Source organism: Triticum aestivum, chromosome 5B (assembly GCF_018294505.1).
Source record: "Triticum aestivum cultivar Chinese Spring chromosome 5B, IWGSC CS RefSeq v2.1, whole genome shotgun sequence".
NCBI classification, from domain to species: domain Eukaryota; kingdom Viridiplantae; phylum Streptophyta; class Magnoliopsida; order Poales; family Poaceae; genus Triticum; species Triticum aestivum.
In genome coordinates, this window is record NC_057807.1 from 88948802 (window position 1) to 89020890 (window position 72089).

General features: G+C 45.9%; 1 long non-coding RNA gene and 1 pseudogene across 1 annotated transcript; one reads left to right on the top strand and one right to left on the bottom strand.

Moving 5' to 3' along the window:
• The first annotated feature begins 16717 nt into the window (after nt 1–16717).
• On the top strand, nt 16718–21388 carry LOC123115752 (B3 domain-containing protein LOC_Os12g40080-like; annotated as a pseudogene).
• Nucleotides 21389–66621: 45233 nt separating this feature from the next.
• Nucleotides 66622–67455, bottom strand: LOC123115753 (uncharacterized). Its single transcript, XR_006456714.1, has 3 exons — nt 67396–67455; nt 66752–66866; nt 66622–66677 (listed from the first exon to the last, which is right to left on the bottom strand). It is a non-coding gene; the product is annotated as an uncharacterized lncRNA (long non-coding RNA).
• Between the last annotated feature and the right edge of the window lie 4634 nt (nt 67456–72089).

Below are 72089 nucleotides of genomic sequence, written 5' to 3' on the forward strand. Positions count from 1 at the left end.
TCGCAATGACCATCCTACCAGTATCCGTCATGGTGGTTCGGACGCATTAGGGGGTCCTCGGACAGCCGGACTATATACTTTGGTCGGACTGCTGGACTATGAAGATACAAGATTGAAGACTTTGTCCCGTGTCTGGGTGGGACTCTCCTTTGCGTGGAAGGCAAGCTTGGCAATTCAGATATGTAGATCTCCTTCTCTGTAGCCGACTCTGTATAACCCTAGCCTCCTCCGGTGTCTATATAAACCAGAGGGTTTAGTCCATAGGACAACAACAATCATAATCATAGGCTAGCTTCTAGGGTTTAGCCTCTATGATCTCATGGTAGATCAACCCTTGTAATACTCATATCATCAAGATCAATCAAGCAGGAAGTAGGGTATTACCTCCATCGAGAGGGCCCGAACCTAGGTAAACATCGTGTCCCCCGCCTCCTGTTACCATTAGACTTAGATGCATAGTTCGGGACCCCCTACCCAAGATCTGCTGGTTTTGACACCGACAGGGGGGCCACTTCTTCTCAGCCCGACACGAGTGAGTCATTTGTTTTCCTTTTCTCTTCTTCCTTCTTTTTCTTCTTTTGATTTTACCCCTGCCTCACTCCCTCTTTCAGCACCCAGATCCCCCCCCCCCCGGCGGACCAGGAGGACCCCGACAACTTCATCAAGGAGGTCACCATGGATGCTGTGGCTGAGGATGACAAAGTCGCCGCCAAGGAGGCCGCCGAGACCGTGGTCGAGGATGCCTCCAAGGGGCTCGCCAGAGAGACCGGCGAGGGTGCCACCGAGGAGGCCGGCAAGGGCATTGCCGAGGAGCAGGCCGGCAAGGCCGATGCGGAGGATGAGGTGGTTGACGATCAACCCTCCTCGTCCGCTACCTCCGGCTCAGGAAAATACCTGAAGGTGAGCGACGACTTGTTCGTCCACCTCCCAGGGACGGCAAGCACCAGGGCGCCGGCCGAGGGGGGGGGTGTTCGATGACGAAGTGCTTGCCGCTGCCGGGCTCAAGGTCGTTGAGGAGCCGAGCGCCGGCAGCGGTGGCACCCAGGAGGAGTAGCTTCTCCGGGCCACGGGTGCCAGCTTTTGGAAGCTGCAAGCGCTCCATCGTGCTCGCCTGGACAAGGCGAAGCCCAGGGAGGCGGTGGCGGGTTAGGCGGAGGCGGACGCCGAGAAGCGCGTCACCGAAGCGCAGGCCTGGTTCCACCAGGCCCACGAGGAGCTGAAGGCCGCCCAAGGCCAGCTGGCGCAGCGCGAGCTGGAGCTCCTCCTGATGCAGGTCGACATCGATAAAGCCCGGGAGGAGGCCACCAAGGCCAAGGCCATCCGGTCCCAGCGCGAGGCCGAGCTGAACTCGCACGAGGAGGCCGACGCCGCGCGCGAGACGACGCTTGCCGCCACACTCCACGGCAAGGACGAGAAGGTCGAGAAGCTTGCCGCGGCGCGGACCCATGAGCTAGAGCATAAGCACAAGGAAGCGCTCGATGCCCCCTGGCCCACGGCAACAAGGTGAAGAAGTTGGAGGTGGAGCGGGACGGCCTGAAGGCGAGGGCCGATCAGCTAGTGAAGAAGAGAGACTCGGCCCGCTGCGCCTTGACGGTGGCGTAGGACAAAAACCTTGCCAAGGCCGAGAAGCTCTACCGCGCCAACGACTCCATCGAGGACCTGGAGCTAAAGCTGGAGGGTCTTCAGAAGACGCTCACGGAGGCCAAGGCCTGAGAGGGAGCCCTGACCAAGAGCCTGGCGGAGGAGGAATGCTATGTCTTGAGCTTGCGTTGGTTTTCCTTGAAGAGGAAAGGGTGATGCAGCAAAGTAGCGTAAGTATTTCCCTCAATTTTTGAGAACCGAGGTATCAATCCAGTAGGAGGCTCCTCAAAAGTCCCACGCACTTACACAACGAACAAGAACTCGCAACCAACGCAACAAAGGGGTTGTCAATCCCTTCACGCGCACTTGCGAAAGTGAGATTTGATAGAGATAGTATGATAAGATAAATATATTTTTGGTATTTTATAATATAGATTGGAAAAGTAAAGATGCAAATAAAAGTAGATTGAAAACTTATATGATAAAAGATAGACCCCGGGGCCATAGGTTTCACTAGTGGCTTCTCTCAAGATAGCATAAGTACTACGGTGGGTGAACAAATTACTATCGAGCAATTGATAGAAAAGTGAATAATTATGAGATTATCTAGGTATGACCATGTATATAGGCATCGCGTCCGTGACAAGTAGACCGACTCCTGCCTGCATCTACTACTATTAGTCCACACATCGACCGCTATCCAGCATGCATCTAGAGTATTAAGTTCGTAAAGAACGGAGTAACGCATTAAAAAAGATGACATGATGTAGAGGGATAAACTCATGCAATATGATATAAACCCCATCTTTTTATCCTTGATGGCAACAATACAATATGTGCTTGCTGCCCCTGCTGTCACTGGGAAAGGACACCGCAAGATTGAACCCAAAGCTAAGCACTTCTCCCATTGCAAGAAAGATCAATCTAGTTGGCCAAACCAAACTGATAATTCGAAGAGACTTGCAAAGATAACTTAATCACACATAAAAGAATTCAGAGGAGAATCAATATTTCTCATAGATAAAATTGATCATAAACCCACAATTCATCAGATCTCGACAAACACACCGCAAAAAGAGTTACATCGAATAGATTTCCAAGAAGATCAAGGAGAACATGGCATTGAGATTCAAAGAGAGAGAAGAAGCCATCTAGCTAATAAGTATGGACCCGAAGGTCTATGGTAAACTACTCACAACTCATCGGAGAGGCTATAGTGTTGATGTAAAAGCCCTCCATGGTTGATTCCCCCTCCGGCGGAGCGCCGGCGAAGGCTCCAAGATGGGATCTCGCGGATACAGAAGGTTACGGTGGTGGAAATAGTTTTTCGTGGTCGCCTTTGATGTTCTCGGGGTACGTGGGTATATATAGGAGGAAGAAGTAGGTCGGTGGACGCCCAAGGGGCCCACGAGATAGGGGGCGCACCCAGTAGGGGGGAGCGCCCTCCACCCTCGTGGCTTCCTTGATTGCTTCTTGACTTGCACTCCAAGTCCTCTGGATCACGTTTATTCCAAAAATCACGCTCCCGAAGGTTTATTTCGTTTGGACTCCGTTTGGTATTCGTTTTCTTCGAAACACTAAAATAGGCAAAAAAAACAGCAATACAGGCTGGGCCTCCGGTTAGTCCCAAAAATGATATAAAAGTGTAAAGTAAAGCCCATAAACATCAAAAACGGGTAATATAATAGCATGGAACAATAAAAAATTATAGATACGTTGGAGACGTATCAAGCATCCGCAAGCTTAATTCCTGCTCGTCCTCGAGTAGGCAAATGATAAAAACAGAATTTTTGATGTGGAATGCTACCTAGCATAATGCTCAATGTAATTTTCTTTATTGTGGCATGAATGTTCAGATCCAAATGATTCAAAATAAAAGTTCATATTGACATAAGAAATAGTAATACTTCAAGCATACTAATCAAAGCAATCATGTTGTCTCAAAATAACATGGCTAAAGAAAGTTTGTCCCTACAAAATCATATAGTTAGGCTATGCTTCATTTTCGTCACACAAAAATTCTCCCATCTTATACACCCCCGATGACAAGCCAAGTAATTGTTTCATACTTAAATAATCTCAAACTCTTTCAACTTTCACGCAATACATGAGCGTGAGCCATGTATATAGCACTATGGGTGGAATAGAATATGATGATGGGGACTGTGTGGAGAAGACAAAAAAAGAGAAAGTCTCACATTGACGAGGATAATCAATGGGCTATGGAGATGCCCATCAATTGATGTCAACATGAGGAGTAGGGATTTCCATGCAACGGATGCACTAGAGCTATAAATGTATGAAAGCTCAACAAAAGAAACTAGTGGGTGTGCATCCAACTTGCTTGCTCACGAAGACCTAGGGCATTTTGAGGAAACCCATCGTAGGAATATACAAGCTAAGTTCTATAATGAAAATTCCCACTAATATATGAAAGTGACAACATATGAGACTCGCTATATGAAGAACATGGTGCTACTTTGAAGCACAAGTGTGGAAAAAAAGATAGTAACATTGCCCCCTTTTATTTTCTTTTTTTTTTGCCTTTCTTTTTTTATTTGTCCTTTCTCTTTTTTTTGGTCTTTCCTTTTTTTATTTGGACTTTCTTTTTTTATTTGGGGACAATGCTCTAATAATGATGATCATCACACTTCTATTTATTTACAACTTATGAATTACAACTCAAAACTAGAACAAGATATGACTCTATATGAATGCCACCGACGGTGTACCGGGATGGGCAATGAATCAAGAATGACATGTATGAAAATTTATGCATGGTGGCTTTGCCACAAATAGGATGTCAACTACATGATCATGCAAGGCAATATGACAATGATAATGTGTGTCATGATGATAAACGGAACGGTGGAAAGTTGCATGGCAATATATCTCGGAATGGCTATGGAAATGCCATAATAGGTAGGTATGGTGGCTGTTTTGAGGAAGATATAAGGAGGTTTATGTGTGATAGAGCGTATCATATCACGGGGTTTGGATGCACCGGCGAAGTTTGCACCAACTCTCAAGGTGAGAAAGGGCAATGCACGGTACCGAAGAGGCTAGCAATGACGGAAGGGTGAGAGTGCATATAATCCATGGACTCAACATTAGTCAAAAGAACTCATATACTTACTGCAAAAATCTACAAGTGATCAAAAACCAAGCACTACGTGCATGCTCCTAGGAGGATAGATTGGTAGGAAAAGACCATCGCTCATCCCCGACCGCCAGTCATAAGGATGCACAATCTAAGAACACCTCATGTTTCAAATTTGATACACAACTTTAACCATACGTGCATGCTATGGGACTTGCTAACTTTAATACAAGCATTCTTTAAATTCATAATCACCCAACTAGCATGACTCTAATATCACTACCTCCATATCTCAAAACAATTATCAAGTATCAAATTGATCATAGCATCCAATTCACTTCCTATGATAGTTTTTATTATACCCAACTTGGATGCCCACCATTCTAGGACCAATTTTATAACCATAGCAAATACCATGCTGTTCTAAGAGACTCTCAAAATAATATAAGTGAAGCATGAGAGACTAACAATTTCTACAGAATTAAGCCACCGCCGTGCTCTAAATTATATAAGTGAAGCACTAGAGCAAAAACTATCTAGCTCAAAAAATATAAGTGAAGCACATAGAGTATTCTAATAAATTCTAATCAAGTGGGCTTCTCCCAAAAGGTGTGTACATCAAGGATGATTGCGGAAAAACAAAAAGCAAATACTAATATCATACAAGATGCTCCAAGCAAAACACATATCATTTGGCGAATAAAAATATAGCTCCAAGTAAAGTTACCGATAAACAAAGACGAAAGAGGGGATGCCCCATCCCCAAGCTTAGGATTTTGGCTATTCTTGAATATCTTGGGGTGCCATGGGCATCCCCAAGCTTAGGCTTTTGCCACTCCTTATTCCATAGTCCATCAAATCTTTACCCAAAACTTGAAAACTTCACAACACAAAACTCAACAGGAAATCTCATAAGCTCCATTAGTGAAAGAAAGAAAAACCACCACATAAGGTACTGTAATCAACTCATTCTTTATTTATATTGGTGTTAAACCTACTGTATTTCAAGTTCTCTATGGTTCATACCACTTAATACTATCCATAGATGCATCAAAATAAGCAAACAACACACAAAAAACAGAATCTCTCAAAAACAGAATAGTTTGTAGCAATCTGTAACTCTCGAATACTTCTGGAACTCTAAAAATCCTACAAAAATAGGAAGTCCTGGGAAATTTGTCTATTGATCTACAGCAAAAAGAATAAACACAAAATCACATTCTGTGAATTACTAAAATTATTTTCGTGCGTGCAAAGTTTTTGTTTTTCAGCAGAATCAAATTAACTATCACCATAGGTTATCCTATAGGTTCTACTTGGCACAAACACTAATTGAAACATAAAAACCCATCTAAACATAAGGTAGATGCAAAATTTATTACTAAACAGAAACAAAAACAAAAAACACAAATAAAATTCGAGTGCCTCCCAACTAGCGCTATCGTTTAACGCCCCTAGCTAGGCATAAAAGCGAGGATAGATCTAAGTGGTGCCATCTTGAGCACTCAATTCATAAGTAGCTCGCATGATAGATTCATAAGGAATTTAACTTTCTTTCTTGGAAAGTGTTCCATGCCTTTCCTTAATGGAAATTGGAATCTAATATTCCCTTCCTTCATATCAATAATTGCACCAATCGTTCTAAGGAAAGGTCTACCAAGAATAATAGGGCAAGAAAGATTGCAATCTATATCAAGAACGATAAAATCTACGGGCACCAAATTTCTATTTGCAACAATGAGAACATCATTGATCCTTCCCATTGGCTTTTTAATGGTGGAATCCGCAAGGTGCAAATTTAAAGAGCAATCTTAAGATCATGGAAACCTAGAATATCACATAAAGTTTTTGGAATTGTGGAAACACTAGCACCCAAATCACATAAATCATAACACTCACGATCTTTAATTTTAATCTTTATAGTAGGTTCCCACTCATCATTAAGTTTTCTAGGTATAGAGACTTCCAAATTAAGTTTTTCATCAAAAGATTGCATCAAGGCATCAACAATATGTTTGGTAAAAGCTTTATTTTGACTATAAGCATGAGGAGAATTCACAACGGATTGCAACAAGGAAATACAATCTTCTAAAGAACAATTATCATAATTAAATTCCTTGAAATCCAAGTTAGTGGGTTCAATGCTAATTAAAGTCTTGACCTCTCCAATCCCACTTTTACCAAATTTAGCATCAAGATCTAAAAACTCCGAATCATTGTGACGCCTTTTAACTAAAGTTGACTCATCTCCAGTCCCATCATTATTATGATTCATATTGCAAAATAAAGATCTAATAGGGGACACATCAATAACTTTAAGATCTTCATCATTAGTTTCACGAAAACTAGAAGAACACGCTTTTACAAAGCAATCTTTCTTAGCACGCAATCTAGCGGTTCTTTCTTTGCACTCATCAATGGAAATTCTAATAGCTTTGAGAGAATCATTGATATCATGCTTAGGAGGAGTAGATCTACGTTTCAAAGAATCAACATCAAGCGAGAGTCTATGAACGTTCCTAGCCAAATCATCAACTTTGAGCAATTTTTCTTCAAGCAAGGCATTAAAATTCTTTTGAGAGATCATAAATTCTTTAACACTATTCTCAAAATCAGAGGGCATCTTATTAAAATTACCATAAGAATTATTGTAGAAATTTCCATAATTATTAGAGGAATTACTAGGGAATGGTCTAGGATTAAAGTTTTCTCTATAAGCATTGTTTCCAAAACTATTCCTACCAACAAAATTCACATCCATAGATTCATTATTATTCTAAATCAAAGTAGACAAGGGCGTATCATTGGGATCAATAGGAGCACTCTTAGTAGCAAACAATTTCATAAGTTCATCCATCTTTCCACTCAAAACATTAATTTCTTCTATAGCATGCACTTTTTTACTAGTAGATCTTTTGGTGTGCCATTGAGAATAATTAGCCATAATATTATCAAGGAGTTTTGTAGCTTCTCCTAAGGTGATTTCCATAAACGTGCCTCCCACGGCCGAATCTAAAAGATTTCTAGAAGCAAAATTCAATCCAGCATAAAATTTTTGTATGATCATCCATAAATTCAAACCATGAGTAGGGCAATTACAAATCATCAATTTCATTCTTTCCCAAGATTGGGCAACATGCTCATGATCAAGTTGTTTAAAATTCATAATATCATTCCTAAGAGTGATGATCTTAGCGGGAAGAAAATACTTAGAGATAAAAGCATCTTTGCACTTGTTCCATGAATCAATACTATTCTTAGGCAAAGACGAAAACCAAACTTTAGCATGATCTCTAAGTGAAAACGGAAATAACTTCAATTTAACAATATCATTATCCGTATCTTTCTTCTTTTGCATCTCACACAAATTAACAAAGTTTTTTAGATGGGTAGCGGCAACTTCACTAGGAAGGCCGGAGAATTGATCTTTCATAACAAGATTCAGCAAAGCAGTATTGATTTCACAAGACTCAACATCATTAAGAGGAGCAATCGGAGTACTAAGGAAATCATTATTATTGGTATTGGAGAAATCACACAATTTGGTATTATCTTGCGCCATCGCAACAAGTAATCCAACACACAAGCAAACAAAAAGGCAAACGAAGGAGAGAGGAGAAGACTGGGAAAGAGAGGGCGAATAAAACGGCAAGGGTAAAGTGGGGGAGAGGAAAACGAGAGGCAAATGGCAAATGATGTAAATGCGAGGGAGATGAGTTTGTGATGGGTACTTGGTATGTCTTGACTTGAGCGAAGACCTCCCCGGCAACGGCGCCAGAAATCCTTCTTGCTACGTCTTGAGCTTGTGTTGGTTTTCCTTGAAGAGGAAAGGGTGATGCAGCAAAGTAGCGTAAGTATTTCCCTCAATTTTTGAGAACCGAGGTATCAATCCAGTAGGAGGCTCCTCAAAAGTCCCACGCACCTACACAAACAAACAAGAACTCGCAACCAACACAATAAAGGGGTTGTCAATCCCTTCACGGCCACTTGCGAAAGTGAGATCTGATAGAGATAGTATGATAAGATAAATATATTTTTGGTATTTTATAATATAGATTGGAAAAGTAAAGATGCAAATAAAAGTAGATTGAAAACTTATATGATAAACGATAGACCCGGGGGCCATAGGTTTCACTAGTGGCTTCTCTCAAGATAACAAAAGTACTACGGTGGGTGAACATATTACTGTCGAGCAATTGATAGAAAAGCGAATAATTATGAGATTATCTAGGCATGATCATATATATAGGCATCACGTCCGTGACAAGTAGACCGACTCCTGCCTGCATCTACTACTATTAGTCCACACATCGACCGCTATCCAGCATGCATCTAGAGTATTAAGTTCATAAAGAATAGAGTAATGCATTAAGAAAGATGACATGATGTAGAGGGATAAACTCATGCAATATGATATAAACCCCATCTCTTTATCCTCGATGGCAACAATACAATACGTGCCTTGCTGCCCCTGCTATCATTGGGAAAGGACACCGCAAGATTGAACCCAAAGCTAAGCACTTCTCCCATTGCAAGAAAGATCAATCTAGTAGGCCAAACCAAACTGATAATTCGAAGAGACTTGCAAAGATAAGAGTTCAGAGGAGATTCAAATATTTCTCATAGATAAAATTGATCATAAACCCACAATTCATCGGATCTCGACAAACACACCGCAAAAAGAGTTACATTGAATAGATCTCCAAGAAGAGCAAGGAGAACATGGTATTGAGATTCAAAGAGAGAGAAGAAGCCATCTAGCTAATAACTATGGACCCAAAGGTCTGTGGTAAACTACTCACAACTCATCGGAGAGGCTATAGTGTTGATGTAGAAGCCCTCTGTGGTTTGATCCCCCCTCCGGCAGAGCGCCGGCGAAGGCTCCAAGATGGTATCTCATGGATACAGAAGGCTACGGTGGTGGAAATAGTTCTTCGTGGTCGCCTTTGATGTTGTTGGGGTACGTGGGTATATATAGGAGGAAGAAGTAGGTTGGTGGACGCCCGAGGGGCCCACGAGATATGGGGGCGCGCCCTCCACCCTCGTGGATTCCTCGATTGATTCTTGACTTTCACTCCAAGTCCTCTGGATCACGTTTGTTCCAAAAATCGCGCTCCCGAAGGTTTCATTCTGTTTGGACTCCGTTTGGTATTCCTTTTCTTCGAAACACTGAAATAGGCAAAAAAAACAGCAATACGGGCTGGGCCTCCGGTTAGTAGGTTAGTCCCAAAATGATATAAAAGTGTAAAGTAAAGCCAGTAAACATCAAAAACGGGTAATATAATAGCATGGAACAATCAAAATTTATAGATATGTTGGAGACGTATCAAGGAACAACTGCGGAAGAACGACGCCGCCAACCACGCAGACTTCGTGAAGGGCGAGAACATCTGGATCAGTCGCCTCATCGATGTCGCCAACAGGATCACCAAGCAGTTGGCCGACATGAAGATGCCGGAAGTGAGGTACGCCCCAGAATTGGGCATGAGCCCCAACGCCAAGCTGACCTTGTTCTTCGAGGGCGTTCTTGGAGCCCTGGAACGATTCGACTCCAACCGGCAAGCTCCTTGGCCAACGAGGCCCGGATACTTTGCCAGGGCGCTATGACCAAGGTCCTCACCAAGCTGGCATACTGGAACCCCGAACTCGACTTTGACGCCGCGTTGGATAGCTTGCCGGGCGATGCAGACCTTTCGGTGCTCAAGGAGCGCATCGAGCCCATCATCAGCCGCGTCGGCGGAATTCAGAGGATAGAGGGCCAGCGCCAGGATTAGGCACCCCGTTTCTTGTTGCCGCTGCGGGTTCACTACCAAGAAAATTCATATCTTTAGTTAGAACCGTAGCAACACTTGATGTAATATGACTCTGCAGTGTTTTAAATTTGATGCATGTTATTCCCCTGCTCAACCCTTCCTTGTATGTCCACCCTACGCCAATTGGGCAGGCTTGCCGGCGCGCGAACCCAGACCCCAACGCCTTGAAGGACGGATCCTTTAGTGGCCGGCAGGGTGTGCTTGCTGTCGTGCGAACCACCTTGCCGTTCTCAGCGCGGATGCTCGAACTGTCGAGCGGACTCGAGACAGAGCGAGAGCATTGCCAATAGAGGAAGGCCACCCTGCCGTTCTCGACGCAGCCGCTCGATCTGTTGAGCGGACTCGAAACAGACCAAGGGTGTTGCCAATAATGGATGGGCCCACTGCATGCAGGCTTCTCATACAAAGGAAATATCTCCGAGGAGGATAACCTTATATAAAAAGGAATTACTCAAAGTTTTGCATGCCTTAGCTTTTTTTGTCATCGTGCGAAAGCTTGCCGCACCTTCTGGCGGAGTTGCTCGCTTGGTCGCCTTATTCTTTGGAAGCCATGACGATGAGGATCTGCTCGACCAGCTGCTAAACCAGATTCTCACTACTGCGCTCCTACCTGGCGCGCCAAAGATGTCGATGGAAAACGACACCTATGGGATCACAAGAATCCCTACTACGGTTGCAGGGCGCGGGGTTGTGAGAAGAGCGGGGTCAACAGTTAGCACAAACAGACGGGTCGTTTACCCAGGTTCGGGCCGCAAGGATGCGTAACACCCTAGTCCTGCTTTGATGTGTATATCTGTGTTCTTGGAGTTCTTGAGCTAGCTACAACGAGCGTAACTTGTCCCAGGGTCCAAATCCTTCTCCTGGATGCCTTGGGCCTCCTTTTATAGGCAAAGGGATCGCCACAGTGGCACGTAGGAGGTGGCATCGGGGTACTATGGTTAAGCCTATCGATTGTCATTACGGGACAAGATGCATTTAATGCGCCTCTGACGTGTCCCCTTCACTTTATCGCCACTTCGCCCTGCCTTGACACGCGCCTGGGCCAGCGAGGCGGTCAGCGCCATGTAGACTGGCAGGCTGCTGAGGTGGCGCGGTGGTAGGGCCTTCACGAAGGTCTGCATGCCACCACGTAGGCATGTTCTAAGTTGGCCTGGAAGCCTCACGTCGACACGCAGGTGCCTGCCTAGCTGGTGGGCTGGCAGCTGCATGGGAGCGGTAGTAGAAACTTGGCGGGTGCGGGCCTGGCTGTGGCCTCACGGATGTCCTTGGCAAGGGCCTTGTCGGGGTCCCGGCAAGTGTCTTGCCGCGGCGTTGCGGTCGTCGCCAGCAAGGATCTTGCCGGGGGTCTTGTGGGTTTCCTCGGCAAGGATCTCGCTGAGGTTCGTCGTCTTCTAACCCTCTTCTGATTTGAAGTGTTTCTTGTCTTCACGAAGATCTGCATGCCATCATGGAGGCGCCTCCCGAGCCCAGGTCCCAACGTGGTTGGTGGTGTTGGGAAAACTGGGGCTCAAGGGTGGCGCGCTCCATTGGTGTCGGGTAAGCTGCCCCAGCAAGGGCCCTGCCGGGGCATGGAGGCCGCCCCGGCAAGGGTCTTGCCGGGGGAAACCACCTCGCCTTCTTGCTCTTTATGCCTCTGTCTTGGCATTGCTTTGGCCATCTTGCGGCTTTGATTCCCTGTCTTTGCCCTGCTTAAGTGTGGCCGTGGGCGCGGCTCTGACTGCCCGTGCACAAATAAGGGGTACAAAGGAGCGCCCCTACTTTAGTACATCGACAGCTTGAGTTTATCCCTCTACATCATGTCATCTTGCCTAATGTGTTACTCTATTCTTATGAACTTAATACTCTAGATGCATGCTGGATAGTGGTCGATGTGTGGAGTAATAGTAGTAGATGCAGAATCGTTTCGATCTACTTGTCGCGGACGTGATGCCTATATACATGATCATGCCTAGATATTCTCATAACTATGCACTTTTCTATCAGTTGCTCGACAGTAATTTGTTCACCCACCGTAATACTTATGCTATCTTGAGAGAAGCCACTTGTGAAACCTATGGCCCCCGGGTCTATTTTCCATCATATAAGTTTTCGATCTATTTTATTTTGCAATCTTTACTTTCCAAACTATATCATAAAAATACCAAAAATATTTATCTTATTATCTATATCAGATCTCACTTTTGCAAGTGACCGTGAAGGGATTGACAACCCCTTCATCGCGTTGGTTGTACGGTTCTTATTTGTTTGTGCAGGTATGAGGGATTTGAGTGTAGCCTGCTACTGGATTGTTACCTTGGTTCTCAAAAACGGAGGGAAATACTTACGCTACTTTGCTGCATCACCCTTTCCTCTTCAAGAGAAAACCAACACATACTCAAGAGGTAGCACGACTGTGTGGGATGTATGTACGAACGGAAACGTTTCGTGGGGACTGACTGTGAGGGATGAACTTACGACCGAAAATGATTTCGCATGTATAACTATATTTTTTAGCACTACACTACGTATAACCGTATTTGCTCGCTCGTCGGTCGCACACAACCTCATTTTGCCGAGCGTGTGTGCCAGGAGGGCATATCCCCGACGATTTCTGGGTCGTGTGCGAAGGACCCCCTAATCGCCCACACTCACTAGGCGATGGTTCCGAATGTCGTTGCGGAAAGGGGTTTAAAGCTGTTTGTATAGCACCGACGCGTACCAGTGAGATGAGTACTTACTGACACTGCTGAACAGCGGAGGTGCGCCGTAGTTCTCTGGTCCGTTCAGGTCGATGCGGCGGCCGGAGTTGATGCGGTTGACGAAGGTCGACGACGGCGGAGCTCGGGCTGGCAGAGGCGTCGTGAGGAGGAAGAAGAATATGTGAGGGCAGGGGTAAAAAGTGAAAAGAAGGACCCCCTGTCCCTATTTATAAGGAGGTGACTGGACATCATGCGCAGGAATCGAGGAGGCCTAACATGATTATGTGGCTATATGGACGCCTCGATTTTCGGGAAGTTTACTAAGATAAAGATCTGTTGAGATGTCCTGGGCCTTGTGCGAAATTAATGTGTGTGGTGTCATGGCGGGTTACCATGGTTCTGTGATGTGACATCATGGTGGGTTACAGCGAATTGGTAAGGAATTAATAATGGAAGATGTGCCAAGTCAAGTGGTGGAGATTGATGTGAACAAGTTCAAATCAACCTGGGGCCTAATGTTGGGGATATAACTCATAGGTATGACCCGCCCAGGAGGGTCATGCCGTTGGCGACTTAAGCATGAATATGGCGGTTCATGGATCAAGCTTATTGAAGGCCCAAGGCCCGGAGGCGACTCAAGGCCCAAAGGTGTGAACCGCCGGGAGATGACTTGTTCTGTAAGGCAAACTTAGTTAAAATCCGAGCCGGTCACATTTATGTGAGCCGGCCGGGACTCTGTAAGTCATCGGGCATGAACCTGTATATAAAGGGGTGACCTATTGGCGGATTAACTCAAGAAACAATCAATCGTGCACTAGGTCAAGCGTATTCGCTCCCTGGCAATCGAAACCCAAGCAATACAACCAAAAGCAGGAGTAGGCTTTTACCTCATTGAGAGGGGCCGAACCTGGGTAAACTCTCTGTGTCCTTTGTCCCGTTCAACCCCTTTAAGCTAACCTAGTTGCGGTGTCTCCACACTTAAGTCCTTTTGCTAGGGCATCTGTCATGTTAAGTCCATGACAAAATGCAAAATACTCGGTGCCCGTCTTGTTATTTTAAAAGGAGTGATATTTTATGACACAATTCCTCGACTGATAAGAGCAGAGAGACCGTCAACAATGAACAAAAACAAATAAGGGGATAACGGATCACCTTGCCGAAGACCACACGTCGATGCAAAAGAATCCAAGATGGCTCCATCGATTTTACAGAGTGTCTCACCGAGGTCACACTACACGTTACCAATTCAACTCTTCAGTGATCGAAGCTAAGCTTTTGCATCATTTGCCTATCGCAATTCCAATCAAGCCAGTTATATGCTTTTGCGATATCAAGTTTATAAGCAGAAAAACTCCTAGTGTGGTCTTTTTCATGCTTAATATGATGAATGCACTCAAAAGGCAATTCTCTATAGTACCATGTCAATTATTTAGTACCTCAAATGTAGGAGGTTAGTTGTGCCTTCTCCCGCGGCTATGGGTGTACATATATCTTTAAACGTATTGGTGCAATAAGTTATTTGAAAATACACACCAAAAGTACAATATAGATACTATGCACATCAATTATGACATAAAATTTCAAACTCAAATCCATCCACAAGTTGCAAAAAATAACCCAAATTGGACAATGAATGATGCCAAATGATTTTCTCAGAATTTTGGAGGATTGGAATCCTTATTGAAGTTTTGAGAAATGGTGCCAAACTTGGGAAGTCATATTGGTGCACTACATTTTTGTTTCTCGGTCGATGAACAAAATTTGGGTATGATTTTGAGAAATGGTAAATCTATATTCTCATAAATGTCTATGGCTTCTTGGATCCAAATGATTTTTCTAAGAAATTTGGAGGATTGGAATCCTTATTAATTAGTCTATATGGGTTGTTTGATCTGTATGATTATTAGATCTACTCCCTCCAAGTCCTTCTAGAGATACGCTTTTAGAGTACATGTTCACTCATTTTGCTTTGTGTGTGTGTGTGTGTGTGTGTGTGTGTGTGTGTGTGTGTGTGTGTGTGTGTGTGTGTGTGTGTGTGTGTGTGTGTGTGTATATATCCAGACAAATCTAAGACAAGAATTTTGGGACGGAGGGAGTAGTCTATAGTGAAATATCTAAAATGACTTATATTTAGAAACGGAGGGAGTATATGATTTTTTTTCTTAAGATTTCTCTACAGTATAAAGTTTCCTTATTAGTGAGAATCCTTTGTTTTTATTTTCCTATGGCAAATCAAATAAATTTTGGCACAAAGAAAATCATGCAGAGTGTGCAAAAGCGAACCAAAAACCAAAAACTAAACAAAAAAAACCAAACGGAAACAAAATTTCGGTTTATTCAGGTTTCAGGTTCAGTTTCCAAATCTGGAAACCATTTAACAGTCGGTTTTTTGGTTAGAACCGATGGTTTTCGGTTAAACCGAATAAAACCAAAACTAGATTCGTTGCGTGTTCAACAACCGAAGACCTGAGTTGATCCCTCCTGTCACTCCTCCTTTTAGGGCATATGTATTATGGAGGCTACCCCTTGGTGCTGCCCCTGAGGCTACCCCAGCCTCCAACAATGCAATCACCGGACCTTTTTTTTTTGATTCTCTCTGTTACTTTCTCAGTGGCACACATGCATCACACCTCTCCCTCTGCTTTTGGACGGGGCAGCCGCCTCTTCTGCAAGAGCCCGCTTCCCTCTGCTTTTGGACGGGGCAGCCGCCTCTTCTGCAAGAGCCCGCTTCCCTCTGACAAGAGTAGCTTTTTCCTCTCTTGCTTCCACATAAGATGTTTTTTTGAGGTGGACTCATGAGGCATCTGTCCACGTTGTAGCATAATACATGCCCTTATAGCTATCCAGCCATCTCGATGTTGCTCGCTTCGCGAGGTGGTACTAAAATTTGCAGCGCGGATGGCGCAAGAGCTGGTGGCTGGTGCGTGGTGCTTGGGCCTGGGCCTTGGGCTGCCTAGCGCGATAGCTAAAAAGGGAAAAGGGAGTTTGGAGGCTGCAGCCTACAGGCTAGCGCTCGTTGTGCTGTTTCACGCCATATTTTTTTGCACCTAAAAAACCTGGAGGCTAGCGCACGGGTTGCTCTTTCCCTGTCTTGTCCTCAGATTTTCCTAGTACGTACATACATCTTTGTCAATGGCTCAATGCCTCATCTGTCATATATGCCTCGATCGGTTGCTCGTCATACGTACATAAGCCACCAAATCATGTCTACCATCTAATGGTCTAATCTAATATACAATTCTTAAAAGAAAAAACTAACCTACATACACAGATTGAATCATGTGACAAAAAAATATGTGTTATTCAAAAATCCGCGTCAGCTTTGGTTACTTTGGTTATTACCAAAACCAAACCAAAATTAAATGGTTATTATCGAAACCGAACCGTATTTATGTATAAAATCGTATAAACCAAAGTATAAAAATCATATAAACCGAAAATCGTATAAACCGAACCAAATCAAACCGAAAAAACCGAACGCACACCCTGACATGAGTCCCAGTGACCAAAGTTTGATTTTTTCTTTTTGAGGCAAATGACCAAAAGTTTGATGAAGCTCTGGCGCGACCCGCCGGCCTTCACTGGCGCCGGCGCCGGCGCGTCTGGGAACAGACCGACCGCCGCCTTCCACGTGCCCGCGGGGTCGCCCTCATCCAGGCGACCCACAGCGGCGCCGCCGGACCGAGGGCCCCCATGACTCTGGCGCTGGGTTATCCGAGGCCGTACTGGCGCTGGCAGTAGGCGGGGGGCGCGGATCTATAGAAATCATATCTGAAAGATTCTTTCTGATTAGACCTGGCTGGCTCTGACCTGATGAGTGATCCCCTGCTCTGTTCACTCGATTCGACAATGTAAGCGAAACCTTCTCCTTTTCTTCATTACGTTCCATATAGAACAATAGAGTTCAATCCAATGTCAAATTTTTTTCCTCTCCCCGCTTCTCCTGTCATTAACCTTCTACTTGTTATTTGTTGTTCCTTGGAGCGATAAATGATGTACATTTTGAGCTCCTGACTCTAAAACTGAAACCTTGGCACTGAAGCTACAATGTAGAATTTCTTGTAACATCTTTGTTTGTTTTGATCTCTTGTCGTTTTTGCCATGGAGGCTCGGCTGCACTGCACCACAAGATACTGACAGAATCTAACTTGTACAACACCCTCTGGGTATTGCTGTGCTCCCTTTATCTCCTTGGCATTGCTAAAAGTAGGGAAATGATTCTAGCATATGTCACCAGATTCCTTCTCGATTGTAACCGTGTCATGCTTTCATATGCATCTCTCTGAACAACTTTTGAAACGAGACTCCTTTTTCAACCGAAGATATGATAACACTACTAGTATCAGCTGGTTTGGCGTGTATCTCCATATATGTACGCCCTTTTGCTCTGGGCCTGGGCATCCTTGGCATTCTGGCTGCTTCTCTGCAGAAGTACTGGCTCTTGGCAAAGGTAATAGCCTTCTGGTCTTTCTACTCTCTACATCCTTAAGAGTTAGAGCATAAACTTGCTGCAGCTTAAGATCATGTTTATGGTCTTCTGGTCCTATTTTAGGCTGCACTTTTTCTCTGGGCTTGGGGCTGATTCTCTGCAGAAGTATTTTAGGCATCCTTGGCGTACAGGCTGCTTCTCTGCAAAAGTATTGGCTTGTTCAAAGAGCTCCTGGGCAAAGGTAAGAGGCTTCTTGTCTTTGTACTTGCAACATCTTTAGATCATAAATTTGCTATACCTTCAGATCATGTTTATGATGGCACACAGGAACCTAAAGTGGTTCTAGTATTAGACATTTTTCTTTGATTTATCTGGCATGATGCATGCGCATCCATGTGAAGTTGGAACAGACTGCTGGTAATAACACATATTACTACATCTTTTTATTTTCCTCTGAAATAAGTACTGGCTGTTGGCAAAGATGTGTTGGCTTCTTGTCTTTCTACTAGATCATAAACTTGCTAAATCTGTAGATCACCTGAAGTGCATAGCTTACTTCCTGTTTGTCCTGAAAAAAACTTGCTCCAGTATTGGACACCTTTCTTGGATTTATCTGACATCGAATATATGCATCAACGTGAGGTTGGAACAGACTGCTCATAATAACACACACTACTACATCTTCATATTTTAGGCTACTGTATCATACATTTGTCATGGCACCGGATTAATACTATGAGCAAGGTAACAGGAGTGGTCACAACAACAGCAGCAAATCCTTTCAAAGATGTGAGGGCTGCGATGCACATTACTATTGGTGTCATATGGATGATACCCAGAAGTATTTCTTCAAGTGCATGGTTGGCAATTTCCAAGATAGAATGGCAAGCCCTGGTGCATCCATGCCCTTTCTCTCCTTCACATGGAATTCCATCCCAGTTCAGAATGATAATGTCGTTGTTTGCTTGTTCATGCAGACCATACCACATAAGTTTGTGGAGAATTTCAAAGGTCAGATCTCTGAAGTTATCAAGCTAGAAGCGCCTGATGGAAACATATTCAACGTTCAGGCTACCAAGGATCTAAACAAGATAGTCCTGGGATCTGGATGGGGGGTATTTATCAGCTTTTACGAAGTAAAAGAGGACAATTTCCTGGTCTTTAGGTACATGGGGGATTCTCACTTCAAAGTTCTGATATTTGATTTTGGAAGTTGCTGTGAGAAGGAAGTGTTCCACGTTCTCGTGAACTACGGTCCTAATGCCCAAGAAAAAGACATTCGTCTTGATCAATCACCGCTGAGCGAAAGGCGATGCCAGAATGGTGGATCAAGCAACGGTGGGTCCCATCGAAGGTGCGAGCACTGCGATGTGCATTTCTATTGGCATCACATGGATGATAGGCAGAAGCATTTCTTGAGGCTCATGTTTGGTGATTTCCGTCAAGAAATCGTAAGACCCTGTATAATCAATGCCCTTCCTGCCACCTTGATGAAATGTCTTCTTGATCAGAGATATATAATTTGCTGATTGCTTTGTTGTTTGTTCCTGCAGAGTATACCAGAGAAATTTGTGAACAATTTCAGAGGCAGGATATCTAAAGTTATGAAGCTAGAAGCTCCTGATGGAAACGTATACAACATTCAGGTTATCAATGATCTGACAAGATAGTCCTTAGATCTGGATGGCCAGCATTTGCCAGTGCTTATGGACTAAAAGAGCATGACTTGCTGGTGTTCAGATACATTGGGGACTCTCACTTTAAAGTCCTAATATTTGACCCAAGTGGTTGTGAGAAAGAAGTATTCCACATTGTCATGAACCACACTCCTAATCTACCAGAAACGGGCATATCTCATGATCAGTCATTCCTCAAAGAAACAAGGCGTCGAGAATGCAAATCACGCGATAATAACAGTAGGAAAACTAAAAAGATGACTCCGCTGTACTCTCCTTCACTGAGATCAGGTAAAGAATTGAAGGGTTGCACGTATATTCTCATTGGTACCTGTAATTGCTAACTGATGTCTTGATGATCGGCGTTGTGCAGCTGAAGGTGTCACATCTCCAGAGGACACCCTGAATTCAGGTGGCCTTCGGGAAACCACCAAGCCTCGCTATGTCCTAGCAATGGGGTGCAATCTGACTACAGCGCAGAAGGCAGAAGTCGACGCGCTTGTGAGGAAAGTTAGGCCTGCTATTCCATTTTACATCACAGCCATGAACAAGACAAGTATGTCTGGATCTCTGGTATGTGTGCAGTATCCTCTACAGATTCAGTGAGACTCCTGCAAAATTTGTTATTTAATGTTCAAATCTCTTGTCTAAAATTTTGTTGGAATTTTTAAAATTATAGTATCTCTTCGTAAATTATAATCTTCAATAATTTCAAGGTCTGATGATCCAGTCGACTCTAACAGGTCATCTGCAAGGATTACGCTTCCAAATACCTTCCAGATGGAGACCAATTCATCACACTCTGCCATCCTCATAAGAGCAACATATGGATAGACAATTTGAAGGTTATCACTGATGGTTCCCGCATGCTTTCTGTTGGCTGGTCGTGCTTCGTTCTCCACAACGAGTTGCGGGAAAGTGACATCTACCTATTTGAAGTATCGAAAAACAACGGTGAAGTGACAATGGTTGTTCATTCTCTTGAAGGAGCTCATCACTTACAAGGTGAGTATGCAACACATTGACACCTGCATATATGGCATTAAAAAACAATGCTCAGGATCGCCAACTTAAAAAAATGAATTTATGAGTCAACATAGAAATAGACTCCTTTTTTGGGGAAAACTTTGTCTTTGCCATTCCAGTCTCTTTACTTGATCATTTTGGAATGCCCATTTGTGTTTTTACAGGGAAAGACCTCGAATCTCAAAAAAGGCGCAGATATCCAGTTAAGGCCGAGGCCACCGAGGATGAGGAGAGTGACAAGGAACATGCTGAGTCCAACTACTACTACTCAAGGCATGCCAATGGCCTGACCAGCGATGAGCAAGAGGAGATATTCAGGTCAGCGTTGATCCAACAGGGCAATCCCGTGTACTTCGCCGTCCTGGGGAAGAATCACGTTAAAAAGGGGAACAACTTGCTGGTCAGTTCAGTTGTTCTACAAATCACAGACTGGATTACCTAGATGGTTTAGGAAACCGTCTCTGATAGACATTCTGAACCGTCTACCACGAAGCTTTCTGTGTTAGTGACTAATGTTCTGTATGCAGACCATCCCTAAAAAGTTTGCGGCGAAGCATCTCGCGGCGAGGTCACATGACATCCTGCTCCTGAGACCCAGCAGGGGAAGGAAGTGGTGCGTGAGGTACTACTGTCATTCGAAGTTAAGGGGTTTCAGCAACAGTCCATGGAGCAAGTTCGTCCGCGACAACAAGCTGCGCGAGGGCCACATCTGCATCTTCGAGCTGATCAAAGGCGTGCATAAGGCGACGATGATTGTCCACGTGTTCAGGAAGGTTGATGGCAGGCTTGTTCTGCTGGACTAACTAGCTAGGTTCCTGCGTAGCTGTATCGTTGTGAATTTGTCGCTGAATAATTGAAACGTGTTGCCACTGGGAGTGGGAGCTGAACTGGGAGTAGTTTGTGTACGAGGCAACTGCACTAATATGGTTGCAGCAGAACTAGTTGTTGAGCCATACCGTGTGATCTCTTTCAGAAGAAAGAGAGGAGTATTTCAGCGCTCACTCCACTGAAATTATCTTGAATGTAAGCTCGGTTGACTGCAATTTTATTGAACCTAAGTTGAGTCCCAGCTAGTGGACGAGAAGTTGTGGCATGTAACTTGTGTGTTCGTGTATGGGTTCTTTAAGTGGTGATCGAGTAGGAGAAATTAATTGCTCGTTGCAGTGATCTGGTTCTGGCTATTTTGTTGTGGATTTTGTTAGACCTGTGATGATATGAAGTGCGTAATGCAAAATTCAGCAATGGCTTACGGTGATGCCTGCCGCTGGAAATCTTTTGATTCTTTTTCTATGCATAACAAGTTCAATGAAAAACGTGCATGTTTTTCCTCCGGTTTTGCTAAGTAAGAACTATCTCCGGTTCTTTCCAGTTCATAATCATATCTTGTCCTTCAGGTGAAAACCCAAGCTCCGTCGGAGCGGGCGGCGGCGACAGCTATGTCATTACTTTCTTGGAGGCACCGTTTAGAGTCCTTGGCACTCGCAGGTCGGCGGGGTTTCGGCAGTTGTGTAGGGTGGCTTTGCTGCCATAGAAATCACCAAGGCATCAGTATATCCAAGACTCATCCAAGGCTCCTTTCTGGAGATACGAACGAAGTGACACTCTTCTCGATGTCTGTAATAATGGCCGAAGAAATACCCATAAGCTTGCTCTTCAGGTGGTTCACAGTAGCTAAGCAGTCTGTAGCTATTCTGATTCGTGATAAGTGGAGATCCTCTGCCAAAGAAAGGGCCTCACAACATGCATGTGCTTCCAGGCTCTCCGGATCGACTAGTCCTTCAAACACCCGTACAGACGCACCTAGATACTTTCCATGGTCGTTGCGACAGATGGCCACACTCACTCCCACGCTTGAAATTTTGGAGATAGCAGCATCCACATGAAACTTTGCCACTCCTACAGGTCCCTTGAGCCATTTCCTCTGTGTTGTGCTAGCCACTGTCGTAGGCTTTGCCTTCTGTTTTGCCGGCACCAAATCCAGTTCAGCAAGATAGTTCTGGATGAAGGTAAAAGTGGACAGTGGGCTCTGAAATATCTCCTCATGTTTTGCTTTTCTTCTCGCCCACCAGATGGCCCACAAGGTTACTAGGATCTTTCTGAAATCTTGCTCGCTGACTGAATCCTGCATGACTGCTAACCACTATCCTTGCATCTTCATGTTCACACGCTATCATGTGTTCCACTAAACCCTCATCTGAAAGAGCCCAAACACACTTGGACATACGGCAATCCAACAATGCATGTCGCCACGAGTCTCGAGCTGAGTTGCACAAAAAGCAAGTGTCATCATCTGATATATGTCGAAGCTTTAAAGTTTCACCCGTAGGAATTGAATTTTTGGCTAGCCTCCACGCAAAATTTCTGATATGCCCTGGGACATTAGCCTTCCAAAGCTTCAGCCACTGTTTTTGTCTTGCTTTAGTATTCGAATTGCTCTCCCGATTCTCCAGCCAATCCTCTCTTCTCCACCGGAGAGGGCCTATTGTACTTTATGCCAAGAACTAAGAGCACCACAAGAGTAGCGTATTACCTCCACCGGAGAGGGCCTAGACCTGTATAAGCCCTTACACGTACTTCCATCTGTACTAATCAACAGATGCCGTAGATCGAACTTGAAGTCCCTCGAACCGTCTCTCGGACGATCCCTCAAACAAGCACCGAAAGCATGACGCCTCTACGGATTGCACACGTACCGAAGTAGTGGTTCAACAGAGCTTTGCCGTCCAGAGCTATGAACCGCTGAGAAAACAAGAGGGAAAGGTAGCCTAGCGGTGTCGACGTCTAGATCAACTAGACGTGAGATAGAAACTGGATGCAAGAAAGCAGCAGGGCAACCTCCAAGAGATTTGATGTGTTCTAGGGTTGCCCCGGCCCCTCTATTTATATGCGGAGGTCTGTAGTCGCAACTTGGGGAGGGGGCCTCCCCAAAGTCGGTTTGGACCTCAAAGATGAGTCGTCCTCATACTCCAGGGCTAAACACCATGGATCCCAGCATTTACGAAAACGCCACGGACTCCAGCATCTGGCCCGGGGGCAGATGTCATAAACCCTGGCGTCTAGCCCTTGCCTTCCATACAACCCCTTTATGCACCAACCTAAGGCCTCGTGGGCCTTACCCCTTGGCCCAGCCAAGGTGTCTCGCACCATGGACCCTCTGGATTTATCCGGAAGGTTTCGTAACCTTCTAGACATTACCAGAAGTTCCCAGGACCTTCCCGGGACCTCCCAGAACATTTTTGGGAACATCCGAAACTCTTTCGAAACTATCCAAAACTCTTTCAGAGCCCATTCTATCATTCTCCTCCAACTCTTTGTTCTCTAACAAACTACTAAACGTTAAGTGTGTGACCTTGCAGGTTCGGTGAAAATATAGGCATGAACGAAAAAAAACCTTTCGTTCAATGATCAATAGCGGAACCATGGACATCCATATTGATCCCTATACTCATACAAATGGAATTCGAATGAACCTTTGGTTATCATATACTATTCCTTTTGCTTCATGATACTTTACAAAACTCGAGATGAGATATATTGGTATCCCTTCGAGTCATACACATGCTCACTATACCGGTCTCCTTGTTACAAGTTTTCTTATTCTTTCTCGTTGTCGTGTTCCAGCATCCCTGTGACCTGGTCTCATGTGTCTAGCCAGACGATGATGGATGACGTCACACTGAGAGGGCCTAAAGAATATTTCTCCATCGTCGAAGGAGCAAATCCCATCTTGAGCTACCTAGCCCCTTGTCACACTTTCCGATGAATCCGAAAGTTGTCGTTATGATCATCATGTTACAGATGACGTTCGAGCAATCCCAAAGTCTAGCGTTTGGTATGAAGTGACTATGATACTCTCATGGTCTAAAGAACTAAAGCATGCATAAACTCTCTGTATTATATCTATAGACTTGTGACGATAACATCTCAAAGTATAACAGACAAGTTGGGTCAATTCAATATGATCGTTCTACTAACATCACACTCTCAAGTTTGTTTGGCATCCTCATTACACTTAACCAAATGCCCATGATCAGGAAAATGAAAACATAATCATCACACAACACTTGCGCTAGTCCTAGAGGCAAGACGAGGAATCAGGTTTTACCATTCACATGCTCATGACTTTTCCTCCGAATCACATATTCAAGAATCATAGCAGTTATAACATAGAATATAAACATGAAAATAAATAATACAAATATAATTGCCTCTAGGCCACATTTACAACAGGCTCCGATTGCGGGGACAAAGAACGGAGGTGGATGGGCGGGACCATCCCTCCTCCCGCTACGGTTTCCCCCACCATCGGCGGTGCTCCAACCCCTTCCCGCGGTCGCCGGCCGCCCGGCGCGCGCACCCTGGGCCGCTCTGCCCCCCTCTCCCCTCCTCCTAGTCCCGCCACCTCCGCCGTCTCCCCAGGAGGCCCCCGGGGTGGCGTGCGCCCCCTTTCCCCTCATCCAACCCCTCCTTCCCTCCTCCCCGCCGCCACCGGTGGTCGCCCCCGGATCTGGCCAGGTGGTGTCGGCGGTGGCGGGTCACCCCGTTCCCGCACGTGCTCCTCCTTCCCAAGGCGGGGGGAGGTGGCAGTGGTGCTCAACCGGTGGCGGTCCGACATCCTGGTGGCGGCGGCTGGCGGCGCGAGCAGTGGTGGTGCCTCCACTTGGCGGCGGGGCGGTTCGGTGGTGCTGGGCGGTCGGCGGCGTGACCCCGGACCAGATCTAGGCCTGTAGGGCCCCATCTGGGTCCTCATGAGCCGGCTCCGGCGCGACCTCGACGCTCTCTGTGCGGGGAGGCAGGGGAGCGGCTTGCACAGGGGAGGTGATGCTGACGGTGTTGGGGAACGTAGCAATAATTCAAAATTTTCCTACGTATCACCAAGATCCATCTAGGAGATTCTAGCAACAAGAGAGAGAGAGAGAGAGAGAGAGAGAGAGAGGAAGTGCATCTTCATACCTTTGAAGATTGCTAAGCAGAAGCGTTACAAGAACGCGGATGATGGAGTCGTACTCACGGCGATTCAAATCGCGGAAGATCTGATCTAGCGCCGAATGGACGGTGCCTCCGCGTTCAACACACGTACAGCCCGGGGACGTCTCCTCCTTCTTGATCCAGCAAGAGGAGAGGAGAAGTTGAGGAAGGGCTCCGGCATCACGACGGCGTGGTGGTGGAGATCGTGGTATTTTTGCAGGGCTTCGCCAAGCTCTATGGAGGAGGATGAGGTGTTGGGGAGGGAGGAGCTGCGCCAAGGGAAGGGGTGCGGCAGCCCTCCCACCCCCCACTATTTATAGGGGAAGGGGAGAGGAGGTCGGCTCCCTTAGATCCCATCTAAGAGGGGCGGCAGCCAAGGGGGAGGCTTGCCCCCCAAGCTAGGTGGGGCGCCCCCCTTAGGGTTTCCCCCAACCCTAGGCACATGGGCCCTAGGGAGGAGTTGGCGCCCAGCCCACCTAGGGGCTGGTTCCCCTCCATATTCAGCCCATAGGGTCCTCCGGGGCAAGTGGACCCTCCCGGTGGACCCCTGGAACCCCTTTGGTGGTCCCGGTACAATACCAGTAACCCCCGAACACTTTCGACGACCGAATAAGGACTTCCCATATATAAATCTTCATCTCCGGACCATTCCGGAACTCCTCGTGACGTCTGAGATCTCACCGGGACTCCGAACAACCTTCGGTAACCACATACTATTTCCAATAACAACTCTAGCATCACCGAACCTTAAGTGTGTAGACACTACGGGTTCGGGAACCATGCAGACATGACCGAGACATCTCTCCGGCCAATAACCAACAGCGGGATCTGGATACCCATGTTGCCTCCCACATGTTCCACGATCATATCATCGGATGAACCACAATGTCGGGGATTCAATCAATCCCGTATACAATTCCCTTGTCCATCAGTATGTTACTTGCCCGAGATTCGATCGTCGGTATCCTAATACCTCGTTCAATCTCATTACCGGCAAGTCTCTTTACTCATTCCATAATGCATGATCCCGTGACTAACTCCTTAGTCACATTGAGCTCATTATGGTGATGCATTACCGAGTGGGCCCAGAGATACCTCTCTGTCATACGAAGTGGCAAATCCCAGTCTCGATTCGTGCCAACCCAGTCTCGATTCGTGCCAACCTAACAGACACTTTCGGAGATACCTGTAGTGCACCTTTATAGCCACCCAGTTATGTTGTGACGTTTGGTACACCCAAAGCATTCCTACGGTATCTGGGAGTTGCACAATCTCATGGTCTAAGAAAATGATACTTGACATTAGAAAAGCTCTTAGCAAACGAACTACACGATCTTGTGCTATGCTTAGGATTGGGTCTTGTCCATCACATCATTCTCCTAATGGTGTGATCCCGTTATCAACGACATCTAATGTCCATGGTCAAGAAACCATAACCATCTATTGATCAACGAGCTAGTCAACTAGAGGCTCACTAGGGACATGTTGTGGTCTATGCATTCACACATATATTACGGTTTCCGGTTAATACAATTATAGCATGAACAACAGACCATTATCATGAACAAGGAAATATAATAATAACCATTTTATTGTTGCCTCTAGGGCATATTTCCAACAGTCTCCCACTTGCACTAGAGTCAATAATCTAGTTACATTGTGATGAATCAAACACCCATGGAGTTCTGGTGTTGATCATGTTTTGCTCGTGGAAGAGGTTTAGTCAACGGATCTGCGACATTCAGATCTGTATGCACTCTACAAATATCTATGTCTCCATCTTGAACATTTTCACTAATGGAGTTGAAGCGACGCTTGATATGCCTGGTCTTCTTGTGAAACCTGGGCTCCTTGGCAAGGGCAATTGCTCCAGTGTTGTCACAGAAGAGAGTCATCCGGCTCGACGCATTGGGAATAACTCCTAGGTCAGTAATGAACTCCTTCATCCAGATTGCTTCATGTACTGCCTTCGAGGCTGCCATGTACTCCGCTTCACATGTAGATCCCGCCACGACGCTTTGCTTGCAACTGCACCAGTTGACTGCCCCACCATTCAAAATATACACGTATCCGGTTTGTGACTTGGAGTCATCCAGATCTATGTCGAAGCTAGCATCGACGTAACCCTTTACGATGAGCTCTGCGTCACCTCCATAAACGAGAAACATATCCTGGGTCCTTTTCAGGTACTTCAGGATATTCTTGACCGTTGTCTAGTGTTCCATGCCGCGATTACTTTAGTACCTCCCTACCAGACTTACGGCAAGGTTCACATCAAGTCTGGTACACAGCATGGCATACATAATAGACCCTACGGCTGAGGCATAGGGGATGACACTCATCTTTTCTCTATCTTATGTCATGGTCGGGCATTGAGCCGAGCTCAATTTCACACCTTGCAACACAGGCAAGAACCCCTTCTTGGACTGATCCATATTGAACTTCTTCAATATCTTATGAAGGTATGTGCTTTGTGAAAGACCTATGAGGCGTCTCGATCTATCTCTATAGATCTTGATGCCTAATATGTAAGTAGCTTCTCCAAGGTCCTTCATTGAAAAACACTTATTCAAGTAGGCCTTAATGCTGTCCAAAAGTTCTATATCATTTCCCATCAAAAGTATGTCATCTACATATAATATGAGAAATGCTACAGAGCTCCCACTCACTTTCTTGTATACGCAGGCTTCTCCATAAGTCTGCATAAACCCAAACGCTTTGATCATTTCATCAAAGCGAATGTTCCAACTCCGAGATGTTTGCACCAGCCCGAGATGCTTGCACCAACCCATAGATGGAGCGCTGGAGCTTGCACACCTTGTCAGCATTCTTAGGATCGACAAAACCTTCCGGCTGCATCATATACAATTCGTCCTTAAGGAAACCGTTAAGGAATGCCGTTTTGACATCCATTTGCCATATCTCATAATCATAGAATACGGCAACTGCTAACATGATTTGGACGGACTTTAGCTTCACTACGGGTGAGAAGGTCTCATCATAGTCAACCCCTTGAACTTGTCGATAACCCTTAGCGACAAGCCGAGCCTTATAGACGGTCACATTACCATCCTCGTCAGTCTTCTTCTTAAAGATCCATTTATTTTCTATGGCTTGCCGATCATCGGGCAAGTCTGTCAAAGTCCATACTTTGTTTTCATACATGGACCCTATCTCGGATTTCATGGCTTCAAGCCATTTGTTGGAATCCGGGCCCGCCATCACTTCTTCATAGTTCGAAGGTTCACCGTTGTCCAACAACATGATTTCCAGGACAGGGTTGCCGTACCACTCTGGTGCAGAACGTGCCCTTGTGGACCTACGAAGTTCAGTAGTAACTTGATCCGAAGTTCCTTGATCATCATCATTAACTTGCTCTCTAGTCGGTGCAGGCACCACAGAAACATCTTCCTGAGCTGCGCTACTTTCCAGTTCAAGAGGCAGTACTTCATCAAGTTCTACTTTCCTCCCACTTACTTCTTTCGAGAGAAACTCTTTCTCTAGAAAGGATCCGTTCTTGGCAACAAATATCTTGCCTTCGGATCTGAGGTAGAAGGTATACCTAATGGTTTCCTTAGGGTACCCTATGAAGACACATTTTTACGACTTGGGTTCGAGATTTTCAGGTTGAAGTTTCTTGACATAAGCATCACATCCCCAAACTTTTAGAAATGACAGATTAGGTTTCTTCCCAAACCATAATTCATACGGTGTCATCTCAACGGATTTAGACGGTGCCCTATTTAAAGTGAATGTGGCTATCTCTAAAGCATAACCCCAAAAAGATAGCGGTAAATCGGTAAGAGACATCATAGATCGCACCATATCCAATAGAGTGGGATTATGATGTTGGGACACACCATTACACTGAGGTGTTCCAGGCGGCGTGAGTTGTGAAACAATTCCAAATTTCCTTAAGTGCGTACCAAACTCGTGACTCAAATATTCTCCTCCATGATCTGATCATAAGAACTTTATTTTCCTGTCACGTTGATTCTCTACCTCACTCTAAAATTCCTTGAACTTTTCAAAGGTCTCAAACTTGTGTTTCATCAAGTAGATATACCCATATCTACTTAAGTCATCGGTGAGGGTGAGAACATAACGATAGCCACCGCGAGCCTCAACACTCATTGGACCGCACACATCAGTATGTATTATTTCCAACAAGTTGGTTGCTCACTCCATTGTTCCGGAAAATGGAGTCTTGGTCATCTTGCCCATGAGGCATGGTTCGCACGTGTCAAATGATTCATAATCAAGAGACTCCAAAAGTCCATCTGCATGGAGTTTCTTCATGCGTTTGACACCAATGTGACCAAGGCGGCAGTGCCACAAGTATGTGGGACTATCATTATTAACCTTACATCTTTTGGTATTCACACTATGAATATGTGTAACATCAAGTATGTGGGACTATCATTATTAACCTTACATCTTTTGGTATTCACACTATGAATATGTGTAACATCACGTTCGAGATTCAATAAGAATAAACCATTGACCAGCATGGCATGACCATAAAACATATCTCTCATATAAATAGAACAACCATTATTCTCTGATTTAAATGAGTAGCCATCTCGCATTAAATGAGATCCAGATACAATGTTCATGCTCAAAGCTGGCACTAAATAACAATTATTGAGGTTTAAAACTAATCCCGTAGGTAAATGTAGAGGTAGCGTGCCAACGGCGATCACATCGACCTTGGAACCATTCCCGACGCGCATCATCACTTCATCCTTCGCTAGTCTTCGCTTATTCTGCAGCTCCTGTTTTGAGTTACAAATATGAGCAACCGCACCGGTATCAAATACCCAGGAGCTACTACGAGCGCTAGTAAGGTACACATCAATAACATGTATATCACATATACCTTTGGTGTTGCCGGCCTTCTTATCCGCTAAGTACTTGGGCAGTTCCGCTTCCAGTGACCATTTCCCTTGCAATAAAAGCACTGAGTCTTGGGCTTGGGTCCATTGTTTGGCTTCTTCCCAACAACTGATTTACCGGGCGCGGAAACTCCTTTACCGTCCTTCTTGAAGTTCTTTTTACCCTTGCCTTTCTTGAAACTAGTGGTCTTATTCACCATCAACACTTGATGTTCCTTTTTGATTTCCACCTCCGCTGATTTCAGCATTGAATATAACTCAGGAATGGACTTCTTCATCCCTTGCATATTGTAGTTCATCACAAAGCTCTTGTAGCTAGGTGGGAGCGACTGGAGGATCCTGTCAATGACGAGTCATCTGGAAGATTAACTCCCAGCTGAGACAAACGGTTGTGCAACCCAGACATAGTGAGTATATGCTCACTGGAAGAACTGTTTTCCTCCATCTTACAACTATAGAACTTGTCAGATACTTCATATCTCTCGACCTGGGCATGAGCTTGGAAAACCATTTTCAGCTCTTGGAACATCTCATATGCTCCGTGCTGCTCAAAACGCTTTTGGAGCCCCGGTTCTAAGCTGTAAAGCATGCCGCACTGAACTAGGGAGTAATCATCGTCTTGACTTGCTGGGAAAATGGGTGCGTCACCTAGCGATGCTTCAAGAACATATGCTTTCTTGGCAGCTATGAGGATGATCCTCAAGTTTCGGACCCAGTCCGTATAGTTGCTACCATTGTCTTTCAGCTTGGTTTTCTCTAGGAACGCGTTGAAGTTGAGGGCAACATTAGCGTGGACCATTTGATTTACAAGACATATTGTAAAGATATTTTAGACTATGTTCATGATAATTAAGTTCATCTAATCAAATTACTTAATAAACTCCCACTCAGATAGACATCCCTCTAGTCATCTAAGTGATACATGATCCGAGTCAACTAGGCCGTGTCTGATCATCATGTGAGACGGACTAGTCATCATCAGTGAACATCTTCATGTTGATCGTATCTACTATACGACTCATCTTCAACCTTTTGGTCTCTTATGTTGCGAGGCCATGTCTGTACATGTTAGGTTCGTCAAGTCAACCTAAATGTTTTGCATGTGTAAATCTGGCTTACACCCGTTGTATGCGAACATTAGAATCTATCACGCCCGATCATCACATGGTGCTTCGAAACAACGAACTTTTGCAATGGTGCACAGTTAGCGGGAACACTTTCTTGAAATTTTAGTGAGGGATCATCTTATTTATGCTACCATCGTTCTAAGCAAATAAGATGTAAACATGACAAACATCACATGCAAATCATAAAGTGACATGATATGGCCAATATCATATTGTGCCTTTGATCTGCATCTTTGAGGCGCGGCATGATCACCTTCGTCACCGGCATGACACCATGATCTCCATCATCATGATCTCCATCATCGTGTCTTCATGAAGTTGTCTCGCCAACTATTACTTCTACTACTATGGCTAACGGTTAGCAATAAAGTAAAGTAATTACATGGCGTTTTCAATGACACACAGGTCATACAATAAATTAACAACTCCTATGGCTCCTGTCGGTTGTCATACTCATCGACATGCAAGTCGTGATTCCTATTACAAGAACATGATCAATCTCATACATCACATATATCATTCATCACATTCTTTTTGGCCATATCACATCACATAGCATACCCTGCAAAAACAAGTTAGACGTCCTCTAATTGTTGTTGCATGTTTTACGTGGCTGCTATGGGTTTCTAGCAAGAATGTTTCTTACGTACACAAAAGCCACTACGATGATATGCCAATTGCCATTTACCCTTCACAAGGACCCTTTTCATCGAATCCGATCCAACTAAGGTGGGAGAGACAGACACCCGCTAGCCACCTTATGCATCAAGTGCATGTCAGTCGGTGGAACCTGTCTCATGTAAGTGTATGTGTAAGGTAGGCCCGGGCCGCTTCATCCCACAATGCTGCTGAATGAAGATAGGACTAGTAACGGTAAGAAAATTGAACAAACCAACGCCTACAACTACTTGTGTTCTACTCGTGCATAGAATCTACGCATAGACCTAGCTCATGATGCCACTATTGGGGAACGTAGCAATAATTCAAAATTTTCCTACGTATCACCAAGATCCATCTAGGAGATTCTAGAAACAAGAGAGAGAGAGGAAGTGCATCTTCATACCTTTGAAGATTGCTAAGCGGAAGCGTTACAAGAACGCGGATGATAGAGTCGTACTCGCGGCGATTCAAATCGCGGAAGATCTGATCTAGCGCCGAATGGACGGCGCCTCCGCGTTCAACACACATACAGCCCGGGGACGTCTCCTCCTTCTTGATCCAGCAAGAGGAGAGGAGAAGTTGAGGAAGAGCTCCGGCAGCACGACGGCATGGTGGTGGAGCTCGTGGTATTTCTGCAGGGCTTCGCCAAGCTCTATGGAGGAGGATGAGGTGTTGGGGAGGGAGGGGTTGTGCCAGGGGAAGGGGTGCGGCAGCCCTCCCACCCCCCACTATTTATAGGGGAAGGGGAGAGGAGGTCGGCTCCCTTAGATCCCATCTAAGGGGGGCGGCGGCCAAGGGGGAGGCTTGCCCCCCAAGCTAGGTGGGGCGCCGCCCTTAGGGTTTCCCCCAACCCTAGGCGCATGGGCCCTAGGGGGGAGTTGGAGCCCAGCCCACCTAGGGGCAGGTTCCCCTCCATATTCAGCCCATAGGGCCCTCCGGGGCAGGTGGACCCTCCCGATGGACCCCCGGAACCCCTTGGTGGTCCCGGTACAATACCGCTAACCCCCGAACACTTCCAACGACCGAATAAGGACTTCCCATATATAAATCTTCATCTCGGGACCATTCCGGAACTCCTCGTGACGTTCGGGATCTCATCTGGGACTCCGAACAACCTTCGGTAACCACATACTATTTTCCATAACAAATGTAGCATCACCGGACCTTAAGTGTGTAGACCCTACGGGTTCGGGAACCATAAAGACATGACCGAGACATCTCTCCAGCCAATAACCAACAGTGGGATCTGGATACCCATGTTGGCTCCCACATGTTCCACGATGATCTCATCGGATGAACCACGATGTCGGGGATTCAATCAATCCCGTATACAATTCCCTTTTTCCATCGGTATGTTACTTGCCCGAGATTCGATCGTCGGTATCCCAATACCTCGTTCAATCTCGTTACCGGCAAGTCTCTTTACTCGTTCCGTAATGCATGATCCCATGACTAACTCCTTAGTCACATTGAGCTCATTATGATGATGCATTACCAAGTGGGCCCAGAGATACCTCTCCGTCATATGAAGTGACAAATCCTAGTCTCGATTCGTGCCAACCCAACAGACACTTTCGGAGATACCTGTAGTGCACCTTTATAGTCACCCAGTTACGTTGTGATGTTTGGTACACCCAAAGCATTCCTACGGTATCCAGGAGTTGCACAATCTCATGGTCTAAGGAAATGATACTTGACATTAGAAAAGCTCTTAGCAAACGAACTACACGATCTTGTGCTATGCTTAGGATTTGGTCTTGCCCATCACATCCTTCTCCTAATGATGTGATCACGTTAGCAACGACATCTAATGTCCATGGTCAGGAAACCATAACCATCTATTGATCAACGAGCTTGTCAACTAGAGGCTTAATAGGGACATGTTGTGGTCTATGCATTCACACATGTATTACGGTTTCCGGTTAATACAATTATAGCATGAACAATAGACCATTATCATGAACAAGGAAATATAATAATGACCATTTTATTGTTGCCTCTAGGGTATATTTCCAACAGACGGCATGCCGGCTGCAGCGCAAAGGCGGGAGTTGTCCGGGGCTTCGAGCACCCGGCCAGGCCTGTGGGGCCACGGGCCTGGTAGGCTCCTGCCATTGCGTCCGGTCGGCTACCCTCTGTTGGGGAACGCAGTAATTTCAAAAAAAATTCCTACGATCACGCAAGATCTATCTAGGTGATGTATAGCAACAAGAGGGGAGAGTGTGTCCACGAACCCTCGTAGACCGAAAGCGGAAGCGTTAAGTAATGCGGTTGATGTAGTCGAACATCTTCGCGATTCAACCGATCAAGTACGGAACGCGCGACACCTCCGTGATCTACACATGTTCAACTCGGTGATGTCTCTTGAACTCTAGATCCAGCTAAGGCCGATGGAGAGTTCCGTCAGCACGACGGCGTGGTGACGGTGATGATGAAGTTACCGGCGCATGGCTTCACCTAAGCACTACGACGATATGACCGAGGGGGAATACTGTGGAGGGGGGCACCGCACACGGCTAAAAGATCACTTATGTGTCTATGGGGTGCCCCCCTCCCCCGTATATAAAGGAGTGGCAGAGGGGAGGGCCGACCCTCTCTATGGCGCGCCCAAGGGGGGGAGTCCTACTCCCAGTAGGAGTAGGTTTCCCCCTTTCCCTAGTTGGAGTAGGAGAAGAAGGAAGATGGAGAGGGAGAGAAGGAAAGGGGCGCCGGCCCCCTTCCCAATTCGGATTGGGCTTGGGGGGGTGTGCCCCCACCTTGGCCACCTCCTCCTCTCTTCCACCATGGCCCATTAAGGCCCATTAACTCCCCGGGGGGTTCCGGTAACCTCTCGGTACTCCGGAAAAATGCCCAAACCACTCGGAACCTTTCCAGTGTCCAAACATAGCCTTCCAATATATCAATCTTTATGTCTCGACCATTTCGAGACTCCTCATCATGTCTGTGATCACATTTGGGACTCCGAACAACCTTCGGTACATCAAAACACATAAACTCATAATATCGATCATCATCGAACGTTAAGCATGCGGACCCTACAGGTTCGAGAACTATGTAGACATGACCGAGACTCACTTCCGGTCAATAACCAATAGCGGAACTTGGATGCTCATATGGTTCCTACATATTCTACGAAGACCTTTATCGGTCTAACCGCATAATAACATACGTTGTTCCCTTTGTCATCGGTATGTTACTTGACCGAGATTCAGTCATTGGTGTCATCATACCTAGTTCAATCTCGTTACCGGCAAGTCTCTTTACTCATTCCGTAATGCTTCATCTCGCAACTAACTCATTAGTCACATTGCTTGCTAGGCCTATTGTGATGAGCATTACCGAGAGGGCCCAAAGATACCTCTCCGAAACACAGAGTGACAGATCCTAATCTCGATATATGCCAACCCAACAAACACCTTCAGAGACACCTGTAGAGCATCTTTATAATCTCCCAGTTACGTTGTGACGTTTGATAGCACACAAGGTGTTCCTCCGGTATACGGGAGTTGCATAATCTCATAGTCTAAGGAACATGTATAAGTCATGAAGAAAGCAGTAGCAATGAAACTGTAACGATCATAATGCTAAGCTAACGGATGGGTCATGTCCATCACATCATTCTCCTTATAATGTGATCCCATTCATCAAATGACAACACATGTCTATGGTTAGGAAACATACACTACTGGAATCTGGCATTTTGTCGTCTGCCAGCTCTTTGTCGTCTGCTGGCAGACGGCAAACAACCTCTTTGCCGTCTGCTTTTGGAAAGCAGACGGCAAAGAGTAGGCTGATGGCAAAGAGTGTCTTTGCCATCAGCCAGCTCTTTGCCATCTGCTGGCAGACGACAAAGGGGCACCCACCTCTTTGCCGACTGCCAGCAGATGGCAAAGAATTTTTGTCGTCTGCTGGCGGACGGCAAAGAGGGGATGGGGTCCAGTGGACGTTAGCGTTGTAACGGTGCACCAGCCCCACCTCTTTGCCATCTGCCAGCAGACGGCAAAGAGGTGGGCTATTTTTTTGCGGGTTAAAAAAATGGTTGCCCCCACCTCCTTCCTCTCTCTCTCTCCCCCTACCTCACCCACCCGCACCATCTATTTTCATTTGGTAGAAGGCAAATACTTTGCCATCTGTTTTTTTACAGTAGGCAAAATAACAGTGTCGACTTCTCAAATTATTTGAAAATGTAAACAAGGCCTAAAGTATATGAAATTTTGCATGGTATTGGTTTATAGTTTCTATAACGTGTAGAAAAAGGCCTTGAAAAAATTTACTACATTTTAACATGCTTATTTGCCAAAAGTAAAAGGGTAAAGAAACACAAATTATTTGAACGTTTTCTATTGGCTGGAAACAACTTCCCCTGGATCGATGACGTGGTGGGGCTGCCCCATGCCCCACACCCACCAGTCCACCCTGCATCTCACGTTCTCACGTTCCCACCTCCATCGATATATTCTCTTCTCCACAGAAACGTAGAAGCAACCCCTTCGAAAAAACACAGCAGCAGAGCCACAACCTCGCCGGATTCCGCCTCTCCGCCCCTCGCCAGACTCCATCGTGGCCGCCCCTCGCTGGACCCCCTCCGCAGTGGCCCCTCGCCGGACCCCGCGGAAGTCGAGCTTCCCCAGCCTCCTCCTCCTCTTCACCCCTCGCCGGACACCGCCACGGCCTCCCCCTCGTCAGACTCCACCTCTCCACCCCTCATCCGACTCCGCCATGGCCGCCCCTTGGTGGACCCCTCCACGGCCGCCCCTCACCGGACCCTACGGTAGTCGAGCTCCCCAGCCTCCTCCTCTCCGCCCCTCATCGGACTCTGCCACGGCCGCCCCCTACCGGACTCTGCCACGCCCGAGCCTCCTCCTCTCTACCGCGAGTGCGAAAGCCCGAGGCTCCTCCTCTCCACCCTCGCCGGACTCCGCCGCGGACGCCCCTCGCCGGACATGGCCGGACCCTGCCGCACCTGAGCCTCCCAGCCTCCTCTCTGCCAGAACGACCCCAGGCCGTCGGAGGTGCTCAGCATAGGATTGTCGGCCACCATCTTGCTGCTGGACACGCTCACCTGCCGCTTGAACGACCACGTCACTGCAGCACCAAGGAGTACAACCGTTTTTTTATTAATGAAATTTCTTTGTCGTCCGTTGACTATGAGGCAGACGACAAATAGCGTTGTTAGCCCCCTAACAGGGCTGGTACCTTTTCTCTTCCGTCAAGAGGCTTTGTCGTCTGCTGGCGGACGACAAAGGCTTTTTCATCTTTATCGTCTGCCAGCAGACGGCAAAGAGCCCTTTGCCGTAGCTCGTTCAGTCGGACCTGTTGCCATCTGCTGGCGGACGACAAAGAAGTTTGCTGTCCGGGATTTATGCCTTTGTCGTCTGCCATGGCGGATGACAAAGATGCTGATTCAAGTAGTGATAACCATCTTTGATTAATGAGCTAGTCAAGTAGAGGCATACTAGGGACACTATGTTTTGTCTATGTATTCACACATGTACTAAGTTTTCGGTTAATACAATTCTAGCATGAATAATAAACATTTATCATGAAATAAGGAAATAAATAATAACATTATTATTGCCTCTAGGGCATATTTCCTCCAGTCTCCCATTTGCACTAGAATCAATAATTTAGTTCACATCGCCATGTGATTTAACACCAATAGTTCACATCTGTATGTGATTAACACCCAAAGAGTACTAAGGTGTGATCATGTTTTGCTCATGAGAGAAGTTTAGTCATCGGGTCTGTCACACTCAAAGCCGTATGTATTTTACAAATATTCTATGTCTACAATGCTCTACATGGAGCTACTCCAGCTAATTGCTCCCACTTTCAATATGTATCAAGATTGAGACTTAGAGTCATCTGGATCGGTGTAAAAGCTTGCATCGACGTAACTCTTTACGACGAACTCTTTATCACCCCCATAACCGAGAAACATTTCCTTAGTTCCCACTAAGGATAATTTTGACTGTTGTCTAGTGATCTACTCCTAGATCACTATTGCACATCTTTGCTAAACTCATGTCAAGGTACACAATAGGTCTGGTACACAACATAGCATACTTTATAGAACCTATGGCTGAGCCATAGGGAATGAATTGCATTCTCTTTCTATTTTTGTGCTGTGGTCGGGGTTTGAGTCTTACTCAACTTTACACCTTGTTATACAGACAATAACTCCTTCTTTGACTGATCCATTTTGAACTCTTTCAAAAACTTGTCAATGTATGTATTCATTGAAAAAACTTATCAAGCATCTTGATCTATCTCTATAGATCTTGATGCCCAATATATAAGCGGCTTTACCGAGGTCTTTCTTTGAAAAATCTCCTTTCAAACTCTCCTTTATGCTTTCTAGAAAATTCTACATTATTTCTGATCAACAATATGTCAATCACATATACTTATCAGAAGGTTGTAGTGCTCCCACTCACTTTCTTGTAAATACATGCTTCATCGCAAGTCTGTATAAAACTATATACTTTTGATCACACTATCAAAGTGTTTATTCCAACTCCAAGAGGCTTGCACCAGTCCATAAATGGATCACTAGAGCTTGCACACTTTGTTACTATCTTTTAGGATCGTCAAAACCTTCTAGTTGCATCATATACAACTCTTCTTCCAGAAATTCATTCAGGAATGCAGTTTTGACAGCCATCTGCTAGATTTCATAAAATATGGCAACTGGTAACATGATTCGGATGGATTTAAGCATCTCTATAGTTGAGAAAATCTCATTGTAGTCAACGCCTTGAATTTGTCAAAAACCTTTTGCAACAAGTTGAGCTTTGTAGATAGTAACACTACTATCAGTGTCCGTCTTCCTCTTGAGGATCCATTTATTTAATATGGCTTGCCGATCATCGGGCAAGTCCACCAAAGTCCACACTTTGTTCTCATACATGGATCCCATCTCATATTTCATGGCCTCAAGCCATTTCACGGAATCTGGGCTCATCATCGCTTCCTCATAGTTCGTAGGTTCATCGTGGTCTAGTAACATGACTTCCAGAATAGGATTACCATACCACTCTGGTGCGGATAGTACTATGGAAGACCTACGAGGTTTGGTAATAAATTGATCTGAAGTTTCATGATCATCATCATTAGCTTCCTCATTAATTGGTGTAGGAATCACTGGAACTGATTTCTGTGATGAACTACTTTCCAATTCGTGAGAAGGTACAATTACCTCATCAAGTTCTACTTTCCTCCCACTCACTTCTTTCGAGAGAAAACTTCTTCTCTAGAAAGGATCCATTCTTAGCAATGAATATCTTGCCTTCGGATCTGTGATAGAAGGTGTACCCAATAGTTTCTTTTGGGTATCCTATGAAGACGCACTTCTCCGATTTGGGTTCGAGCTTATCAGGTTGAAGCTTTTTCACATAAGCATTGCAACCCCAAACTTTAAGAAACGACAACTTTGGTTTCTTGCCAAACCGCAGTTCATAAGGCGTCGTATCAATGGATTTTGATGGTGCCCTGTTTAACGTGAATGCAGCTGTCTCTAATGCATAACCCCAAAACAATAGTGGTAAATCAGTAAGAGACATCATAGATCGCACCATGTCCAATAAAGTGCGATTATGACGTTCAGACACACCATTACGTTGTGGTGTTCCAGGTGGCGTGAGCTGTGAAACTATTCCACATTGTTTTAAATGAAGGCCAAACTCGCAACTCAAATATTCTCCTCCATGATCAGATCATAGAAACTTTATTTTCTTGTTACGATGATTCTCTACTTCACTCTGAAATTCTTTGAACTTTTCAAATGTTTCAGACTTGTGTTTCATTAAGTAGATATACCCCTATCTGCTCAAATCATCTGTGAAGGTCAGAAAATAATGATACCCACCATGAGCATCAATACTCACTGGACCGCATACATCGGTATGTATTATTTCTAATAAGTCACTATCTCGTTCCATTGTTCCGGAGAACGGAGTTTTAGTCATCTTGCCCATAAGGCACGGTTCACAAGCATCAAATGATTCATAATCAAGTGATTCCAAACGTCCATCTTTATGGATTTTCTTTATGCGCATTACACCGATATGACCCAAACGGTAGTGCCACAAATAAGTTGCACTATCATTATCAACGTTGCATCTTTTGGCATCAATACTATGAATACGTATATTACCACGATTGAGATTCAATAAACCATCAACATTGGGTGTATGACCATAGAAGGTTTTATTCATGTAAACAGAATAACAATGATTCTCTGTCTTAAATGAAAAATCGTATTGCAATTAACATGATCTAATCATATTGATGCTCAGCGCAAACACCAAATAACATTTATTTAGGTTCAACACTAATCCCGAAAGTATAGGGAGTGTGCGATGATGATCATATGAATCTTGGAACTACTTCCAACACACATCGTCACTTCATCCTTAACAAGTCTCTGTTTATTGTGTAACTCTTGTTTCGAGTTACTAATCTTAGCAACTGAACAAGTATCAAATACCCAAGGATTACTACAAGCACTAGTAAAGTACACATCAATAATATGTATATCAAATATACCTTTGTTCCATTTTCCATCCTTCTTATCCGCCAAATATTTGGGGCAGTTCCACTTCCAGTGAACATTTCCTTTGCAGTAGAATCACTCAGTTTCAGGCTTAGGTCCAGCTTTGGGCTTCTTCACGGGAGTGACAACTTGCTTGCCATTCTTCTTGAAGTTCCCTTTATTTCCCTTTGCCCTTTTCTTGAAACTAGTGGTCTTGTTTAATTATCAACACTTGATGCTCTTCCTTGATGTCTACCTTTGTTGATTTCAGCATCACGAAGAGCTCGGGAATCACTTTCGTCATCCCTTGCATACTATAGTTCATCATGAAGTTCCAGTAACTTGGTGATGGTGGCTAGAGAACTCTGTCAATCACTATCTTATCTGGAAGATTAACTCCCACTTGATTCAAGTGATTGTAGTACCCAGACATTCTGAGCACATGCTCAGTAGTTGAGCAATTATCCTCCATCTTTTAGGCAAAGTACTTGTCAGGGGTCTCATACCTCTTGACACGCGCTTGAGTCTGAAATACCAATTTCAGCTCTTGGAACATCTCATATGCTCCATGACATTTCAAAAATGTTTTTGAAGTCCCGGTTCTAAGCCGTAAAGCATGGTGCACTAAACTATAAAGTTGTCATCATATTGAGCTAGCCAAACGTTCATAACGTCTGCATCTGCTCCTGCAATAGGTCTGTCACCTAGCGGTGCATCAAGGACATAATTCTTCTGTGCAGCAATGAGGATGCACCTCAGATCACGGATCCAGTCCGCATCGTTGCTACTATCATCTTTCAACTTAGTTTTCTCTAGGAACATATAAAAAACATAGGGAAGCTATAACGTGAGCTATTGATCTACAACATAATTTGCAAAATACTATCAGGACTAAGTTCATGATAAATTAAAGTTCAATTAATCATATTACTTAAGAACTCCCACTTCGATAGACATCCCTCTAGTCATCTAAATGATCACATGATCCAAATCAACTAAACCATGTCCAATCATCACGTGAGATGGAGTAGTTTTCAATGGTGAACATCAGTATGTTGATCATATCTACTATATGATTCACGTTCGACCTTTCGGTCTCAGTGTTCCGAGGCCATATCTGCATATGCTAGGCTCGTCAAGTTTAACCTGAGTATTCTACGTGTGGAAAACTAGCTTGCACCCGTTGTATGTGAATGTAGAGCTTATCACACCCGATCATCACGTGGTGTCTCGGCACGACGAACTGTAGCAACGGTGCATACTCAGGGAGAACACTTATACCTTGAAATTTAGTAAGGGATCATCTTATAATGCTACCACCATACTAAGAAAAATAAGATGCATAAAAGATAAACATCACATGCAGTCAAAATATGTGACATGATATGGCCATCATCATCTTGTGCTCATGATCTCCATCATCGAAGCATCGTCATGATCTCCATCGTCCCCGGCGCGACAGCTTAATGTAGCGACCCGACCCGAGTGGATCAAGTCTCTGTGCTTAAGTGTCATCCTTGGACCCGAGGATTTATAACAGAGGTAAATCACATGTATAAAATAACATAAATACTATTACCTCAATCAAAAATAGCGAAAGTAACAAGGTTGTGGGTTCCCATCAACACCAACGGCAAAGTTGAGTGTAGAAATCGTAACCCTAACGTATCACTTACTCGTCGTAAGATAATCCTGCAACATGAGACATTGCAGCCACAAAGGGTCAGTACATTGAATGTACTAGCAAATTCACACTGTAGAGCAAAGCTGTAATATGGCTATCACTACATGCATATTTGGCTGGTGGAAAAGCTCTATGGTTACAGTTTTGCGTAAAGCCAATTTTTCCCTACTGCAAAGGAATAAATTTTATTTAACTATCATGGTGGTTGTTAAACATTGAGAATGGTTGACAGCATTCTCAATCCCAATTAAGTAACATCATCATTAAATCCAACAAAATTAATTAAAGTAACATGATGAGATTCACATGATAATCCAAGTACTAGATACTCAAGATGTCCATAACCGGGGACACGGCTAATCATGATTAGTTTATACACTCTGCAGAGGTTGCGCACTTTTCCCAACATGACTCGATCTCCTCCGTTGGTTTTCTCGTACTACATGGTGTTTGAGAAATGAATGACTGAGACATAGTCTTTCAGAAGCGCTAGCACCTTACGATGGGTAGATAGGTACACCTACTTTCCCCTACATCTGCTAGTCTACCACTGTAAGAGTTCGCACGACTTAGTCAACTATGCTAGAGCCCATAATAGCATGTGGCTGCACACGGAAGTTTCTAGCATGAATAATCTTATGATCCCTTTGAGCCTGGGTGGCGGTCCATAAAAAAACAGGCAATCCTAGTCTACCCAGGTGCCTAGACAAGCAATCCTAGTCTACCCAGGTGCCTAGACAGGCAATCCTGGAATAACCAGGTACCTCAATCCACCCAAATGCGTATTAATGTTGCCACCTTAAATAAACCATTAATTAAAAGCTCACATCTGTCATGGAAAATCACTCACCCAATCCGCGTCTACTTGGATAGCATGGCAAAATAAGCAAACGTAGAAGTAACTCCCAAGGGTTTGATAATAAAACAGGTAATAGGTACTACCTCAATCTACTTCCCAAAACCCACAATTTAATTAGATCCTAATCATGCAATGTTTGAGGATTGATCTAATGCATAAAAACTGGGTAGTAAGGAGGTATGATCAAAGTGTGAACTTGCCTGCAATGTTGATGAAGATGATTCACACTCAACTCCTGATAGTTCTACTCGTCACACTCCGGTCAATCTATCATGAGCAAGCAATAGTAATCACACATAAGCAATCACTCAAAAGATCGGAGAGAACGAAGAAAACAATTTGGAAAACATCAAAACCAAGCAAATAACTCTTGCAGCATAAAACAATTTCTAACAGTACCAAAACTATGTGAATTTGGCCTTATCAAAAAGTTTAGGTCAAGAGCTTCGATTTGCAAAAAGAATCAACTAAATCGGAGTTACGAATCTCAAGTTATGATCAAACGAAGTTCAATTACAAATCTGATCTAATTCAAATTTTGAAATTTCCAAAAACATGTTTAAGTTGTTTTACTGGATAGTGGAGATCATAACAAAGAAGTGGGCATTGGTTTGTTTGGATTTGGATAAACGGTTGAAAAGTAGTGACTGTTTGAAGTCCAGGCGATAAATTGTAAATAAAACATCTACAAGGAAGTCCCTGAGTAAAACTAACAGAAAAAGAAAAAGTCTAAATAACGAACGTTCGTTACAGAACGCTAAAGAACGAAAACGTTCGCCGAAACTAACTAAACAGAAAACGTTCGCTACCTAACTAACTATATAAAAAACGTGTTTTAAACAAAAACCGAACCCTAAAGGAAAACCGGGGAAACCGGGGTGGTTTATTACTGGACCAGGAAAACCGGTGGGTCGGGCGGCGGAGCGGATCCGGCCGGCAGCGAACTCCGGCGCGGGCGTCGGGGCGGTGGCGGTGTCCGGCGAGGTGTGGCGACGGTGGCGGTGGCGCTGTGGAGTAGTGCGGCGGCGACGCTGGCGGAGTGCGGCGGCGAGATGCGAGGCGGCGGCGCGAGCAGAGAGAGAGGGGCGGCGGCGGCAGATCTCGCCAGCAGCGGCATTTGCGGCGAGTCGGGAGCGGCGGCGGCAAGGAGAGAGAAAAGGGGGCCGGGGAGTCCGGGGCGCGCTTATAAAGGCGGGAGACGTGGAGGAGGGGCAAGGGGAGGCGTGCCCAGCCGGGTCGGTCACGGCGGCGGCAGCGGTGGCGGCTCGCGTGCTCGGGCGGGACTCCGCCCGGGGTCGGTGGTGATGGCGCGCCGGGCTGGGCCTTGGCCTGGCAGGAGCTGGGCCAGCCCAGTTCGGCGGAGGGAAGTTTTTTTTTAAACAGACAGTCAAAGGGAAAAAGAAATAAATAAAAATAGAAATATAATATAGGAATATTATATATCAAAATTTTCAGAAAAAGATTTCCTACGAGATGAACATTTTTCTAGAGTCAAATAAAATACACACAAATTCAGATAAAATAAACACTGCTGCTGCTCTAATAAAATCTAACGAAAATCATTTTAAAAATACCAAAATGAATTCAAATTTATTTTTCTCCAATTTTCTATTGTAGGGAATCATGTTACCCTAATTTCTGTATATTTTATTTTTGGAGAAAAATAATTTGAATAAAACTCAAATAACTCCAAAATGAAAATAAATTCAAAAGAACTTTGAATTTATTTTTTCTGAAACTCCCAACTCATATTTCACATGTTTTGAAGAAGTCATTTTATCTTCGCTCGTGAAAATCATTGAGTTGCATAAAGTTCCTGGGTTGGAAATATTTTCCAAATGAAATTCAAATATTTTCAACACCCCTTGTCATTTAAATAAATGGAAGAAGTCATGTCATCTTCTCTCCAGGGTTTTGTGGTGAAAAGAATTTGAATTCACGGAGATCACGAATGCAAAATGAAAGTTTGGGAAAGTCCTTTTATTCCCTCTCATTTATCTTTCAAAAACTTTCGAATTTCACTCAATTTCACACAATCAATCAAATCTATCTATTTATTATAATATTCCAAAATTTAGAATTTTGGGATGTTACAAATCTACCACCCTTAAAATGAATCTCGTCCTCGAGATTTGGAGAGGCTAGAAAGAAATAGGTTAGGTTTGGGGTCTTCTCAAAAAATCCATCGATCATCTCCGGGGTTTCGGGTGCTACCACCCTTAGAAGCATGGTTACCGTTCCATCAAAACTCATATACTCCATCCTTATTGTTGACAGTGTCCGTCTTCTCAGATCTCGGGAAAATTCCTTCTGTGGGCTCTTCTGGTAGTGGCATAATTTTTCCTCAATACTTCTGTCCTTTCATCTTGGTACGGTTATTCCATGACTGGTTCTTCTTAGCTGACGGGTCTGGCGCCAATACTAAACAACTATCGATATCTCATGGTGGTCAACAATTTATGGTTTCTCCTGCGGGAAAATGGGTCTGGGTTGAACCTCACAGTATATCCTACGATTGGCAACAGCTGCAGTGTACAAGGGAAAATACTTATACCATTCTAAGGTTCAAACAAGGTTTTGATCGTCGTCTCTCTACTATAGGTAAGTCACTCAGATTTACCAACCCACATAGCAAGGCGAATAATAAGAGTAAGTCGGTATGGTGATCAATCCATCCCGCACTCAAATCATTTCCTTGTATACGGTTTAGCGAACCTCATATTCTAACACTCGGTCATCCTCACAAGCATTGCAGAATTTCTCTTGTCGACGAACCAAGTTCGGATAAATCCATTGATTCTGCAAGCCAAACAAACATCTATCGGTCCTTCATAACTCTTAGGTTTTGCGTTACTCCTATAGATTCGTTGGTTGATAAAGGCATATCCTCTTCTTCCAGGGTTTTTCCTTCAGCAAGAATGTGCTTGATTCTTGACAGGTCCTGGGGCCTGTGGGTTATGGCCCATCTCATCACTTGTAAACCTTGAACTCATCCTCTGGGCAACTGATCGTTATTCCAACATTCAACTTCCATCTTCCTAGCATACCCAAAATCCATCCAATTGTAATGTCTTCAGCTTCCTTCTATTGTATCACACTAAGACGTGATTACTCAAACTCATCAAGGAGTTACATTGATCCATATTTCCAACATCATACCTCCTTTATATCCAATAGTAATTCATCTCTTCATCCTCGTGGGATGTCCAACATACTGAGATAAAAACTTATACTTATGAAGTCCATACTCCACTTCGTGGAACATCAATATCCTTTCGAGGGTCAAGCGTCCTTACAGGGGAATATTGGAGATTTATGCCTGGCACTTCTTCAACTGGGAAACGTGAAACACATCATGAACTCCGGACAGTCCTTCGGGTGACTCCAACTTGTTCGCCACTTCTCCCATACGCTCCAAACTCGGTATGGTCCTACAAATCTCGGGGCTAACTTTCCTTTAACTCCAGATCGTTTAACTCCTCGCAGAGGGGACACACGAAGACATACTCTATCTCCAATTTCATGGACTACCTCCTTGCGTTTTTGAGTCTGCAATACTCTTCTGCCTGGACTGAGCTACCTTTAGTCTATCTCGAATCAACTTAACATTCTCTTCTGACTCCTTGATCACATTTTGTCCAAGCAACTGACAGTCTCCAACTTCATCCCATACCAACGGTGTCTGTTTCCTTCTCCCATACAAAGTTTCAAAAGGGGCCATCTTCAAACTAGCTTGGTAACTGTTGTTGTATGAGAACTCAGCGTAAGGTAGATTATCATCCCTACTAGATCCATAATCTAGCGCACACACTCTCAACATGTCCTCCAGAATATGATTGACTCTCTCAGTTATCCATCTGTCTGCGGATGAAAGGTTGTACTGAACTCTAGCCTAGTACCCAAAGTCCGATGCAGCTGATTCCAAAACTTTGAGGTAAACTGTGTTCCTCTATCTGATACGATGGTCCTCGGAACTCTATGCAGACATACGGTCATGGTCATATATATCTTGGCCAACTTCGCACTTGTATAGGTGGTTTCACTGGGGTAAAGTGAGCCACTTTGGTCAACCAAATCAACTACTACCCATATAGAATCATACCCCGATGAGGTTCTGGGAAATCCGGTAATGAAATCCATGCCAAGCTTATCCCCACTTCCATTCGGGTATCGGCATAGGCTGTAGAATTCCTGCGGCTTCTGATGCTCTGCTTTTACTCTCTCTGGCATACATCACCTACGACTTCATACTCCGCAATATCCTTCTTCATACCAGTCCACCAGAAACACTCCTTCAAATCCAAATACATCTTGGTGCTTCCAGGGAGAATCGAGTATGGTGAGTCATGAGCCTCTTGAAGTATTTACTTCCTGATCTTTGCATTATTGGGAACATATACATGGTCCTCGAACCATAAGATGTCGTGCTCATCCTTGCGAAAACCCTTGGCCTTTCCCTTGCTCATCCTCTCTTCTGCCTCAGCAATCTCTTTGTCATCCTTCTGAGCTTGACGGATCTTTCCCAACAATGTAGACTGAACTTCTATTTCTGCAACAAAACCTTCGGGAACAATCTCCAACCGAAGTTCCCTGAGATCCTCGGCTAACTTCCTTTGGTAATCCCCCATATGAGGGTATTCGTCCTTGTGTTCTTTATGGTTGTGTCCCGTTTCTCCATAAAGCTTGCATGCACAGGGTTTCTTCATATCACTTCCATAAGGCTTCAACTTCTGGGACACAAATCGAGACTTTGGCAAAGTCAACTTAAATTCTTCCCAAGTGGTTACTCTTTGCCATCCATTGATGGTTTGGTACATCCTCCACCAAGTAGCAGCAACTCTTACAAAGCACTGAAGAGCATGCTGGGTCATATCCTTTCTGACTATAGGGTTATTCTTCATGTGATCCTCCATGTTCTGAATCCATCGGTCGGTCTCCAATTGACTTATCGGTCCCGGAAATGTTAGTTCATCTCCATTCATCCTCTATGGGGTCAAGGGGTTTGGGGTGGGGTAGGAGAGATAGAGAGGGATGCACACAATACAAACAAGAGTTTTGAAAAGGCAGATTTTATTGTGGCTGTCGGAAAAACAACAAACAAATGATAGCTCACAATCATCGCATCTAACGTAAGTATATAACAGGGTTTTGGTCTTCTAAAGGTCAATAAATCTTCAACGTCGTCAAGCTCTTCCAGTCTTGTTCAGGTCTCCGCTGGCTTCTTCCGATCGTGCTTGTCCTTCTCAAGTTCTTTTGCCAGATCAACTCTGTTAACACGGAGTCTCTCATGTCATCCTTTAATATTTTGGAGCTGCGTTCCAAACTTCTGGGTTTCAACCTCCTTGGCATGAACCCTGGTCCTACTGTACTTCAGTTCCTAACGAATACTCCGGTATCTCGAGGTTTAGTTCCTCCAGCTTGGCGACTATCAGCTTCTGGTTCTTGAGTTCTTCATTAAATGTTCCTTGTCAAATATAGCTTCCAGCTGATCCACCCTAAACTTCTTGATGTAATACTCCAGATCCTAGTGATACACCAGCTAAGGTTAAAACTTGATCTCTTGCTGGTAGGTGCTCCATTAGCCCTTTTGTCATCCAATTCTTCCGAAAGATGCATGCTTAACACCTCACAGTGACAATAACATGAGCGAGCGATAGCATCATGGATATCCATGTTTATGACTATGCCTCTGCCATGAGCTATCATTCCATAGTTGATATCTCCTGTCTTGGGGCTTTTTTGACAAAACCTTAAGTTTTTATGCTCCATGTTCCGGTCTTTCTCCAACACTTTGATCTCGGGTATTGACAGCTTCAATAGTCTGACAAGTTCCATAAGGGGGTGCCTTCCTAGGTCATACAAATCTGGAAATTCTTCAAAGCCTTCAAATTCTCCTAGTCTTCGGAGTCTTCATCGTTGTAGTTTCCGTCATTGTAATCCACAGTAAAAATCCTCTTTATTCCAAAGTAGTCTTAGTTGTCCGATATGTTGTACTCCTTGAAGTGGTCTCATCAGCCGGATCTTCGAGGGGTCAAAAGGGGAAAGGGGTATGGTCTCACTAAAAGAATTTTTGTTCAATAAGCTCAGAAGAGAAGAGAGGTAAAAGATCTTTTTGAAAAAGAAAATTTTAGAGAAAATCCTTCCTATGGGCTTGCCAGTTTCTAGGGTCACGTCCTACAGTCAACATGTGCTCTGATACCATCTTGTAGCGACCCGGCCCGAATGGATCAAGTCTCTGTGCTTAAGTGTCATCCCTGGATCGGTATGCTGACACACACAGTACTCGAGGATTTATAACAGAGGTAAATCACATGTATAAAATAACATAAATACTATTACCTCAATCCAAAATAGCGAAAGTAACAAGGTTGTGGGTTCCCATCAACACCAACGGCAAAGTTGAGTGTAGAAATCGTAACCCTAACGTATCACTTACTCGTCATAAGATAATCCTGCAACATGAGACGTTGCAGCCACAAAGGGTCACTACATTGAATGTACTGGCAAAATCACACTGTAGAGCAAAGTTGTAATATGGCTATCACTACATGCATATTTGGCTGGTGGAAAAGCTCTATGGTTACAGTTTTGCGTAAAGCCAATTTTTCCCTACTACAAAGGAATAAATTTTATTTAACTATCATGGTGGTTGTTAAACATTGAGAATGGTTGACAGCATTCTCAATCCCAATTAAGTAACATCATCATTAAATCCAACAAAATTAATTAAAGTAACATGATGAGATTCACATGATAATCCAAGTACTAGATACTCAAGATGTCCATAACCGGGGACACGGCTAATCATGATTAGTTTATACACTCTGCAGAGGTTGCGCACTTTTCCCCACATGACTCGATCTCCTCCCTTGGTTTTCTCGCACTACATGGTGTTTGAGAAACGAATGACCGAGACATAGTCTTTCAGAAGCGCTAGCACCTTACGATGGGTAGACTGGTACACCTACTTTCCCCTACATCTGCTAGTCTACCACTGTAAAAGTTCGCACGACTTAGTCAACTATGCTAGAGCCCATAATAGCATGTGGCTGCACACGGAAATTTCTAGCATGAATAATCTTATGATCCCTTTGAGCCTGGGTGGCGGTCCATATAAAAAACAGGCAATCCTGGTCTACCCAGGTGCCTAGATAGACAATCCTGCAATAACCAGGTACCTCAATCCATCCAGATGTGTATTAATGTTGCCATATTAAATAAACCATTAATTAAAAGCTCACATCTGTCATGGAAAATCACTTACCCATTCCACGTCTACTTGCATAGCATGGCAAAATAAGCAAACATAAAAGTAACTCCCAAGGGTTTGATAATAAAACAGGTAATAGGTACTACCTCAATCTACTTCCCAAAACCCACAATTTAATTAGATCCTAATCATGCTATGTTTGAGGATTGATCTAATGCATAAAAACAGGGTAGTAAGGAGGTATGATCAAACTGTGAACTTTCCTGCAATGTTGATGAAGATGATTCGCACTCAACTCCTGATAGTTCTACTCATCACACTCCGGTCAATCTATCGCGAGCAAGCAATAGTAACCACACATAAGCAATCACTGAAAAGATCGGGGAGAACGAAGAAAACAATTTGGAAAACATCAAAACCAAGCAAATAACTCTTGCAGCATAAAAAAATTTCCAACAGTACCAAAACTATGTGAATTTGGCCTTATCAGAAAGTTTAGGTCAAGAGCTTCGATTTGCAAAAAGAATCAACTAAATCGGAGTTACGAAACTCAAGTTATGATCAAACGAAGTTCAAATTCAAATCTGATCTAATTCAAATTTTGAAATTTCCAAAAACATGTTTAAGTTGTTTTAATGGATAGAGGAGATCATAATGAAGAAGTGGGCATTGGTTTCGTTGGATTTGGATAAACGGTTGAAAAGTAGTGACCGTTTGAAGTCCAGGGGCTAAATTGTAAATAAAACATCTGCAAGGAAGTCCCTGAGTAAAACTAACAGAAAAAGAAAAAGCCTAAATAACGAACGTTCGTTACCACACACTAAAGAACGAAAACATTCGACGAAACTAACTAAACAGAAAACGTTCGCTACCTAACTAACTATATAAAAAAACGTGTTTTAAACAAAAACCGAACCCTAAAGGAAAACCGGGGTGGTTTATTACCGAACCGGGAAAACCGGCGGGTCGGGCGGCGGAGCGGATCTGGCTGGCAGCGAACTCCGGCATGGGCGGCGGGGCGGCGGCGGTGTCCGGCGAGGTGTGTCGACGGCGGCGGTGGCGCTATGGAGTAGTGCGGCGGCGACGCTGGCGGAGTGCGGCGGCGAGATGCGAGGCGGCGACGGATCTGGCGGCGCGAGCAGAGAGAGAGAGGGGCGGCGGCGGCAGATCTCGCCGGCGGCGGCGGTTGTGGCGAGTCGGGGAGTGGTGGCGGCGAGGAGAGAGAAAAGGGGGCCGGGGAGTCCGGGCGCGCTTATAAAGGCGGGAGATGTGGAGGAGGGGCAAGGGGAGGCGTGCCCGGCCGGGTCGGTCACGGCGGCGGCAGTGGCCGGCGTGCTCGGGCGGGACTCCGCCCGGGGTCGGTGGCGATGGCGCGCTGGGTTGGGCCTTGGCCTGGCAGGAGCTGGGCCGGCCCAGTTCGGTGGAGGGAAGTTTTTTTAAACAGACAGTCAAAGGGAAAAAGAAATAAATAAAAACAGAAATATAATATAGGCATATTATATATCAAAATTTTCAGAAAAAGATTTCCTACGAGATGAACATTTTTCTAGAGTCAAATAAAATACACTCAAATTCAGATAAAACAAACACTGCTGCTGCTCTAATAAAATCTAACAAAAATCATTTTTAAAATACCAAAATGAATTCAAATTTATTTCTCTCCAATTTTCTATTGTAGGGAATCATGTTACCCTAATTTCTGTATATTTTATTTTTGGAGAAAAATAATTTGAATAAAACTCAAATAACTCCAAATTGAAAATAAATTCAAAAGAACTTTGAATTTAATTTTTTTGAAACTCCCAACTCATATTTCATATGTTTTGAAGAAGTCATTTTATCTTCGCTCGTGAAAATCATTGAGTTGCATAAAGTTCCTGGGTTGGAAATATTTTCCAAATGAAATTCAAATATTTTCAACACCCCTTGTCACATAAATGGAAGAAGTCATGTCATCTTCTCTCCAGGGTTTTGTGGTGAAAAGAATTTGAATTCACGGAGATCACGAATGCAAAATGAAAGTTTGGGAAAGTACTTTTATTCCCTCTCATTTAACTTTCAAAAAGTTTCGAATTTCATTCAATTTCACAGAATCAATCAAACAATCAATCAAATCTATTTATTTATTATAACAGTCCAAAATTTAGAATTTTGGGATGTTACACTTAATCTCCGTCGTAGCATCGTTGTTGTCTCACCAACTACTGTTACTACGACTATCGCTACCACTTAGTGATAAAGTAAAACAATTACATGGCGATTGCATTGCATACAATAAAGCGACAACCATATGGCTCCTGCCAGTTGCCGATAACTTTGTTACAGAACATGATCATCTCATACAACAATTTATATCACATCATGCCTTGACCATATCACATCACAACAAGCCCTGCAAAAATAAGTTAGACGTCCTCTACTTTGTTGTTGCAAGTTTTACGTGGTTGCTACGAGCTTCTAGCAAGAACCGTTCTTATGTACGCATCAAAATCACAACAATTTTTCGTCTAGTGTGATGTTTTAACCTTCAACAAGGACCGGCCGTAGTCAAACTTGATTCAACTAAAGTTGGAGAAACAGACACCTGCCAGCCACCGATGTGCATAAGCACGTCGGTAGAACCAGTCTCATGAACGCGGTCATGTAATGTCGGTCCAGGCCGCTTCATCCAACAGTACCGCCGAATCAAAGTAAGATGTTGGTGGTAAGAAGTATGACTATCATCGCCCACAACTCTTTGTGTTCTACTCGTGCAAATAACATCTACGCATAGACCTGGCTCTGATACCACTGTTGGGGAACGCATTAATTTCAAAAAAATCCTACGATCACGCAAGATCTATCTAGGTGATGTATAGCAATGAGAGGGGAGAGTGTGTCCACGTACCCTCGTAGACCGAAAGCGGAAGCGTTAAGTAACGCGGTTGATGTAGTCGAACGTCTTTGCGATTCAACCGATCAAGTACCAAACGCACGGCACCTCCCGATCTACACACGTTTAGCTCGGTGACGTCCCTCGAACTCTAGATCCAGCTGAGGCCGAGGGAGAGTTCTGTCAGCACAACGGCATGGTGAAGGTGATGATGAAGTTACCGGCGCAGGGCTTCGCCTAAGCACTACGACGATATGACTGAGGTGGAATACTGTGGAGGGGGGCACCTTACATGGCTAAAAGATCAACTTGTGTGTCTATGGGGTGCCCCCCTCCCCCGGATATAAAGGAGTGGAGGAGGGGAGGGCCGACCCTCTCTATGGCGTGCCCAAGGGGGGAGTGCTACTCCAAGTAGGAGTAGGTTCCCCCTTTCCCTAGTTGGAGTAGGAGAAGAAGGAAGAGGCAGAGGGAGAGAAGGAAAGGGGGGTCGGCCCCCCTTCCCAATTCGGATTGGGCTTGGGGGGTGCACCCCCACCTTGGCCGCCTCCTTCTATCTTCCACCATGGCCCATTAAGGCCCATTAACTCCCTGGGGGGTTTCAGTAACCTCCCGGTACTCCGGAAAAATGCCCGAACCACTCGGAACCTTTCCAGTGTCCAAACATAGCCTTCCAATATATCAATCTTTATGTCTCGACCATTTCGAGACTCCTCGTCATGTCCGTGATCATATCCGGGACTCCGAACAACCTTTGGTACATCAAAACACATAAATTCATAATACCGATCATCATCGAACGTTAAGCGTGCGGACCCTACGGGTTCAAGAACTATGTAGGCATGACCGAGACTCACTTCCGGTCACTAACCAATAGCCACTACTAGATGGCGGCACTCGTTCAGCCGAACATTTTGCCGCCTGCCACGTGGCCTCCTTGCCGTCTGCTAGCAGACGGCAAATATATTCCCTATTTTTATTTGAATCCATTTAATTTGGCAGGATTTCACACACAGATATACATACATACAACTCCAACATATCCGACAACATATAACAACATGTCCAACAACATATTTCATCAAATCCAACATATCCAACAACATAGTTCAACAAAGTCCAACATATCCGTATATATACATATATATCCAGAAACAAGTTTCCAACAACATATCCATATAGACATATAATATACATATCCAAACAAGTTTTCATAAACAACAAGGAAGCAACAGAAGAATAGGACACTCCATCAATGCAAGCTTCCTCATCTAAAGCAAATCTGCAAATTGGGAAAGATGAAAGTTAGAACAAGAAGAAGAAGAAGAAGAAGAAGAAGAAGAAGACTAGCTAGAAGAAAAGGAAGAGGAGTAAAATAATAATAATAAGAAGAAGAATAAGAAGAAGAACTTCTTCTTATTTTCTTCCTATTCCTTCTTTTCTCCCTCTTCCTTGATTTTCTTCATCTTTTTATGTCATTTGTGGACTAAATAGGCTAAGGTAGGTAAAAATGCTAAGTGTGTAGGTCAATTTAGAGCTAATCTAGGTAAATAAGTCATTTTGGAGCGAACGTAGGTTAAATGGATCATTTTGGAGCTAACGTAGGTTAAATGGATCATATTGGAGCTAACCTAGGTAAACTTGGTCATTTTTGAGCTAACCTAGCTAATTAGGCCATTTTTTACCTAACTATGCTTATTGTGTCATTTTAGAGGACAACAAGCTAAGTATATGACATTTATGAGGTTAGCAAGGTTATTATGCCATTTACGAATAAAAACAAGAGGAGGAAAAGAAGAAGAAGAAGAAGAAGAAGAACTTCTTCTTCTTCTTTTCTTCCTATTCCTTCTTTTCCTCCTCTTCCTTGATTTTCTTCATCTTATTATGTCATTTGTGGACTAAATAGGCTAAATTATGTCATAAAAGGACTAAATAGGCTAAATAAGAAGAAAAATACCGTTATCATGAAGGTGAAGGAACGGTCAGGGCTGTGCCAGTGGCAAACGTACGTGAAGGACCGGTTGGGGTTCCGCCATTGCCAGACGCAGAAGGATTGGTCGATGCTTGTCGGCAGGCATGCTGCACCAAAGATCATTTCCAATAATGTCTCGTTTGCATGATGCAACTAAAATGTGAATACTAGTAACTAACAACCATTCAAATCAAACTCACCGTGGTCGCCGGAGCATTCTGGGGCATCGGCGGAGGGGTCTGACCATTTTTGTCGCACATGGTATGCACATTTGGTTCTCAAGAGTCAGTCATATTAGTTAGTAATGCGAACATTACATGCATGATTTGGCTAATATGCATGAGAAACGTACCACGAGGAGCTCGTATAGGGCCCAGTGAGACGCCTCATTCCGGTTCCTCTCCTCCTCCAACAGCTTAGCCGTCCTCTCCTCCATCTCCCTCTCCCTCTCCGCCGCCTCCCTTTTTGCCTCCTCCAAAAGCGCATGGGTGTTCAATCTCTCTTTCTCAACCAATGTCTGCAACACACCACTCCTTGTTATCATTGTAATCATCTACGGACGCACACACAATGTAAAGGTGAGAGTCTCCGTATAACTAACCGCCATGGCGAGCTCCGCATAGCAGCCTTCCTACCTCTCCCACTGCCACGTCCACCTCTAGCCGCCTTCTTCGTCCTCCCCTGACCTCTCCCATCCGAAGAAGAAGCACCCGCCGCTGATGTCTACATACTGTCTAGCAGCACTCTCCGGAGGGGCTAGGGTGGAATAATGGAACCACCCCTCCCAGTAGCGCTCGCAGGAGGCTCGGGGCGCTCTGGACCCTTGCCCGCCATCTTGTCAACACCTGCAATGACAAAAAATAAACAAAATTAGTACAACATAAAAAATTTGAATAACTGACATGAATAATATGTATATAATTTAAGTGTATCATCATCATAAACATAATAAAAAATTGGATACCTGACATGAATAAAATGTATATAATTTAAGTGTATCATCATCATGAACATAATAAAAAATTGAATACCTCACATTACTAATATTACTCTGAATCGTCTATATATGCTTCGTGATCATTAAATGCATCATCATCATCACTATCAGTGGCGTGTTCATCATCATCATAAATAAATGCATCAAGATGTGGAATGCCTCCTTTACGTAATCGTTCAAGCATTGACAGGTCATCTGCAGCAGTAACTTCTTCTTGTTCTGGCTCTTCTTGTTCCGGCTCAGGGGTGAAGTTGGATTCACTATCGTTGTCTACTTCAATGTTCTGGGGTGGAGTAGAGCGTTTATTGAAACTTTTCTTTGGAAAGACATGTTTCTTGGAAGAATTCTCCTTCGTCATATGTGTCTTGGTTAATGTGAGGTTCATAATCCTCTTCATTGGACATGTGGCGGCACTTCATAAACGACATCCCAACCACTGAGATTTGGATCACTTTGACAGGCCCACGGTAAATAGAAAACTTGGGTTGCCTGTTGAGCCATAATATACACATTGGGAACATCCAAATGGGTGCTTTGTTTGATTTCGACTAGCCCTATATGTTCATGAGTCCTTCTAGTCTCCCTCGGCTGGAACCAATAACATCTGAAGACTACGCCGTTTGGTGGGTTTTCACCATAGAATTGAAGTTCATAAATTGCTTCAACTCTTCCATAATACTCGATATCTCCTTCGCTGATAGCAGAGACACAACAATTTGTAGACTTTCAGTCGGCCATAGATAGCTCTTTGCCATAGGTACGAAAGCGATACCCGTTGATGTCGTATTTGTCAAATGAACGGACCTTATAGTCAAAACCATTAGCTACTTGTCTCAATTCGGCATCCATAATCTCTAAATTAGCCTACAAGTTTAACACGAAAGGATTGTTGCATTAGTCATAAATTAGCCAAAGAAATGAAATGGTCTAATGGAAATTACCGTTTTTGAACCAAGAGAGGAAACCGGGATATTTGCCTTCTTGCTTTGCCAGAAGCTCATACTCTTCGATGGAATCCTTTTGGATCACCGCTCCATACGAGAATATGGCGACGTATTGACTGCATCAAATATCCAGGAATAAGAGCAGTTCAAAGGAATTAGAAGTTGCAAAACAATGTACCGAGATCTTACTCGATGTATGGCTGCACTTCTGTTAGGTTGTTGAAGAGATACAACAAAATGGTACGCCATTCTTCAACATCGAACGAAACTGGTTTCCAACCACTGGCTGGTGCGAGATTCCCTTTGAATAGGCCGAGGTTGGATTGACCCTTTTTAGGGTCGTCAGCACTGTACCGAGGCTTCGGATTATGTAAATGACGATTTTTGGCTTCGTAGTGTGCTGTCATGAAGTTTGCCGCCTCCTCAGTGATGAATGCCTCGGCCATCGATGCTTCAATTCTATGTTTATTTTTACATATTGCTCGAAGCGTCTTCTGCATCCTCTCAGTTGAGTAGCACCAACAATTTTGCATGGACCCCCAATCTTGCCTCGATAGGGAGATGCCAAATCAAGTGTTGCATTGGATTAAAGAAGCTTGGTGGAAAGATCATCTCGAACTTGAAGATCAACTCCGGCGCCAACTATTCCATTTCTTCTAGGAGGCCAGGTGATGGGGTTATGTACCTAGGGTAGGGTCACGGACCTGTCCCAAGTAACTTACCCTAGGACATCCCTAGAAGAGGTCGCCTCCCAGTCGACCAACGAGGACTCACTCGACCAACGAGGACACACTCGACTGGCCTGAAGGACTCGACCACGAAGACTCACTCGACCACCAGGAGGTCAAGAGGCACTCTGCACCGCAACGGTCTGTAATTAAGTAGACTTTATGATAGTAAAGGCACTTTATGTGGGGCGTTACCAGTAACGCCCCAGACTTAACTCACCTTAAACCTTCTCCTACATGGGCTGGCTGGGGTCCTGGCGCACTCTATATAAGCCACCCCCCTCCACAGGCAGAAGGATTCGGCACCTTGTAATCTATACATTCATAATCCACTCGACCGCCTCCGGGCTCCGAGACGTAGGGCTGTTACTTCTTCCGAGAAGGGCCTGAACTCGTACATCTTTTGTGCTTACAACCTCTCCATAGCTAGGACCTTGCCTCTCCATACCTACCCCCCACTCTACTGTCAGGCTTAGAACCACGACAGTTGGCGCCCACCGTGGGGCGGGTGTTTTAGCGATTTTGTGGAGAAGTTGCGATTCTTCCGAGTATTTTCATCATGGTGTCTGCTGGAGTTTTGATCGAGGGTCAAGAGATCCGTCTCGGCACTCTCACCTTCATCGCCGACGACTCCGCATGGCTCCAAGAAGCTCCACTCGACGTAGATGCGCTCCCCGTCCGCGGTGCGACGCATTTTCGCGCATGTGTCCGCGGCGTTCTGCTGCGGCAACCATCAACCCAGTATCGGTCGGCTCCTCCGTCTTCCACCCTCCTAGTCTCCCGCCAGCGCAAGCGCTCAGGCCGGTCGAGGCTTCAGCGATGGGTGAGTCACGCGGTGGCTCGTCAGTCGACCACTACACAAGTTGCGGCAATCGAGCCCAATGAATCTGTCTACGGCTTGTTCGATCAGTCGACTGGCTCCGGAGAGACTGCATCTGAGTGCGGAAGCAGTGATCCAGCGGCGGAAATCTTGATGGTCGACGGGCCCCACAGCCCTCCTGGCTTCGCCCGCGGTGGTGGAGCAGGTGACGGCAGCGACCCTGCTCGAGGCTACGAAGAGTACCAGCCCGAGCCACTCGATTCTCTGCAAAGAGAAGAGCTTCGCCACAGGAACGAGGATCCCCTGCGTATTCCCATCGCAGGAGAAACCCCCGAGGCTCGTGCCTTGGAGGAGGCGCGTCTGGCCAATTTGGCCGAGCGCACTCGACTGGAGAACCTTCAGCGAGCACTCGACGAGCGCGCGCGGCAACGAGTTCCCGACACCAGTCGACGTCAACTCTTCCCGCCGACTCAGGTATATCGAACCCCAATTCAGAATTTAGCAGCTGCGACCCGTATAGCAGAGTCCATTCAGCCTTCGCAGTCAGAAGCTGGCAGAGGTTTGCTGCAGATCAGGGATCTACTCCGGGCAGCAGGAGATCAGAATTCAGCCGTGTCTCAGTCGCGCAACAGAATTCACAGTCGATCTGTCACTGTGAATACGGTTCAGTCGGCTCACAGCCCCAGATCGCCTCCGCGACGCGAAGGGCGTGAGTATCGGCGAGATCAATATGGCGACAGGCTCGACCGAGATGATAGGCGTCGAGTGCCCTATTCCCCTCCGAGGGGTGGGTCTTACGCTCCTCGGCAGCCAGATGATAGGCGTCAGTACAGTACAGGGCGTAGAGTTCCAGTTGACCCCAGGGAGCCAGGCTTCGACGCGCGATCCATTATCGTGCAAGGGTTGGTCGACCGGAACAGAGCCCATCGTGGTGCACTCGACAGAGAAGTGCCCACGAGCAGTCGAGTACATGTTTCTGGTCCTGAATGTTTCAGCAGAGCTATCAGAGCCGCTGTTATTCCCCCCAATTTCAGGTTGGCAACAGGAGTCAGCAAGTTCACTGGTGAGTCTAAGCCTGAAACTTGGCTTGAAGACTACCGAGTGGCAGTTCAGATCGGTGGTGGGAACGACGAGGTGGCCATGAAGCATTTGCCCCTCATATTGGAAGGTTCTGCCAGGGCATGGTTGACCCAATTACCTCCTAGCAGTATTTACACTTGGGAAGATCTGTCCCGAGTGTTCGTCAGAACGTTCGAAGGGACTTGCAAGCGACCAGCGGGATTGACAGAGTTGCAAGTCTGCGTGCAGAAAACCAATGAGACTCTCAGAGAGTATATTCAGAGGTGGATCACTTTGCACCACACTGTGGAAAATGTCTCTGACCATCAGGCAGTATGCGCCTTCAAAGATGGTGTCAAGAACAGAGAACTGAGCTTGAAATTTGGTCGAACCGGTGACATGACCTTGAGTCGGATGATGGAGATTGCTACCAAGTACGCCAACGGCGAAGAAGAAGACCGACTCCGAAGCGGCAAGCACAAGCCGAGTCAATCGGAAAAAGGAAATTCCAGTCGGAAACAGAAGCGGAAGGCTGAACCAGCAGCTCCTGGAGAGGCTCTGGCCGTGACTCAAGGAAAGTCTAAGGGGAAACCAAAAGGATCCTGGAACCCCAAGAAGGTGAAGGATAAAGAAGGGAACGACGTGATGGATATGCCGTGTCATATTCACACGAAGAAAGATGAAGAGGGGAATATCATTTACCCAAAGCACACCACTCGCCAATGTCGACTCCTGATCCAGCAGTTTCAGGGAAAACAGTCTAAGGACAAGGAGAAGGAGTCGGACAAAGCCGAAGACAAAGAGGACAGTGAGGGAGGATACCCGCATATCAACTCCACTCTGATGATCTTCGCAGATGTGGAAAGCAGAAGTCGACTGAAAGTAATTAACCGAGAGGTTAACATGGTTGCCCCAGTGAAGGCAAATTATCTGAAGTGGTCTCAAACACCCATCACATTCGACCAATCTGATCACCCAACTCATATTGCCACCCGTGGGAGGCAAGCTTTGGTGGTCGATCCAGTTGTCGAAGGCACTCGACTGACAAAGGTGCTGATGGACGGTGGAAGTGGGCTGAATCTGTTATATGCAGACACGCTGAAAGGTATGGGCATTCCGATGTCCCGATTGAGCACTAGTAACATGAGCTTCCATGGAGTTATACCAGGGAAGAAGGCTGAGTCTCTCGGCCAGATAGCTTTGGACGTAGTATTTGGCGATTCAAAGCATTTCCGCAAAGAAAAGTTGACGTTTGAGGTCGTGGATTTTCAAAGTGCATATCATGCCATTTTGGGGAGGCCAGCCTATGCACGGTTCATGGCTCGACCATGTTACGTGTACCTCAAATTGAAGATGCCCGGTCCCAAAGGTGTGATCACTGTCACCGGTGATAGGAAAAAGGCAGAGGAGTGCTTTCAGAAAGGCTCCAAAATTGCCGATTCCCAAGTGACAGCGGTCGAGTTCGAAGAATACAAGCAAAACGCAGATCCGAGTGACTTGCTGCGATCCAAGAAGCCCGCCACAGAATCTGCATTCCAGTCGTCCGGTGAGACGAAGCCTGTTCACATTCACCCGACCGACCCCGAAGCAGCTCCGACCCGCATCTCCACAACACTCGACCCAAAATAGGAAGAAGCGCTCATCCAGTTCCTCCGTGAGAACTGGGACATTTTTGCATGGAAGCCCGCTGACATGCCAGGTGTTCCCAGGGGACTGGCTGAGCATCGCTTAAGAGTCGACAAGTCTGCAAAGCCAGTCAAAGAACATCTTCGGCGGTCCGCCGTCCAGAAGAGAAAGGCCATCGGTGAAGAAGTGGCTCGACTGTTGGCGGCAGGATTTATCCGAGAGATATTCCACTCCGAGTGGCTCGCTAATGTCGTCATGGTTCCTAAGAAGGACAAGTCGCTCCGAATGTGCATTGATTTCAAGCACATCAACCGGGCCTGCCCGAAAGATCACTTTCCTCTCCCTCGCATAGATCAAATTGTTGACTCGACCGCGGGATGCGAGAGGTTGTCTTTTTTAGATGCTTACTCCGGGTACCACCAGATCCGTCTGTATGGGCCCGATGAAGTAAAAACAGCTTTCATCACTCCATTCGGGTGCTTCTGCTATATCACCATGCCATTCGGCCTCAAGAATGCCGGAGCCACGTTTATGCGAATGATTCAGAAGTGTCTACTCACTCAAATCAGTCGGAATGTGGAAGCTTATATGGATGATATTGTTGTCAAGTCACGAAAAGGTTCCGACCTGCTCGCCGACCTCGCCGAAACATTTGCCAACCTCAGAAGGTATGATATCAAGCTCAATCCATCAAAGTGCACATTTGGAGTTCCTGGTGGCAAGTTACTCGGTTTTCTCGTTTCCGAACGGGGAATCGACGCCAACCCAGAAAAGATTGGCACTATTCTCCGAATGAAACGCCCTGTGCGAGTGCACGATGTCCAGAAGCTTACTGGATGCTTGGCTGCATTAAGTCGATTCATCTCACGACTCGGTGAAAAGGCATTGCCTCTTTACCGACTGATGAAGAAGGCTGACAAGTTCGAGTGGACTCCAGAAGCTGATGCAGTGTTTGCCGAGCTAAAAGCTCTGCTCTCCACCCAGCCGGTGCTTGCTGCTCCAATCAGCAAAGAGCCTCTGTTGCTCTACATCGCAGCCACAGGACAAGTCGTCAGTACTGTGCTAACGGTCGAGCGGGAAGAAGAAGGAAAAGCTCTCAAAGTTCAGCGCCCAGTGTATTATTTGTCTGAAGTCTTGACTCCATCCAAGCAGCGATATCCTCATTATCAGAAGCTTGTGTATGGAATATACATGACCACAAAGAAGGTTGCTCATTATTTCTCTGACCATTCAATCACAGTCGTCAGCGACGCTCCACTATCAGAGATTTTGCACAACAGAGATGCAACTGGTCGAGTGGCCAAATGGGCGATTGAACTTCTTCCCCTTGATATCAAGTTTGAGGCAAAGAAAGCCATTAAGTCCCAGGCAATAGCAGATTTCCTCGCCGAGTGGATCGAACAGCAGCAGCCGACTGAAGTTCACTCGGAGCATTGGACCATGTTTTTCGATGGTTCTAAGATGTTGAATGGTTCCGGTGCTGGGGTTGTCCTGGTTTCCCCCAGAGGAGATAAGCTCAGATATGTGCTCCAGATTCACTTTGATTCCTCCAACAATGAGGCAGAATATGAGGCCCTCCTATATGGGTTGCGCATGGCCATTTCACTCGGCGTCCGTCGCCTAATGGTCTATGGTGACTCGGATTTGGTGGTCAATCAGGTGATGAAAGAGTGGGACGTGAGAAGCCCAGCCATGACTGGATACTGCAGTGCAGTGAGGAAGCTGGAGAAAAAGTTCAAGGGGTTGGAACTCCATCATATACCCCGACTGAAAAATCAAGCAGCTGATGATCTAGCAAAGATAGGTTCCAAGAGAGAAGCCATTCCGAGTGGTGTGTTCTTGGAGCATATACATACTCCGTCAGTCAAAGAAGATCCTTTCACCGAAGAAACTCCGCAGCCCAAGAGTGCCACAGATCCGACTGAAGTTGAAGTCCCAGCGGTGGTCGACTTGATCATGGAGGTTTTGGTAGTCATTCCCAACTGGACGATTCCGTATGTCGCATATATCTTGAGGAAAGAGCTTCCGAAGGATGAGGAAGAGGCTCGACAGATCGTCCGTCGATCTAAGGCCTTTACTGTCATCAAAGGACAATTATACAGAGAGAGCGCGACTGGAGTCGGTCAGAAGTGCATAACACCAGAAGAAGGTCGACTCATCCTCAACGATATTCACTCGGGGACCTGTGGTCATCATGCGTCCTCTCGGACCATCGTGGCCAAAGCATACTGAGCCGGATTTTACTGGCCCAAGGCGAATGAGATGGCAAAGGAGATAGTAGATAAGTGCGAAGGATGTCAGTTCTACTCGAATATATCGCACAAGCCTGCGTCAGCTTTGAAGACCATCCCACTCGTCTGGCCTTTTGCAGTTTGGGGGCTGGACATGATCGGTCCTTTGAGAACAGGACGAAGTGGCTTGACGCATGTACTGGTGGCAGTCGACAAGTTCACCAAGTGGATCGAAGCTAAACCAATCAAGAGCCTCGACACCGGTACTGCTGTTAGCTTCATCAGGGAACTAGTATTCAGATATGGAGTCCCGCACAGCATCATTACGGATAATGGGTCGAACTTTGACTCAGAGGAATTCAGAACCTTCTGCAACTCCCAGGGCACACGGGTCGACTACGCATCAGTCGCCCATCCGCAATCGAATGGACAAGCAGAGCGAGCTAATGGACTGATTCTCAAGGGACTGAAGCCGCGACTGATGCGTGATCTCAAACACGCGGCTGGAGCTTGGGTCGACGAACTTCCATCTGTACTCTGGGGACTGCGGACCACGCCCAATCGGTCGACCGGAAGAACTCCATTCTTCTTGGTCTATGGAGCTGAAGCAGTCTTGCCGAGTGATCTTCTCCACAATGCTCCTCGAGTCGAAATATACAACGAAGTAGAAGCTGAACAAGCACGGCAGGACGCAGTCGACCTTTTAGAGGAAGAAAGGGAGATGGCTCTGATCCGGTCGACCATCTACCAACAAGATCTGCGCCGTCTCCACGCCCGAAATGTGAGAGGTCGAGCCTTCCAGGAAGGGGATTTGGTTCTCTGAGTGGATCAGCACAAACCACACAAACTTGCTCCTTCTTGGGAAGGCCCTTTCATCGTCACCAAGGTTCTCCACAACGGGGCATACCGTCTTTACAACGTCGAGCATAATATCGACGAGCCCCGATCTTGGAACGCGGAGCTACTCCGCCCGTTTTACACTTAAGTTTTATCACTCGGATGAGTTGCAATAAAGAACTTCTGTAATTCATGGGTTTAGAAATAATTGTGTCAGCACTTTTTATTTTTGTCCACATAAAAACTCCCCCTCAGTGGGTGGCTTAGCCGCGAATCCGTTTCGCCTAAGTTTATAAAAATCCTACCGAGTGGTAAGCCAGCCTTCCACTCGGGGGCTTAGCCGCGAATCCGTTTCGCCTAAGTTTATCAAAATCCTACCGAGTGGTAAGCCAGCCTTCCACTCGGAGGCTTAGCTGCAGCCTCGTGCTCGCCTAAGTTATAAAAATCCTACCGAGTGAAGAGCAATCCTCTCACTCGGGGGCTTAGCTGCAGTCCAAGCACTCGCCTAAGTTTATCAAAATCCTACCGAGTGGTAAGCCAGCCTTCCACTCGGAGGCTTAGCTGCAGCCTCGTGCTCGCCTAAGTTATAAAAATCCTACCGAGTGAAGAGCAATCCTCTCACTCGGGGGCTTAGCTGCAGTCCAAGCACTCGCCTAAGTTTATCAAAATCCTACCGAGTGGTAAGCCAGCCTTCCACTCGGAGGCTTAGCTGCAGCCTCGTGCTCGCCTAAGTTATAAAAATCCTACCGAGTGAAGAGCAATCCTCTCACTCGGGGGCTTAGCTGCAGTCCAAGCACTCGCCTAAGTTTATCAAAATCCTACCGAGTGGTAAGCAAGCCTTCCACTCGGGGGCTTAGCTGCGGTCCAAGCACTCGCCTAAGTTTATCAAAATCCTACCGAGTGGTAAGCCAGCCTTCCACTCAGAGGCTTAGCTGCAGCCTCGTGCTCGCCTAAGTTATAAAAATCCTACCGAGTGAAGAGTGATCCTCTCACTCGGGGGCTTAGCTGCAGTCCAAGCACTCGCCTAAGTTTATCAAAATCCTACCGAGTGGTAAGCCAGCCTTCCACTCGGAGGCTTAGCTGCAGCCTCGTGCTCGCCTAAGTTATAAAAATCCTACCGAGTGGTAAGCAATCCTCTCACTCGGGGGCTTAGCTGCAGTCCAAGCACTCGCCTAAGTTATAAAAATCCTACCGAGTGAAGAGCAATCCTCTCACTCGGGGGCTTAGCTGCAGTCCGAGCACTCGCCTAAGTTACAAAAATCCTACCGAGTGAAGAGCGACCCTCTCACTCGGAGGCTTAGCTGCAGTCCAAGCGCTCGCCTAAGCACAGGCACCTTGCTTTGAACCTGCAAAGGACATTTTGAGCCGAAGGCAATCATATTCAAGCGTCAAATTCAAGTTTGAATCGATGTCTAAAGGAACCGAAAGTGCTCAGGCGTCAAGCCTGTTAAAGTTTGTCGGATACAATTCCACTCGGCATACCGAGGCAAATTTAAAAGAGTCGAGCCAGAAGAAGTTTTTTACCCCTCCTGTGGAGGGCTGGAAGGTGCAACAAATTCATCAAGGTCAATTCCGTCGGCGATCCGAGTGGCAGCTGCAAGGAAAGTCTCCATAAAGGACCTGAAGTCGTGCTTCTTGGTATTGGCCACCCGAAGAGCCGCCAGCTTCTCCTCTCGTGCATCTTTGCAGTGGACTCGGGCCAGACACAGAGCGACATCTGCACCACACCGAGCTGAGGACTTCTTCCATTCCTGCACTCGACCAGGGATCGTGTTCAAGCGGGCCATTAGTGACTCAAGGTCATTCTGAAGTGTCTCCTCAGGCCAGAGCGTCGAGTCGATGCGAGATGTGGCGGCCTTCAGCCTTGCGAGATAATCCACGACAGCTGCAACGCGAGACTCCAGTCGGAAAATATCCATGGCAACCTCGTCATTCACCGGAGAATTGACAGGGTCAAGGTTTGGCTCCAGTCGGCTGGTTTCTTCTTCAAAGTTTTGACAAAATTCTGCAAGGGTGATCACTAAGTCAAGGGGATAGTCGAATGGAAGAAGCCACAGTTGGAAATATTTGCCAAACATGGAGGTTTACCTTCGAGCATAAGAAACAGCTTCTTGGCAAAGCCACTCAGGAAGGCCTCCAGTTCAGTCTTCTTCTCAGTCAATTTGCTGACTTGGTCGGTCAAGGCAGCTTTGTCAGTTCTCAGTCGACTGACTTCTTTGTTGGCAATCCCAAGAGCAGTTTTCAGGTTGGTATTGTCTTGTTCGAGCTTGGTGACTGAAGCTAACTTCTCGTCAGCAAGCTTGATCTTCTCAGCTAGCTCAAGGTCTTTCTTCTGCTGGGCCTCCCTTACCTTACCTGCAAGACACAGCAAGATCAGATGTTGAAACAAGCAAGAGGAAAAGTAGTCGTCAAGGTCTCACCAAACATACCTTCAGTCTCCTCCTTTGCCTTTGTCAGCTTCTCCTGAACCAGCTTCAAGCTCAGCTCGACTTGAGTATGCTTCTGTTCCAGTTCTGAGTAGCGAGTCACAAGATCACAAGAGTTCTGCGAAGAACCAATCGACTAAATGTCAAAAATAATTCACTTCCGAGTGAAAAGGGAAAAACACACGTTTCTAAGACTACAGCCGAACACAAGCATTCGACCGTAGTCTCGGGGACTACACCCAGTGGGTGCACTCAGCGTGCCCCCACTAGTCCTGTTGAAGACAAAGTCGACCAGTCGACCTCAAAAAAAAAAAACAGTGTGCGAGACGCGTTCTCTAAGACTGTGATCAACTGCAAGCAGTCGACCACAGTCTCGGGGACTACACCCAGTGGGTGCACTCAACGTGCCCCCACCGGTTTGCGAAATCCAGTCGACCAGTCGACTGACAAAAAGATTGACATCATAAAGCCTAAGGCCGACTGCCAGCAGTCGACCTTAGCCTTGGGGACTACACCCAGCGGGTGCACTCAGCGTGCCCCCGCTGACACGGGGTTTATTCGACACACCCAGTGGGTGACTAATATAAATCCCGGAAAAGAAAAGTTTTTGGTAGCATATCCAACAGAGCAAGCAGCAGTCGACTGACCTGGACATTGCTTTGGAGGGCAGAGCTGGCGTCATAAGCTGCCTGGCTCGCATCCCGGATGGTCTTCAGCTGCTCCATCATGAGTCCCGCCTGGCGTATTGCCTCCTTCGCTGCGCCAGCTTGGTCCTCTGGGACGTGGTGAGTCGTGAAGAGGGAGGACGGCTGAGCACTCGTCAGTGGACTCGCGAAGGACACCGTGTGTCGAGTGGTGTTCCCTTCCTCCACAGTCAGAGTCTCAGGCGCCGTCGCATCCTGAGGCACCTTACTAGCGGGCGTTTTCCGACTCTTCCTGCGTGCCAGCAGTTCTTCATCCTCGTCGTCGTCAGGAAGATCGATAACAGTATGGGGCGGAACTGCGAAGAAGAATCAGGATCAGAAGTCGCGAGTTAATCGACTAAAAACGGTGTTAAGAATACAGTACCTGGGTTCGAAGTCGCCGCATCCTCCATCTCGTGGTCATCGGCCCGGGCCGAAGTCTCAGAGGTAGCAGCACTACAACTCCAAAGGATCAGTCGACTAACCTCAGCGTCGATCAAAGATAAAGTTCGCACAAGAATAAGAAAATATGAGCAACACAATTACCCTGAAATGGTGGGGATGGACACCTTCATCTTCGGCAGGAGCTTGGTCGGCTTCGATGAGGCCGCCCTGGGCTGCTTCGGCGCCTTTTCAGTCGGCGCCGGAGAGGTGGTCCGGGGGCGCTTGGTCGACTGGGTGGCGGTCGCAACCCCCTTACCACGTTCGGTCGAAGGGTCGTGGACAAGCTTCGACCGCCTTTCTGAGCGCGGTGGAACGACCTCCTCTTCCTCTTCTTCCTCGTCCTCGATGTCATCTTCATCACCTTCATCATCTTCATCGTCGTCATCATCCCCTACAGCATCCGAGTCCCATTCCTCCTCTTCCTGGCTCTCGCCCCCGCTCGCCTCGCCCCCGCTCGCCTCGCCCCCGCTCGCCTCGCCCTCCTCGGTCGAAGCTTGTGCCCCATTGGGCATCGAGTACAGCTCGGTGAAGGCCTAGCAGTCGCCCAAACAAGGATCAGTCGACCAGTCGACAGGGTTAGCAGAAATGAATACGACAAGGACACAATGGAAAGCAGAGCAAGTGTACCTTGTTTGGGATGCTGCTGTGGTCGAGTGGAGGAATCCTTCTGGCTCCGCGCGGGTTGTCCCTGTTTCCGGTAACGGCTGCCATCCATCTTTCCAGAGTGACATCGTCGACTTCTTCTGGATGGACTCTAGTCTCGTCTTCGGGCCCACAGTACAACCACATGCAGTGGCTCCTGAACTGGAGAGGCTGGATGCGACGCTTGAGGAAAACCTCCAGGAGGTCCATGCCTGTCACACCGTCCCGAACCAGCTGCACCACGCGCTCCATCAACATCTTCACGTCGGCTTTCTCCTCCGGAATCAGCTTCAGAGAGGAGGGCTTGTTCACTCGGTCCATGGTAAACGGAGGGAGTCCACTCGACTGCCCTGACGTCGACTGGACCTGGCAGTAGAACCAAGTCGACTGCCAGCCTCTGACGGACTCGGGGAAGGACATGGGCGGGAAGGTGCTATTATTCCTCACCTGAATTCCCAAGCCCCCACACATTTGGACGACTCGGGTCTTCTCGTCACCTGGGCTCGCCTTCTTCACGGTCTGAGAGCGACACGTGAAGATACGTTTGAACAAGCCCCAGTGCGGTCGACAGCCCAAGAAACCCTCACACATGGACACGAATGCAGCGAGATAGGCAATGGAGTTTGGAGTAAAGTGATGGAGCTGCGCTCCAAAGAAATTCAAGAAACCATGGAAGAAAATGCTTGGTGGCAAGGAAAACCCCCGATCGACATGAGTGGCCAGAAGCACACACTCACCCTCTTCTGGCTGTGGCTGCCACTCCTTCCCCGGCAACCTCGCAGCTCCGTGAGGGATCAAGCCCTCGTTGGCCATGTCGAGGAGGTCCTTCTCCGTGATGGTCGACTGGATCCAGTCGCCTTGGACCCAGCCTTTCGGCAGGCGGGATCTGGACGAGGATCCTCTGCGGCTGGTGGATCTCCCCTTCGCCTTCTCCGATGCCGATGCCTTCTTGGCACGCTCCAGCGCCGCCGTCTTCTCCTTGGCCATGGTCGCCGGTGAGATGCACGAAGGGAAGCGGTGCGGAGGCGAGAGCGGGCACGCTGAGCAGGGAGGAAGGGAGCAGAGGGAGAGAGGGAGAATGCTGAGGCGCAGCACAGAAATCCTCGCCGGGCACATTTATAAGGTCCCTTCCGAGTGGCTAACGTGTGGGCCCGGTCGATCTAATCATATCTGTGAGCAGTTATGAGGACTGGATACGTGGCGAAAAAGGCGGCGCGGAGATCGAGGCGTCTACGCCCCGTCCCATCCGAACGCCGCGGTCTGCCCCGCTTCGCGCGCGCCCCCAAATTTCGCACCCCGCAGAATCCGCGAACAACAAATCAGTCTGTCAGACGCGGTGATTCCGGCGATCCGTCGCTCGGAGATCGACGAAGCTCGAAAGATCACTCGACGCAAAAATAGAATGGATCGAGTCGACCGAAGACGAATTGCTCCCTGTCAACGAAGAGATTCTTTGATCCAGAACAGCGCACAACTAGAGCGCAAAGGTTAATCGGAAACGACATCAACTCCTTCTTCACTCAAAGCCTCAATCCATTCGGGGGCTAATGATGGGGTTATGTACCTAGGGTAGGGTCACGGACCTGTCCCAAGTAACTTACCCTAGGACATCCCTAGAAGAGGTCGCCTCCCAGTCGACCAACGAGGACTCACTCGACCAACGAGGACACACTCGACTGGCCTGAAGGACTCGACCACGAAGACTCACTCGACCACCAGGAGGTCAAGAGGCACTCTGCACCGCAACGGTCTGTAATTAAGTAGACTTTATGATAGTAAAGGCACTTTATGTGGGGCGTTACCAGTAACGCCCCAGACTTAACTCACCTTAAACCTTCTCCTACGTGGGCTGGCTGGGGTCCTGGCGCACTCTATATAAGCCACCCCCCTCCACAGGCAGAAGGGTTCGGCACCTTGTAATCTATACATTCATAATCCACTCGACCGCCTCCGGGCTCCGAGACGTAGGGCTGTTACTTCTTCCGAGAAGGGCCTGAACTCGTACATCTTTTGTGCTTACAACCTCTCCATAGCTAGGACCTTGCCTCTCCATACCTACCCCCACTCTACTGTCAGGCTTAGAACCACGACACCAGGTGATAATTCTTTCGCATAAAGAACACGGAAGAAATAGCTCAGCTCTGCCAGTACTAGCCATTCATCCTCAGGGATGAAGCCACGCAACATCACCGACATTATCCGCTCAATCCATATGTGCCAATCATGACTTTTTAGACCAAATATATTCAATTTTTCAAGACTTGCTCCCCTCTTTAGATTTGCTGCATACCCATCGGGGAACATCAACTGCATTTTCACCCACAAAATAATTTCACTCATAGCTAGCCTTCCAAGATTGAACCATGCCTTTGGCTTCATCCAGTTCCGCTTTCCTTTCAGTTCTTGCATGTTTTGTAACGATCTATCACATAGCTCCTATTGATCGACTCTAGCCTTAGTATTATCCTTTGATTTCCCCTCTATGTCGAACAATGTACCAAAAATGGCTTCGGCGATATTCTTTTCAGTATGCATCACATTGATGTTGAGTGGGCAAAGGAGGTCTTTGAAGTAAGGCAGATCCCAGAAGCATGTCTTGTGAGTCCAGGCGTGTTCCATATTATACCCCTTGAAATACCCTAGATGCTCTGGATCTTGCTCGAGAGCGTTTAACTGATCTAGGGTCTATTGGCCTATCAAGGTGGTGTAGAGTGTTTGACAACTCTACCTTTGATGAAGTTCTTCTTGTCTTTCCTAAACTTATGGCGAGGATCTAGAAACAATCTATGCAAGTCGAAGCAAGTATACTTGTGCCCTGCTGTCAGCCAACGAAACTCAAGAGCTCCCTTGCATGTGGGGCACGGGAACCTTCCATGCACACACCAGCCAACAAATAGCGCATACGCTGGCAAGTCATGCGTCGAGTACATGTACCAGCCACGCATTATGAAGTTCTGTTTGCTAAAGGCGTTGTATGTCTTGAACCCATTATCCCAACCTTCTTGCAATTCGTTCTTCAGCGGCTGCATGTACACATTCATATTCTTCCCTGGATAGTTGGGCCCTGGAATTATCAACATCTGGAAAATGTTCTTTCTTTGTATAATTTGCCCGGGGGGGGAGATTGAGTGGAATGACAAACACGGGCCAACAAATGTATTGGGCTGCCGTCTGACCAAACACACTGAACCCATCTGTGCTGACGGCAACTCGAGGATGCGTTGGATCTGCCTATTTTTCCTTATGTAATGCATCGAAGCGCTTCCACACGTCACCATCCGATGTGTGCACCATCATCACATTCCCATCTGCATCTAGTTCGGTTCTTTTGCCCATTTTGTGCCATGTCATATGTCTAGCTGTCTCTTTGACCATGAAAAGACGTTGAAGTCTTGGTACGATTGGCATATACCGAAGAACATTAACGGGTATTTTGGTCTGCTTCTTCTCACCCATACCTTTGTCTACCACAACATACCTGGAAGACTTGCAAATGGGACAATACTTCAAGTCCTCATACTGACGCCTAAATAAGACACATCCTTTCTCACAAGCATGTATCTTTTCATAGG